This window comes from Rattus norvegicus, chromosome 10 (genome assembly GCF_036323735.1).
Source record: "Rattus norvegicus strain BN/NHsdMcwi chromosome 10, GRCr8, whole genome shotgun sequence".
NCBI lineage: Eukaryota > Metazoa > Chordata > Mammalia > Rodentia > Muridae > Rattus > Rattus norvegicus.
In genome coordinates, this window is record NC_086028.1 from 99725965 (window position 1) to 99798053 (window position 72089).

General features: G+C 49.2%; 1 long non-coding RNA gene across 7 annotated transcripts; it reads left to right on the forward strand.

Moving 5' to 3' along the window:
• Positions 1-6533: 6533 nt before the first annotated feature.
• On the forward strand, positions 6534-40417 carry LOC102548022 (uncharacterized). 7 transcript variants are annotated; one of them, XR_010055474.1, is made up of 5 exons: positions 6543-6886; positions 27602-27654; positions 28884-29039; positions 29146-29292; positions 36716-40417. It is a non-coding gene; the product is annotated as an uncharacterized LOC102548022 (long non-coding RNA). The 7 variants fall into 7 exon arrangements; XR_357987.5 differs by having other exon boundaries at positions 6544-6886; positions 28872-29039; XR_005490536.2 differs by lacking the exon at positions 6543-6886 and adding an exon at positions 24138-24512 and having other exon boundaries at positions 28872-29039.
• The last annotated feature ends 31672 nt before the right edge of the window (positions 40418-72089 follow it).

The window sequence follows — 72089 nt, forward strand, 5'->3', positions numbered from 1 at the left end:
AAGCCTGTGCCAGCCAGCCCACAATGCAGGGCAGCTCCTCATCCCTGCACCGTCTGAATTCATTACCTTCGTGACCCTGGCAGGAAGGAGTGACAATTATTATCAATTTGGAGACAGGAAAATGGAAACACTCAGAGTTCAATACCTGGCAGGAGATCACATCGCAAGAACTCCATGTCCCTAAAGCTCTTATTCACATCCACAACAGCCTCAAAGCCAAATACAGTTCCTGCTGGGAGCCACCTGGGCTAGCGGAGGGCTGGACCATTCCCAGAGGCTCTTACCCATGGCACTGAGGACTCTCGAGCTGATACAGCAGCTGTGTCCCCCAAGTCAGCTTCCATGCTGGCAAACCGTGGTTCAGGGGTCAGCACCGCCCCACCCCCATACTCCGTTTCTTGGAACACAGCTGTCTGTGTCCTCCTGTGGACAAGCTGTTCGTGCTTGCACTCTTCGTGGTGCCCAGCTGAGTAGCTACAGCAGGCACCAGGCAGCCAGCAGGGCCAGGATTTTACCATCAGTTTTCACAGTGTTGTCTAAGCCTGGTCTTCTTAATAAAGTACTGTAGGCTTGGGTTTCAGGTTTAGCAACTGACATTCAAAGCTCAATATTCTGAAAGGCTGAAGCGTGATATCGAAGTGTTGGTATTGGGTGGGGGAGGAGGGAGGGAGAGAGGAAAGTTCAGTTCTTCCCTCTTATGTGTTTATTGTGAGTGTTTGTTCTGTGCCTCTGTGGATGTGTGTGCATCTGCCCCTGTGTGTGCAGCATGGGTGCCAGCAGCACACATGCGGAAGTCGGAGGATGACTTGAGGGAGTCAGTTCTCTCCTTCCACCAGACAGAAGCTGGAGATGGGATACGGGTTACCAGGCTTGGTCGTAAGCATCTTTACCTTCTGAGGCATCTAACGCAGCCTGAAGCCTGCCTTTTCTTAATAAAGACACTTATGAGGGGCCCACCATTAAACCGAAACCACCTTCTAATGCTCCACCCCTCACCATCACACAGAGCATTGGGAATTGGACAGGCATGCGCTTAAAGGGAAAACTATTTGATCATAACTCGTGCCGTCTCCTGCCTTTAACAAAAACAGGAGTTTACCGGCTTCTAGCAGGGCTTGGCCAAGCTTTTGGTTAGGAAGACGTGCATATGCATGCATACTGTGTGTGTGTGTGTGTGTGTGTGTGTGTGTGTGTGTGTGTGTGGGAACGCTCTGAAGGCCCCTGGCACACAGCTCCTTCTCTCTCTGTCCTCCTGGAGAAGCAGCCATGGGCGTGGTGTGAGCAAAGCTCTCCTCTCTGAGGAAACTGGATTCCAAGCTTTTAGGACCATCTCTGCCGCTGCTTCTGCTGATGCTGCCACTGAAATTTAAGTAATTTTCCCCTAATTAAGCAATTATCTCTAAAATAGCTGCTCTCCCAGCTCCGGGAACTTCTCATGGAGGTTGGGGAGCAACAAGATTGGGGGTGTAGCATTTGGGAAGCCCCAGATATAGATTCACCCTGGCTGTGTGTTAGTTCCCCCAGGGAGCTAGGGCCACAGTGGCATCATGTGTGACAGCTGCAAAGGTGGGTGTGGAAACTGGCCCTGGAGCTACTCTGCTGTTCCTGCACGCGCTCGAACACACACACACACACACACACACACACACACACACACACACGGGTGGGAAGCAAGTGTGAGCTAGCAGGCAGCTGCTCAGGGGAGCTGAGTCCACAGGGGCCCTGAGAGCTGGATTCTAGGGAGAGGCTGAAGAAGCTTAAGTGTGGGGGATTCTAGGACAGAAAGGAAAGGCAGCTCCCTGTCCCAGAGGGGACAGCTACCTCCATAGTCTTAGGTCACAGCGGGAGGAGTGATACCATAATCCTTTTAAGTCAGCAGAGTTCCCACAGACCCCACAATCTCCTCTGAAAGACCAATCCTTGGACATGGATAGGACTGGCAGGTTGACAACAGGACGCCCAGCAATACTTGAGAGACAAAGCACAGCCTGGAGCTTTCTATACAGACCAGGTTGGCCTTGAACTCACAGAGATCTGCTTGCCTCTGCCTCAGGAGTGAAGGCCACTTTGGTTTTTGAGGAAGCTTCTCTCACTGAGACCCTGAGCTGACAAGCTAGGGTAGATTGTCTGTCCAGTGTGCCCCAGGAATTTTCCTGTCTCTCCCCGGAGCTGGGACTACAAACATGCCCCCATGCCTGGCCGTTGTTGTTGTTGTTGTTGTCATCGTTGTTGTTGCATGATTTCTGGGGCTTAAACTCAGGTTTTCATGATCTTGTGGAAAACACTTTACACACCGAGCCATCTCTCCAGCCCAGGTGCTTGCTTTTAAAAAAAAGATGGCGGTTGGCAGAGGTAGACTCTGCAGAAGGTAGATAGATTACAAAGGAATCAACAGGAACATCAAGCTGGGGCTTGTTCCTCAGATGGGTGCCTCCATCCCAACCACAGGGCGGCCACTTGATCTGACCAGGTCTTTCTGTGGGAAACAGGACAACAGAGATATCCTCCCATTTGTCTGATGGAAAACACAGTGTGCGAGAGATGAAAACACAGTGCGAGAGATCCCAAGCAAACAGGAACAGAAAGTGGAAACAGAAAATCTAGGTCCCCCTGGGGGAGCTAGACGCAAGCAAGATGGGAGTTTGTGCAAAGACGGCTGAACTCCAGTAGGAGGCTCACTTCCCAGGGTGCTTATAGACATCAGCATCCGCGTCCGGTGGAAGCCCCAGAGAAATGCTCTCTTGCGCTTTTTCCTGGGGTGGAAAGGGAAAAACAAATGCACCATCTCGGCCTCTACAGGCCGGGGCTTGGCGTGATTTTTTACCCAGTGGATACTCCTTTCAGTTGCAGCTCTGGGGGCCCTGCTAAGACAGCAGGAGGTGAGCAGGAAGAGGCCTAAATAGATAAAGGGCGTGGCCATGCAAATGTGGGGACCTGAGCTCAATCCCGAGATCCCTTGTAAAACAAAGACGTTGATGGTGGCAGGTGGATGTAACCCTGGTGCTAGGGAAGCAGGCAGATTCCCGGGGCATGATGTGAGCAACCTAGACAATTAACCAAGACGTTACAACAAGATAGGATGGCATCCTATGGAATTACAATGGAGGCTGACCTCTGACATCACGCATAAACATCTTCCCATGTGCACTCAAACACGCACGCACGCACCAGAAAGGATTCTGAGAACTCTGCTGAGGATATGCAGAAGATCTAGGGAGCTTCACACCTTAGAAGTCAGAAGCCCAAAATCCTCCCTTTTTCCTCACCTTCCCTGCACCTGGCTACAACCGCTGGGCTTCTGTGTAAGGCCAGACCCAGGGAGTCTGTAGCTTGCAGTAAATAAAAGCTGCGCAAAGTTACACTGTATTTATTTATTCTCCAGCAGTGCGGTGGGGCCTGCATAAAAAGAAAGGGCATCACATGCAGAGACCATAAAAAGAGAGTTTGGTTTTATGCAGTGGTAACTTGGGGAATTAATTCCCGGCTGGCAGAGGTGGAATGATGGTAACTGAGTGTTAAGCAGGTGCAGAGGGGACTCTGGGGAGGCAAGGGAGAGAGGGAGGAGAGGCTGCTGGGCTGAAAACTGAGCTGAATGGAACCAAGGTGAGACCTGGGCAACAGCAAAGCACGGTAGAGATGGGGCCTTGAAGAGCTACCAACTCAGTCCTGATCTAATTCAGACCACACTTATTGGCCACCCACTGTATGCAAGGCCTAGCTAGGTGCTGTGGGAACTTTAGCAATGGTTGAACTGGGGCTCCGGTTCACACTACTGGTTTTGAGTGAATGTCAGGGACACCACAGCTGTAACTGAGACCCTGGGTCTTCAGGAGAGAGCTGGCCGAAAAATAGACCTAAAGAGCCCAAATTCTGATCAGTGGTTAAGAGCAATGGCTGCTTTTCCAGAGGACCCAGGTTCAAATCCCAGCACCTACATGCTGGCTCACAACTGTAATGGCCAGTTCAAAGGGATCCGATGCCTTCTTCTGGCCTCTGCAGACACCAGACAAACATGCTGCTCTGACAAGCATGTGAACACCCAAACATATCACACACACACACACACACACACACTCTCACACAGTTCTGTTGGCACAATGCTTGTAACTCCAATATTGTTTAGGGTACAGACAGGTAGATCCTGAGGGCTCAGTGGCCAGCCAGTCTAGCTAAAAAGGTACGTTTCCAGTTCAGCAAAAGACCCTGTTCCTGGTAAGGAGGTAGAGAATTGTAAAAGAAGACACCCAAGTATTGCTCTGGCTTTTATACACACACGTGGTCACACACGTAAGTACACCTATGCACAGACACAACACAATGCACATATACAAAAAAGAGTCTGGGGAGGCTTCCTAGAGGAGGTGACTTACCTTGTGTTTGAAAACTGAGTGAGGGTCATGTGGATGGAGGCTTCAGGAATAGCACAGAATCCAGACAGCAATGCTGCTAGGTGTGGCCTTGACCTGGGGCTTGGCACCCTTGTGGTGCCTGGACAACCTAAAGGTTCTCTCCCGGGCCAAATTCAGGGCTCTGGACCCCATATGAAGAGGAACTCAAGCAATCATACCTGCTCAGCTGCACTGTCCCTCCATGACCCCAGAGCGGAACGGGTGGCTACTTTAGCAGAAGGCAGCAGCCCTCATTTTGAAGGCACTATGCTAACTGGGTCAGAACCCGGGCATGGGAAGATCAGTGAACGCACTTCAGAACTCAGCCAGGCACCAGAATAGAGACGCCCGAGAGAAATCTAACAGGATCCACGCACGCGGTCTTAAATCTCTGATAACCAGCTCATAAAAGTAAAAGGAAGCAGGTGAAACTATTGGTAGCAGCATACTTTAGTTGACTCAACACACGAGAAGCATTACCAACTTGACGCATAATGAATCCCAGGGAATTATTCATAAGCTCTCCTGCATTCTCTTTTCCATACAAAAGCACCAAAATCCGGTGTGTGTCTCTCTGACCCAGTTCCTGGGGCCCCAGGGTCACTACATGGGACACAGAAGCTGTGGCTCACATCTACCACCGAGTTCAAAGACACGGCCTCCTGTGAACGCTCTCAGCTGAGCACATTTGGAAATCAGGCGATGGCAGGTCCATGGGTGTCTTAAGATGTCATTGACGTTCGTCCTTGTAGTAAGACATTCGATCCCTCTGCCTCCATTTCTGTGTGTGTGGGGGCGGGGGTGGCAGGGGGGGGAGAGAGAGAGAGACAGAGGAGAGAGAGACAGAGACAGAGAGACAGACAGGGAGGGAGGGGAGGGGAGGGGAGGAGAGGAGAGAGGAGAGGAGGAGAGGAGGAGAGGGAGGGATGGCACCTTGACCTTTAAGGACTGAGCTAGCTCCCTAACCTCTCTGGTTTTGAGACTGCCTCTGTCTGCCCTAGGGCTCACTGGTTAGGTTGGCCTGGGTGGCCAATATCTACTTAACTCCGTCTCTCCAGCGTTGGGATTAAGAGAGTGTGCCACTGAGCTGGGTTCTTTGTGGGTTCTGGGCATTGAACTAAGGGCTTCCTGCTTGCACAGCAAGTCTTCATTGTCTGAGCCATCTCCAACCTGCCTCAGTTTCTTCACACAGAAAACAAGGACAATCCCAGGAGCTACCTTGGACTGTCTGAGGAGGAAGGCCACTTCCTTCTGGCCATAGGGTGAGGGTAGGCGGGGCTTGAGTACCTCAGAGCTGCTTCACCAGTACCCAGCCACGCCTCTCTCCCCTGGTTCTTCCAGCATCTGCTACTGTTCATACTCGGAATCCCAGCATTTGCTGGGCGGAAGCAGAAGGGTCATCCTTGGCTTCCTAGCAAGAAACGTGTCAAGGAGACTGAGATAGCTCGCTGGCTCCAGACATGAACACCACAGAGAGACCACAGTCACAGAACAGAAACTAGATAGACACTGGTGGAAATGTGGTCTGAATGACAGACCCGCTCAGTGTATCGGCACTCGAGGCTCTGTGCTTTATAGCAGGAGATCATGGAAGACTCAGCCAGCCCTGGGATAGCTCTCAATACTGTCTTCAGTTTAAAGGTGAGAAAACAGGCACAGAGAGGGGATGCATTTTGTCTTATGTCACACAGCCGGGGGCAGCCTGGGAAGAGCATCATCAAGATGCCAACCCTTCTCTGCCACCCTTGAAATTTAAAAGTCTGTTGTCACCTGGAAACAATATCCAAGGAGATGGGAAGGTTGGGAGGCTGTTCAGTAACTGACAGAGGGGCGATGAGGAGCTGTCTGGCACCATCTCTGTCAGCCTGTCCAGATGGTGGAGAGCCTGTATCCAATACCTGGCGGGGTGGGAACAGGAAGAGGTGAGGGCAGACAGGCAAAAGTTAGTAATGGTTATGTGAAGGCGGGTTGGGGGGGGGGGGTATCTCTCATTCCACCCAGAGGGAGGGCTCGGGGAAGGGAAGCCTATGACTTCATCACTGGGCCCACGCCAATGACATCACCAGAAGGGCAAGGAGCCAGGCTCAGCAAGTTATTTATGGAAACGGCTGGCGGCCAGGCACAGCTCCTGAGCTGTTTCAGATGTGGTTGGATAAAGCTTCCAGCTGGCCCAGTGGGGCCTCCAAGGCCTGCAGGCGGGCGGAGGAGAAAGGCTGGAGGAATCCAGCAGATGGTGGGGGCAGGGCTCCGTGAAGCACTCCAGCAGAGATCCTCAGAGTTCCAGGCTTCTCTCTTCTTGGGATCTGCTCCTCTCTGAGCATGCTCATCAAAGGCTTCCCTGCAGATCAGGCTAGCTGAACTCAGAGAGGGACAGCATGCGCGGCTGCCTTCGTGCGCACCGAAGGCGTGTCTGTGCACAAGACTGTAGTATGGGCTTCCCGGTCCGTAAGGTTCATACACTCTGCTCCCTCACACACTGGTGCCTTGAGCGGTCCTGAGTAAGTATACAGATCTGAACCTCCTTGCACGTGTGGGTGCGTGCATGCATGGGGGTTGGGAGGCGGAGTGCCCAGGGAGAGCGAACGGAGCCAGCCGGGTTGGGAGGGTGGGCGGAGCGGCCTGGGAGCGGGATCTCAGCAGGAAGTTGGGAAAATATCATTTCAGCCCAAGATCCAGAGGCACTTATAGAAGCTTCAGCAAAACCAGACAAAACTTCCTTTCAATCCATTTATCAAAACTGCCCGAAGCTCCGCTTCGGAGCAGGTACAACAAGAATAAAATATTGAGCACAACCGGCAACCGCGAATCTGGAGGAGGCCAATAAATAAGAAGTTACTGAGGAGCTCACCCTGACCCTGATGGTTTGCTCAGCCCGTCCCTCCACCCATCTCGTCCTGTGAGCTTATGGGTAGTGGCAGGAAGGAGGATGGCAGGGGCCCCACGGGCCAGCTTTCTGGTGTTTTTGATGATCTGGGGATACGAGAGTAACTTAGCCCTATGCAGACAAGCTTCAGTGAGGCAGCTGCATGAGCCTGACACTCTTCTCATGTTTCTTGGGCTGGCTAACTGCCTTCCTTCTCATAAATCCTCTCAGGATGGGCTGGAGAGATGGCTCAGTGGGTAAAGATGCTTGCAGGCAAGACTTACTACCTGAGCTCGATCCCCTGGAGCCACCTAGGAGAACTGACTCCTGCCTATTGCCCTCTGATCTCCACATGCAGACGATGATGTGCGCGCTGACACATACACATAAATGTCATGTGACTTTTTAAATCCTCCAACAGGAATCCATGTGATCTTGAGAGGCCTAGTTGTTCAGGGGAGCATTAGAAGCGAGAATGGGGTCAGGGAGCAACCGAGGGGCTTGAACTCAGTCCCCAGGCTAAGATACTCCATTCCCATGTCCCATGCACCTTTTAGGCAGTAGGTGGAGGGACGGACCTGCACCCCAGTGAGGGTCCCTCTCCCAGGTTCCTTCTCACAAACCACCTGTCCTCCATACCAGATAGAGAAGCCAGCCATTTTGTAAATGTTCCTGCACGGGGCCTATGAAACAGAGTGTCTCCATTTCTTCTTCCTCCACGCCCACAGAGCTATGGGACCTGCCTTCTCTCCTTCTAGGTCCCAATTACCCAGGTGCTCAGGGACCTGCTCTTACCGCCCTGTTGCCTACCTTCCCACCACCACTGTCACCCATGGCCCCACAGATAACAGTCTGAATGGTTGAAGGCTACTCTTTGGCCTTAGTGCTACAATCCCAAAGGACAGGAGAGATGCCTGGGAGGCCCCACAGGGACACTGTTCTCTGAGCCACCTCCATTGTGACCAGGGTCAGCAGAAAGGTACAAGCCTATGGCTCTCCAGGTCACTGGGGTGAATTCTCAGTGGGAATCCCTGTCCTGCAGTAGCCAGAGGTCAACGCTGGTGTCTCCTTCAACTCTTCTCTACCTTGCTTTTTGAGGCAGGGTCTCTTGCTGAATCAGCTAGGCTGACCGGTGAGCTCTCTGAATGCTCTTATAGTACCAGAGGGACAGCAGACATTGTACCTATTTTATACATGGATTCTGGGGATCTAAACTCAGGTCCTTATGAGGCACTTTGCCAGCTGAACCCTGCCCCCCCCAGCCCCCACCACATTCTTTTGACAAGATGGAGGCGGGGCAGTTCGGTGAATTTCCCAGCTACCACTGCTCAGGGATTTGAGGGACAGCTCCATCCTACGATGGCAGAATGGGCAGAAAGGAACAGGCGAGGATTGAAGGAGCCAAAGTTAGCCTTCTAAGGCAATTACTGTTTTTTATTGCATTTCTATAAAGCTTCGAAGTGCCATTCCAGGAACTGCTGGCCAGCCCCAGTGCCCTTCCCTCTCCCTCCCCTCCAGCTCTGCCTCCATACTGAACGGGCCAAACTGTGTGTGTGTGGGGGGGGTCGGGTAGGGGGTGGAGGTATCCAGGAGGAAAGTTACCAAGGCAACCATCCCAGCTCACCCTTTCCTCCAAAACTTTACAAATCTGTGATAAGAGGGAGTCACCATCTTTCTTGAGGTGCTTGGGTACAACTTCCCAAAATCAATTTGACGTAAGACATAGCACCAGGCTGAAAGACCTGGTCCCAGAAGCCTTTGCTCCTCATCAGTTTGCAGTCTAGGCTTTTTTAAAGACTAGTCAGGCTCCAGCTAGGCTCCCATGGCAGGCCTGAGAGCCTCCTCCTGCCACGAGTGGAGGGAAGGCTGTCTACCCTCCAGCCCTTCGGGCTCCTCCTCCTCAGACTTTCTCCACAGTCTGACTGAAGGATGCTCATTATATAGGATTGACTTGCCAATGCCCACGAGTTAGAAAGTGACATAATCTGGGACTCAGGCACCGAACCAAATGACCGTCCAGCCAATGTTCTTGATGATGTGTCTGCTGGCTTCCTGTGGAAAGTGGTGGATCATGGGATTCTCGAAGCTAGCCTTGGGTTGGGTGCAAGGTGGGTAGCTTAGCCATTTGCATGGGACTTCGATGGCTTTGTGACAGTATGTCCTGTGTCTGGGGAATACACTTAAGTCTTCATCCAGGACACACTGAGCTCCTCCAGTACAGTGGACAGTCTTGGAACAGTGGTTGGACCCTGAGGAACTACGTGCCCTGGGTGGTTCCTTATGGTTTAGGGCTGGAATGGGATTGCAGAAACAGATCCAAGTGTTTTAGTTTCCTTCTCTGTGGCTCTGATAAAATGCTGACCAAAACCAACCGAGGGAAAGAGAGTTCGTTTCAGCTTATACTTCTAGACGATGGTCCATTATCAAGAGAAGCCAGGGCAGGAACTCAAGGCAGAAACCTGAAGGCAGGAGCTGAAGCAGCAGACAAGGAGAAATGCTACTCCATGGCTTGCTCAGCTTGATTTATTATACCATCTAGGACCACTTGCCTAGGGAATAGCACCACCCACAGTGGGCTGAGCCACCCATGGGCCCTCCCACATGGACTCTTAAGGAAATATCCTACAGACATACCCACAGATCAAATTAATGGAGGCAATCCCTCTACTGAGGCCCCTTCTTCCAGCTGACAAAAACTAATGAACAAAGCAATCAAGTCTCTTCCAGAGGGTTTGCCTGGGTTCTGAGGCTCACCCACTTGGTCTCCTCCTTCTCCACTGAAGCAGTGTGGAGTGCCATCAATTCCTTGACCTGTTTGCACTTGACTGCAAATGAGCCCATGACTCCACTTCCTGCCATCCTCCATGCTGTCCTTAGCCCAGATGCTGCCCCTGGCATGACTTCCTGATGTCATGTCAATGTCAAAAGGACTACAGTTGTCTCAACCTCTTGACCCATCTCTGAATCCCACCCTCCATACATCAGGTTAGAGAGTATGGCTGAACGCAGGAAGTAGGGCGGAGACCTGGGTACCTGGTTACGGAGTCTCTGACAGCGAGGAACTCTGATGAGGTGGGCAAAGTGTGAACAAAGAGGGAAAGAGAAAGGCGAACTCTTTGGGAAAAAAAAAGAGGTTCAATCTGATTTGTAAAGGGCACGATTTACAAATCCGTCACATATTTTACTAGGCTGGGATTTACGGATTAGCCTGTAATACTTAGGCGGCTTTTTGTAATAAAACCCTGAGCCGAGGCAGCCTTGGGGAAGTGAGGAGGAGGAAGGAGCCTTCTCTCTCTCTATCCCGCTTTCATTTTCCCAGTATTTTTTGATCTAGGCAGCCCCATTAATCTGTACTTTATCTGCCTATGGAGAAGGATTGAGCTCTTTATTGGATTTTTGTCAAGAATAAATGATTTAGTTTGGGATATTGTGGAAACGATTTTTGTGGTATTACACCATCTAATAAATGAAACAGCGGGGATCAATTCCTTTCTTGCGATGTGTTCAACAGGCAGGGTGAAATATGCCCCACAATTATTTGGTATTGCACTCTATAGATATTTATAACGGAGTGTGACTGCATGGTCGGGGTTGCCTGGCATGGACCCTGTGATCTAGCCCCTAAAGCCACTGGTCTTAGGGATTCACGTGCTGGGAGCCCGGGATAAAAAGCAAATGCAGATTGAGTTAGCGGGGCTAAGCACCTGAGAGCAAAGCACATACTGGGGCAAAGGTTGGGGTTGAGAGACGGTGTTTATCCAGGCCCGTGGCTCCATGGCTTTTCTATAAGCTAGTAGAAGGGCAGGAAGCTAACCTCAGCAAGGCTGGTAGATGCTGGTGTGGGAGGGATACTCCCCTTCTGGGCATCTGCAGTTCTTGCTCCACTGCTCTCCCTCTCCCCGGACAATGCTTCCAGGAAAATTGCTGGAAGTACTCAGAGGTGGGAGCTGGCTCTCTGCCCAGAGAAGGCTCATAAGGTTTATATCCCCAAAGGCTCACAAATATTTATTGAGAGCATATCCCATGACGGTGCCTAGCAGGGGTCCGGTACAAAACGAACCATATAGAGATGTTTGCTCAGGTTGACTGATATACAGGAAGCTTCCGAGAGGCAAATTCCCACCCGTGAGCATCCCGTGTACTCAACAGAAGCAGGGGCTGGAGGGAGTGGGTGGTAGGACTTTGTGGGGACTCTGCTGTGGGGACCCCTGCTTCTCCGTCCTCATCCAGTCCCCAGCATCCAGGGCCGTATGTCTCTCAACCCTCAGAGTCACCCGGATGTGGATGCTCATTGGGTGTCTGCTCTTGGATTCTGTCAAAAGTGATCTCTCCTTGGGCAGATGAAATGGCTCAATGTGTAAGATCTGGCCCACAAGCATGAGTTCAGATACCCGGAACCTGCTTAAAAAGCAAGAGGCAGTATCAAGAGTCTGTAACCTCAACATTCCTACAATGAGACAGGAAGCAGAGAGGCGAGAGAATTGCCTGGAAACTCTCAGGACGCCTAGCCTGAGGATCATGGAAGTTCTATGAGAGCCACTGCCTCAAAATCCAAGTGAGGGGCTGAGAGGTGGCTCTGAGGATAATGTGTCTTCTCTGAAGGTCGACAACCTGAGCTCTCTTCTGGGTCCTTCATGGTGGAAGGAGAGAACTTACTCTCTAAGTTGTTCTCTGACCTCCACGAGCATGTGTGTGCCCACAATCATACCCACACATCACACCCACCCCCCCACCCCCCCACACACACGTAAACCCAGAGACACAGACACACAGAGACACACAGACACACACATACATAAACACACAGGCATACATACACAGGCAGAGACACATACAGGCATACATGCACAGACACAGATACACATATACACAGAGACATATAGGTATGCACACAGACACAGAAACACACAGAGACACACAGACACACACATACATACACACACAGAGGCACACATGCACAGACATACATACATGCCTACATGCATAGACACATACACACAGATACACACACACACAAACCCAGAGACACAGACACACAGACACACACAGACATACAGACACACAGAGAGACACACAGACATACACACAGATACACAGACACACACAGACATATAGACATACACACAGACAGACATACACACAGACAGACATATACACAGACAGACATACACACACAGAAACACACGGACATATACAAAGACACACACGCACACGCACACATTTTATTTATTTATATTTTTTTTGGAGCTGAGGACCGAACCCAGGGCCTTGCGCTTGCTAGGCAAGCGCTCTACCACTGAGCTAAATCCCCAACCCCTACATTTTATTTTAAAGTAACCCCTCAGTATATGAGCCTAAACTTATCAGAAAATGCTGTTCATGACGCTGCCCAGCCGTGAACTCTGAATGCTGGTCACCAGGCACAGTCTTTAATAAATGCTTGTGTCTTAAGCCCCTGAAGCAGGAGCATGAACGTCTACCACAGCTCTGTAGCCCAAAGCTTCTTAACATTGTTGATAATATCCAGTCATTTCCTGAGCAGACCCGACCTCCTGGTAATGGCCATTTATTGGGGGGCCCAGCACCTTCCTCCCCCACTCCCGTCTGCTCTAGTACTCTATTTTTCTGTTGCCTGGCACCACCAACAGGGTCTGTTATTATTAGTCATGCTTCATCTTGCTGTGTAGCCCCATCTAGCCTTGAATAGTGATCCTCCTACCTCACTATTAGAAGTCCCCGGATTATAAGTATGGCCCACCACACACGGTTGGGAGAGTTTTTAAACATGTCTTTGTATGAAGTTTCTTTTGTTCACAACGGTCCCTCACTTCAGTCCCAGCTCTGAGACTTGCGTGCTAATTAACATCGACACTCCCCACCCTCTTCCCAATGTCAGCAGCTTGGAGGTTTGACTGAATAGGCAACACACAGCCCATCATGAGGATGCTTAGGGAGCCTGGAGCAAGATGTGGTCCTGCAATGGAGGAGGGTGGGGTGAAAAGGACCTCTTTATAGCGCATTGGCCCAAAATGCCCACCAGGGGGCACTCAGGAGACTCTCAGGTACTTAATGAGGCTGGCGGTTCCTATGTCACCTTGAGTCTTGCCCTCCAGACCTTGGCTTTCAGGTTTTCATTTGTTTTGTTTTGTTTGAGACTGGGTCTCGTGTAGACCAGGCTGGCCTTGAGCAGGCATAGCAGTTGTGTGCACCATGCCAGGATTTCCTCAGCAATGCCTCTCTCAACTGGTACAGGGGCTGTTGCATCAGCTGCTATGAGATGCAGCAAAGCCATCGCTCTCCATGAACTCCTCTGAAAGTGCACACACAAACACATACACACAGTGGGGGTGGGGGAGGAGAATGCCTGGATAGATGCTGCTTACTGACTCTTCCGCTGAGGTCTCACGCTCAGAGAGTCGCCACACTGTTGGTTACTGGAGAACAGCCCAGGGTAGACAATACTATGCTCTTTCCATTTCTCCTTCAGGCCACATGGCTCTGTGCTATCGAGGATGCTCCTTTTTCTCCTGCACACTATATTCCCACCATCAGGAATCCCCGTGGGCCATATGCCACCACCCTTCTTCCCCACCATGCTAGCTGAGCCGCCATCTGATCCTCCTGTCTCCCACAAAGCTCTGCTTCCTTTATTGTATTCTGAAAGTCCACACGTATACATGCCTATGCAGGGTGGTTAGCTATGTCAACCCAATCTAGAAGACCCCGGAAAGAGAATCTTAAATAATCAATTGTCTGGATCGTGTTGGCCAACGGATAGATACATCTTTGGGAGTTAGGGTAATTATGGGGGAAGGCCCATCCCACTATGGGAGGAACTATTCCCTAGGTCTGTATAAGAGCAGAGAAAGCTACCCCAGCGCTGAGCCTGCGCATACTCATTTCTCTCTGTTCTTGACTATGAAAACTAATTCAAGTCCCTGCCTCGACTTCCCTCCTGTGACAGACCGACCTGGAACTGAAAGCTGAATTAACCCTATATTCCCTCAAGTTGCCCTTTACTGGGGCATTTATCTCAGCAGCAGACCTGAAATAGAGCGAGATAGCTGAGCACACTCTCTCCCCCAATCTGATACTTCTTAAGAACCAGTCTGACACTGGGTGTAAACTGTCCCCTAAGCCTGCAGGGTCTCTAAAGCCCAGAACTGCCTCTAGGCTAGGTATAACAGGTTAAGCACAAAACAACTTAAACAGTGTTCTGCTTAAGCATGGGGTCCTGTCCCCAAGACATCTCGTGATGAATATGCCAATATTCCAAGCTTAGAAAATGTTCTAAAACATATGTGGTCCCCAGGATTATAGAGAAGAGAGGCTGGACTTGCGTGGGCACAACTATCCATCCACACTTACAGTGAATGCTCTGGAGACCACAGGCCAAATGAGTAACTGGAGAGAGACAGTCGGGTACAGCCGTACACGTGCACATAAATTATGTATTGACGTTTCTGTATAATTAGAATTTATTGGAGAGCATCTTAGGGTTTTCTTTTAAAGAGGATTTAAATGAAGAAAAAGTAAAATGACATCAAAATAAGAGCATATTAAAAAAAAATCTTGGGTGTATTTCTTCCCAAGTCTTTCGACATATAAGTGTATGGCTGGCCTTAAAACATAGCAATCTTTTCTTTCCATGCTTAATTTTATATTGTGAGAAGTTTCCAGGTCATTAAAAACTCTGTGTGTGTGTGGGGGGGGCATGCACACACACACACACACACACACACACACACACACACACACACACCTGTAACTGGCAGAGGAATGTTCTATGGAGTTTGTGGAGGTCAGAGGACAGCCTGCAACTTGTAGGGCTGATTATCTTCTTCTGCCAAGCTTGGCAGAAAACGTTTTGACCCACATACTCATTCCACAGGCCCTACCTGCATCTTTTAAAGGGCTGTATACTACACCTTCATAAATAGGGCATTACTTGGTTGTCCCTCCCTCCATCCCCTTCTCTTCCCTGACCTCCATTAATATATTTACTTCTTGGCTAAGGAGTAGTGGCTCTCCCCCTGGTCAATAAATGTAGATCTGGAACATTCCTGAGAATATCGAAGTCACAACCTCATGAATATACAGAGCGGGCAGCTAAGGCAAATCAATACCTCCATGACCTGTCCTCAAAGATGAGGCCTCCAAGGGGAAAGTGGCCTTTGCCGTACCGCCTTCCACCGTGTCATCTCACTTTTGTCCCTTTCCTGAGAGGTGCCCTAGACACAGTAGCCTGGCCTTTTGGATCACGCTAAATAAGTTAAGGATGAAAATAAGGTTGAAATATTCGCTATGTTCCCCAGATAGATTTCCTTGTCCTGTCTCTCTGTCTGTCCATTTGTATGAGAACATACCTGTTTGTCTACCAAAGATGACTGTGGGTTGGTCAAGAAATTTCTGAAAGCCAGTTGAAGAAAAAGCAAATAATAATGGTCTGGTGGTGGTGGTGGTGGTAATAGTGGTGGTGATGATGATGGTGGTGATGGTGGTGGTGATGGTGGTGTCTGTGCTTGTGTGTGTGTGTGTGTGTGTCTGTGTCTGTGTGTGTGTGTGTGTATACACGTGCATGCATATAGAGACTAGAGGTTGACTTCTCCTGTCTTCCTAAATCACTTTCTACCTTGTCCTCACTTTCACTGACCCTGAAGCTCCCTGATTGAGTTAGCCTAGCTGGCCAGTGAGCCCCCAGGCACTCGCCTGTCTCCACCTCGATGCTAGGTTATAGGTACATGCCACTGCACCTGAATTCTTTTATTTTTTTTTTTTTATGTCCTTGGGACACAGGTTTGATTCTCCAATCTCTGGCTCCAAGGATCTTTTAAAAAAAATATTTTTAGGAGTCCACACTATTTTCGCGCGCTCTCTCTCTCTCTCTCTCTCTCTCTCTCTCTCTCTCTCTCTACCATGTGAATGCAGTACCTGAGGAATCTGCTGGGACTGGACCCACAAAGGGTTGTGGACCCCTTTGGGGGTGCTGGGAATCAAACCTGGGCTCTCTACAAGAGCACCCAGTGCTCTTAACCCCTGAGCCATCTCTCGAGCCCCACAGCCTCATGCTTTTGATAAGACTTGTAACACAATGGAAAACCTTCCCCCATAGCTGCACCAGAACAACCTGGGAGGCTAAAATGGGGTTGGGAGGCACAGGCATCCCCCCACCCCCAACAGCACGACATTTTCTCTCCTTGGCAGCTGAGAACAGTGATTTCTGGCCATAGAGGGTGAGCACTGACCTGTTCTGGTTGGATATCCATACGGTAACAGAGGAAGTTTTAAAATAGCATTCCCCTTTGGAATGAAACCTTTTGTATTGAGCAGAGTCTGGGAGAAGAGGTTAATTGAGGGTTTACTTATAATCTTAGGTTTACAAAGAGGGTCAAGTGGAGGCCTTTGGCAGGAGCTATTTACCTTGAATCTTCCAGTTCCCTGCTCTGTGGATTGAGCTGCTGGTGAGGGTGCAGCTCTGTCCTGGCTCCGCTGTCCCCTAGGCATGGGAAACAGTATGTTGGCCTTAGCTTAAGGGTGTGATAATTGGTGTGTGTCTGCTGCCCTACCCCTTTTATTTCTCCCTACATGACCCAGACTGTAACTCAGTGTTCCCATCCCTGCCTCCTGAGTTGAATGCTGAGATTACAGATGAACTCTTAAGAACATTCATATGAGAACGGACACATGTAGCAAGAGAATACTGTGGTTTGTGTGGGTGAGAGCTTGTCTCCTATGGGTGACGCTCTGGGTTGGGTTCCCAGCACCACATCACCAACCCTGGTGATGTGGCCCTGTACTTTTCACACTGGGGAGATAGAGGCAGGAGGTTCACAAGTCCAAGGCTGTCTTCTACTACAGAGTGAGTTCCAGGCCAGCCTGGGCTACACAGGACTCTGTTTCTTAAAAAGAATAGAAAATAAGGTTTGGTTGTGTGCACATGGAACCAGCCATTGTCCTGGGTATGATATGCATGGAGCAGACTGAGATTCTGAATGGCTGTGGGGGGTCTCAGACTAGAAAGAAAACAGGTGCAACATCACTAATCACAGTGTGAGGAGGGCATGCTGCCAGTGGTCTTTCACTTGCTCATCCATGCATCTATCTGTCCATCTACCCATCTCTCCACCTATCTATCTGGTCATCCATTCATCCTTCTATCCATCTAGTCATCTGTTCATCTATTCACCCATCTGTCTTTCTAACCATCTATCCATCCACCCATCTATTCATCTGTCCATCTATTCATCCATCCATCCCTCCATCCATCCATCTATTTATCCATCCATTCATCCATCTACCCACCCATCCATCCATCTATCCACTCATTCATCCATCTATCCATCTACCCATCTATTTATCCATCTATCCATCTATCAACCATCTATTCATCCATCTACCCACTCACCCATCTACCAGTCCACCTATTCATTCATCCATCTACTTGTTTATTTAACCAACCATCCCTCCACCCACCCCTCCACCCACCCCTCCACCCACCCAACAACTATCAATTGTATGATGCCTGCCAGGTACCATGGTCCCATTACACACCCTGGCCATTTCTATGGCTTGCCATCATGGAGGGTGCAGACTAATGAGCAATACAGACGTTGAATACATATGAGCACAGTACATCTCTGATTCGCAATGCTGGCAGAGACATGTGAGAAGGTACAGGAACTATATGAGTATGATGTCAGAGAACATGAGCTTAAATAAGCCTGTCGGTACACTCAGCTCCCCCTCCCTTAAGGGCATGATGGGGGAACTACAACCGGCTCAGTTGGGGGACTGATCACTAAGAGAAACAGGCTTCTAGGGAGACATGCCTAAGGGACCAGCTCATTTCATCGGAGGAAACAAAGTCTTTTTAAACCTTTGGGGGAGTAGGTAGGGAATCTTCAGGAAGAGTTACATCATTGGCTGGGGCCTGAGGTGCTCTGAATGCTTCGTTTGAGTGAAAAGGAATTCCAGGTGTTTGCTGAACTATCCTTAGAAGAAGAGAGGAAATTTAACCTGTACCCTGGCCACCAGGTGACTGGTTACTACCTCAAGGGTGGCAGAGGTGGGGGTTGAAAGAGTCCTTGAGCCAGAACATGCAGGCCCAGAGCAGGGAGGAAACAGTCCTATTCCTCCTGGTCTCAGGACGAGATTTTCAGGGTCTCAACCTCACTCTTGCTCCAGACCTCCCCAGCCCTCAGCTTTCTGGCCCCACACAAGTCCTTACATAGAATTCCCACACCCACCCGCCCACATCCCATCTCTTTGTCTATTGTACATAATTGTGTCCTGCCTCAGCAAAGCTAAGGCGGGAAGTGTAAGCCCCACACTTTAGCTATGTCTGTGTTGTAAAGTGGTCGTATGGTCCTGATTTTCCAGACCTACCCTGCCCCATGCTGCTCTGGTGGCCTTCCCTACCGCTGCTTCCTCCCAGATCCCTACCGTCCCAGGAAGCAGGCCCACTTGATGTTGGATTCCACCAACTCCATTTTGTTGACATGTCTTTACCTGTGTGTGGAGTGACGTTGGCACTAAGCACCCAGGGAGGACAAACTGGGCTCACACATTGTTCCCCTCCAAAGGCATGTGACATGAAGGTGGCTATGCCCTACTTCATGTGGCATTTTGTGTCACTCCCTTGCTGTGCACACTTCCAAATAGGACAGAGTCATTCAAAGGGCCCAGTAGAGCCTGGATACTGGTCCTTCCAAAAGGACCTGATTGTGTTGGTCTAGAGCTAGCTTGGAAGGTGGCCTTCTGAGGCAAAGGTACTCCTATCCCTGTGTGTTCAAGAACAGCCTGGTCTAGAAAAGGAGTTCCAAGACAGCCAGGGCTACACAGAGAAAACCTATATTGGAAGGTGGCCTTCTAGCAAATTCCCTGAGGAGGAGGATGCTACCTCGGCCACTTGGATTTGATTGGCGAGGATGCAGAAACCAACACCTTGAGCCTTACAATGTTTTGGCCACAGTGTTAGGAAAGTTGATCACAGTGCAGCCAAGTAGCCTCATTCCTGTGTGTATGTGTGAATGTGAGTGTGTGTGTGTGTGTGTTATCTACATTTCTGTATGCACATGAGTATGTATATGTGCCACAACACATGTGTGGAGGTTCCAGGACACATTGCAGGAGGCTCTCTCTGTCAAGTGGGTGGCTGAGAGCAAACTTATGCCACCTCATTTGGCAGCAAGCACCACAAACCCATCTTGCTGGCCCAGTGCCTGGTTTTCATCTGGATCTGGGGAATTGAACTTGGCTCCTCATGTTTGTAAGGCAAGTTCTTTACCAGCTGAGCCATCTTGCTATCCACTTATCTTCCCTTCTCACAAATGATATGACTCATGCTCAGAGAAAATTGTGTGGCTCCCCTGAAGTCATGAAGACTTGGGGCAGAGCCTGCTCTTGACCTCTGACCTCTAAGAGTGTGTTTCCTGGCTCTGCTTTTCCTTTGGGGATGGAAACAGTCCCAGGAGGAGTAGGCTATTAGGAATGACAGGAAGAGATTTGCCTATATGTGGTGATAATTGGGGATGACAGACATACCATGCCGGGAGGCCCCAGGGGACTCATATGACAGCAGTCAGGACAGTGTGTTGGCCACAACCTCCTGCAATGGCTCTCTAGGGTTACCATGAGATGCCTAGACATCAGATGGAGCAGCTTCCTGTGAGGAGACACCCAACTCCCTGCATGAGCTGTTCCCAGGTCATAGAAGTCACTTTCCACCTGTGTGGTCATTGGTGTCAGCTGTGCATGCTTGATGCATGCTACCACTTTGATAAACAAGACTTAATTGTGAGTCAAGAGCACCCCACCCGCAAGTCTAGTTAGCTCCTGGCAATGAGTAGATAGGGCAGGACCAGGGCGTTTGTTGACTTGCTTTTTTGTTCTACTTTATTAAGTTCTTGTACCTACCATCCTTCCAACCTTAATCCAGCACCCCAAATAGGAGAGAAAGCAGTTTAGAAAGAAAAAGGGGGCACAGACCTCTTCAGACTTCCTGATGCTTAGGGGCACTGGGTTCCTGGGGGCAAGTCTAATCTTCATCCTCAGACTACCTTCCACTTTTTCTCTCTTTGCTCACAACCATTCAACAAACCACAACAGGAGCCAGCAGGAGCAGGAACTCTGTCCCCACCTTGGGGCTCTCGAATTTATATCCTCTCCAAAGTTCCTAGAATTCCAACTGTAAGTTATCTGCAGCTGGGCAAAAATCACATCCCTCCTAGTGCATGAGACAAATCCTAGTCACCTGCTGTGAAGCAACCTCTTATCCCATACCTGGGAGTAAAACAAAAACATATTCACATAACAGAACTGGGTTTAAAAAGAAGCCCCAAATTCTTTTTTTTTTTTTTTTGGTTCTTTTTTTCGGAGCTGGGGATCGAACCCAGGGCCTTGCGCTTCCTAGGTAAGCGCTCTACCACTGAGCTAAATCCCCAGCCCCCCAAATTCTTAACATAGGGGTTGGCCAGGTAGGATTCAGTTCTAATTTCCTTGTCTTTCTTCTATATGTATGTCTATATTCTATATGGTGCATTGTCCCGGACCATAGTGAACTGTTGGTCACAAGGAGGGAACTGAAAATCAATAGCCTTCGATCTCTCTGCCATTTCTTGTCTCACTTGGCAGTTAGAGCACCTTTGTTCCTGACGCCAGGAGCCACCATTGCTGGTTTATAGGCATTCCCCATGGGGCTATTGTCCTCTTCCCACTCCATTTTCTCCAGGCCTTTCCTCTGCAGGTTGGAGATGAAGTGTGTTGGTGATAGGTTCTGGAGAAAGGTGAGACCTTCTCTCCTTCCCTGGAGGGTTGTGAGTTCCATATACAATGCATCAAGGCTGGCAGGGGTAGGAAGAAGAAAGAAGCCTTGAGCCCAAGTTTCCAGAGGGCAGGTCCTCTATGAGATTTCAATACCCAAGAGGAAAGATGCTTGACTGTCACTTGGAGCTATTTAAAATACAGACCCACTATGCTGAGACCTCAATCCTGCACTTACATCACACATGTAGGGTCGCTGTATAACCATGAGGAGATGCTTCCAGGCCAGTGATTTTCAAACATGGCTATATGTGGGAATCATGATATTGGGTCCCTCAGAGAGCCTGGATGTCTGGTCCTACCTCAGATGTCATGTGATTTTGTTGCCAGGAATGGAGTCTGGCCAGATGGGGAGAGAACACAAGGGCCTCAGCGTACCCATCTGGAGAACAGGAACAAAACAGTGCCTGCCAATCGCTCCTACAAGGCGACCAGGAAAACTCACCATAAATGCTCACTCATGCCTTCCAAAACCCATTAAGAAGTGATGAGGCAAGAAGGCAGGAGTCACCCACATTTGCCCCAGGTCACTTGTGCATTAGCTATGCATCTTTCTATATCCCAAATACCTGAAATAATCAACTCAAAAGAGGGTGAACCTGTTTTGCTCAATATGAGGAGATACAGACTGTCATGGCAGAAGGGATGATAACATAGCTGGTCTCATTACCAATGCAGTCATAACCAGAGAGGAGCACAGAGCGGGATGTGGAGCTGGGATATCAAACACTGAGGCCAGTCCCCACTCAGCCACTCACTCTAGCGAGGTTCACCTCCTAAAGATCCCATGATGTTTTAAAACAGCATTACCAGTGGGGGACCAAGTGTGCAAACACTTGAGTCTGTGGAGGGCATGTCACATTTAGAGCACATTTGCCAACCACTTGATGCTGGGTAACTTGAAACCTCACATATGGTCAACGTGCTGAGAATAAGTGTTTGTCAATTCCTCAGCCATAAATATAAGCATCTATAACACACACACACACACACACACACACACACAGCACAGAGCACAGAAACCAAGAAAGAGGAAGCAGGAAGACTGAAAGAACCAGAGGTTGGGAAGACCAACAGGAAACAGTGTACAAGCTCAAGCCAGTGGACACCCCAGCAGGAAGAGAGTGGAGGGATGATGTTTAGGAGCTGAGGCGCTATTGACAGATAATGGCTTCTCAGGGAGAGAGAGTCAATATTCTTTAGGATGCAGTCCTTAGTAGATCAACTCTGCTCCAGTGGATAGGCCCTCACCGGTGGATATATGGACAGCACAAATTGATCTCAGTCATTTATACACTAAAACAGAGAGAGGGGGAAGATGAGAGGGGATGGATCTGGGAGTGGTTAAGGAGTCGGGAGAAATCTGATCAAAAGACATTGTATACATACACGAAGTTCTCAGAGAATTAATAAAAAAAGGGTAATAAATCTCAGACCACCTAACAATCAGGTGAGTAGGGGCCCACAGTGGCGTTGCTCACTGATACATCAGGTCAAAGGTCAAGAACATAGAGAAGACATGAGTCTGGGAGGGGAAGTCTTGGCAAGGGCAGTTGGCTAACTCCAGGGAGTGCATCCCATTGGGTGATTTCATCCTGACAGATTGGGTGTTGGAAGGGGATATGTGTGTGTGTGTGTGTGTGTATGTGTGTGTGTGAGAGAGAGAGAGAGAGAGAGAGAGAGAGAGAGAGAGAGAATGAGTCCAGACAAAATAGAATTTGGAAAAGGGATGTTTTTCTAGTGAATAATCAGGAATCTTCTGGACCCTCCTCCTTCCTCAGCAAAGATGATGGAGGAGAGCAACTTTCATTCCACAGAAGGGCATCCGCCTGTCTCCCACATGGAGACGGGATTGAAATAGCTTTTTCAGATCTTCCAGTTAAGCTGTCACCTGTGCGCCCCCCCACCCCCAGCTCTCCAAGGAGTCCCCCCCCAGTAGCAGTTATCTGGGCTCCGGAAGAACAGCTCAATCTTACTGCCGTCTGCAGCTGTCTCTGTCACAATAGAGAGGCTCAGGGCCCCGAAGACAGCACACAGCTTCAGAAAGACAGGCTGAAGTGTGCAGGGTGCAGGAGGGGTGGGGAGGTAGGGAGACTTTGAAACCCTGCTGGGGCCATCTTTCACATGGTCAGCCCTGCTGGGGGTCCTGCGAGGTCCGGGGGCATGTTAAGGAAGCAGCTGTCATGGGGCCGGGGCTGAGAGTGATCACAAGATGACATAGCTAAAAAAAAGCTTCACTTTAAGGTAGGAAGGTAAATGCCACTTCTGGGCCGGCACCCGCTCCCTGGACTGGGAACGAGATAATGAATTATTACCCAAGGAAATGAAACCTCTAATAAATTCAAAAGCAAAGCTGGGGGAGGCTAAACTCCATTTTTACGAAGGAGCTGGTGATTTATAAAGTGTCTGCTCCCTGGGCCTCTTGGGGCTCCATCAACTCTCTCTGTCCCTCCCTGTCTCCCCTGCAGGGAGGCCTCTGCTCCTTCTGGACATACAGCTCCCCCAACTACAAAGCCCCCCCAACTGCCACTTGCCTCTGATGCTCCTTTTACTCTCCCCTGTGTGAACTACTCTCACCCCAGTGGGAATTTAAAACCTGAACACAGCTGAAATTTGGGCCAATTGCTTTCGAGAGCTCAGTCCCCAAGGATTGGCCACTAGGAAATCTGTCTTCCTTAGGAGTCCATTCCGACCTTTGAGCCAACAAATTACGAGTTGAACCAGCTCAGAATAGGCAATCAGGCTCCAGGATGCGGTGCTGGCTCCAGGCGGGGCGCGGCCCAGGCAGGGGCCGCTAATCCACTTTGCCTGAATCGCACAATCCCAGCCTTCTCCAGGTTTGGGGAAACTGGCTGACTGCATTTTTCCTTCCCTGTGTCACCTCTAATACCTTTCAAGCTTCATTCTGCAAACACTGGCCCCTCCATCCCTAGCCCAAAGCCATTGGACTCCTGCTGTTTGACCTCATTGCGTGTGTGTTTCCGGGGTGACCGGGCTTGTGATGTCACAGGCTTAGGCCAGTGAATCTTCAAGTGGGTGGGACCACAACAGTAGGTACCCAGTTAGACCGAGAAACAAAGACCTTGTTTTCACGCCATAGAAAAGTGGAAAATGGGGGGTGGGAGAGTGTGATAAAAATGGAGTCTGGGTGGGTTCAAGGCCATCCCTCAGGCTGGTTGGGTTAACTTTACTGAGTGCCGCTTTCCCAAACGCCTATGCAGCCTCCCTACGCCTGTCTGAAGAGCTATAATTTAGAAAGCCACTCAGTCCTGGTGGAAGGGATTCCAATGGGATTCCAAGACCCAGCATTCCCAGCGTGGGGCTCAGCCAGTCATCCACCTTCCAATCGGAGTGTCCTGACGCCCCTCAGCCCTCGAGATCTGACATCAGCGCCTTTCCTGTACTCGCAGGTGGACCTGGAATTCACATCCCAGGATCTAGTAAGAAACTAGGCTCCTTCAGTGTCGACTAAATGCCACCCGGGTTCTGTAGGGAGCCCCAAGGCCAAGTGATTTTCAGAATGGGGCTCAGCTGGGTCGGCTCAAGGCTGGGCTTTCATCAAAGGAGGAAACACCCCCTACCCCTTCTTCTGGTTCTGCTAGGTGATGCCTAGTGCCGGTATTTTTTTTTTTTTTTTAAGTAGCAGGAGTCAAGAGGAAAGCACAGGCTCCATTTAGAAACAAAGGCAACTGGCAGGCCTTCCCCAGTGTGCGAGCCCCACCGCACTGAGTTTCTGGTAATTTACTATCGGCCTGAATTATTTAGATAGATTGGGCTCACGTGGACTTCAGGTGTCCCAATTACCTGGCTGATTTGCATGTTTACGAGTCGGGGGATTGAATGCTAGCTCAAAGCAAATTCCAAATTCAGACTTTGGAATGGAAATCCTTGAGGTCCTGGCCCCTGCCCCTTTCTACCCTACCTGTGAGAAGAGGACCATCCACAAAAGGCATCCCTGCAGAGAGCAGGCTAGGAACCCATCTCTTCACAGGAGCAGGGGACATCAGCAGGACTGGGCCAGCCTCAGTTTCTTCTCCTGGTCAGGCTAAGGTAAAAATGGCTCCACAGAGAGAAGAGAGAAGAAAGTTCCAGTTGATCATGTTTGCCCAAACTGAAGGAGAGGGAAGAGAGAGAGAGAGGGTTCCCATAGTCCAGCCAGGAGGCAAAGATTTAATCCTCTAATCTAGTCTGCGGGGAGCAAAGCAAGGGCTGAAGCTATTTTCAATCCTGAGTGTGCCTACAGAATGCTTGATGCTGGCAGTGGCTGCACTGGGAAGCCTGAGAACATTTGCAAGTGTTCATAGCCAGAGCTCCCTGGGTGTGGAGGATCTGCCTCTTGGCGTGACTTGACGGAACTCCAAAGGTTGGAGGGGCTCCCCCTTATTTTCAGTTAAAGAACACCTCCCCACACATACCATGTACTCCACAATCCATTCTCTGTGCCCCCCGCCCCCCGCCTTCCTGACACAGTTCCTGCTGGACTTCACGCACAACCTGCAAATTCATGATGACCTTTTCAGAGCTGGACCAATTACTCTCAAATAAAATGACTTAAGCACCGGAGAGACGCATGTTTAAATTGTTGTGGTCGAGTGAGTTATCACCAGTACTGGATGAGTGCCAGCAGCAGCCCATGCTGCGGATCACCTAGGGAAGGTTTCAGACAGTAGGTGCCTGAGCCATGCTCCCCAGAGAGGGTGGCATTAATCCCAGTCCTAGGGAGAGGACCCCTATGGCTTGTTAGCCAGCTAGCCTAGCCATTTGGATGGCAAGCTCTAGGTTTATTGAGAGACTCTGTCTTGAAAAATAAAGTGGAAAAGAGCAATTGAAGAAAATACCCAGTATTGACCTCGGGCCTCCACATATGTACACACATCTCTGCACACTCCCTCATGCATGCACACATACCCATGCACACACATACACACATGCACACACATACACACACATGCACATTCTCATGTAAACACACCCCATGTACACACACACACACCCCATGTACACACTCAAACATACACATATACACATGCACACACTCATGCACATACACATGCACACACCCATGTATATACATATGCACACCATGTACACACACACACACATGTGGAGAGAGGGATGATGTTCCCAGATGATTTAACCATCTAAGAAAATCTGATGTAAAAGTTTGGAATCTCTCATCAGTAAGTCTTTGCATCAAAACTAATCAGATTTGATATGCTGCTAATGGGATCAAGACACACATTTTTATCTGCCAAGTAGGCCGCTGGCTTGAAACAAAATAACCTTGTGAAAATTTCATGTTGGCTCATCTTAATGAGAGTCAGTGCGTGCAAGCGTAGTGTGCCCCTTATCCAGTCTCCCATGTTCACGGAGTGTATGTGCAACGTGCACATGCACACAGGCTCACACTGAGGCCGAGGACATTAGCTGCCCTGCCCATCTCTACCTCATTCCCTCGAGCCAGGATCTCTCAGGAGGGAGGGTGGCAGCAAACAAGTGTCAGGTAACTTCCCATCCCCACCTCCCTCCCAGTGTTGAGGTCACATGTGCCTAGGCCCCCAAGTCCAGTTTTTACATAAGTGTTGGGGATTTGAACTCAGGTCCTTATGTTTGCATAGCAATCACCCTGATCCTTAGAGCCACCTCTAGGCCACAAAGTCTTTGCTAAACTGCTATAAACACATACACATATACATACATATACATAATTACATATGTATTCAAACACTCAAGTATTTGAACACTTGGTCCCGGGTTGGTGGCCCTGTTGGGGGCGAGGTTTAACAGATGCAGCCTTGTTGGAGAGAAGCACACCACTGGGAAGCTCACTTTGAGATTATATTGCCCTGTCTACATTTTGTTCTCTCTGCTTCATGTTCTTGCTGTCACATGTCTGTGCCACGTCAAGAACCTTAAGTCAAAACAAACCCTTCCTTCTATAAGATGCTTTAGTCATGATGTTTTATCCCATCCACAGAAAAGTATATACTGAAATTTTATTTATTCTCTCCAGTCAAATGACAGCTGAGTAATGTCCTTCATTTGTAGAGGGGGAAACTGAGCCTTGGGCAGGACAAGTGACTTACCCGATTTACAAAGCTCTTGAGTGCTAAGAAACTGTTTTCTACCAGTCTCGTACTGATTTAAAATAAAATCTTTTGGTAAATTTTGATTCATATTTATTTACTGTGTGCATGTTCATGTGCATATGTACATACGTGACACAGCATGTGGATACCAGAGGAGCCAGTTCTCTCCTTCTACCATGTAGGTTCTAAGGATAGAACCCAGGACGTCAGGTTTTGCTGCAAGCCCCTTTATACCTACTCAGCCATCTTGATGGCCCAAGACTGAGATTCCTGCTTCCTGTAAGCAGAGCCTCTGTTCTGAACGCTGTAGAACTTTACCTGATGGACAGCTGTGACGGATGCTCTTGTACTCTGAGGCGAAAGTGGGCAGGCACACAGTCTGTGATGAAAACGACGAAATCCCTAGGCTCACGATTTGCTTTTGTCCCATTGTGACACAGGTACCACCAGGCTTTCTTTGTGCAGCCTGAGAGGACTGTGGCTGGAGCGACAGGTACACAGACAGCATCATCTGGCTACCATGATGGGGCTTGTAAACTGTCCTTTATTCCGAGCCTTGAGCGTCTTGTCTTCTGCCAGCGTCTGTGACATAACAGGACCCCAGCTGTCTCGAGGGCTTAGATATAGGAACTCAAACCTGCTGGGTTCCTGATGACGAGTTTGGATCTGGCGTCTTGGTCTCCACCTCTTTCCCTCTAAGCACAAGTGTGCATGTGCACGCTGCACATGTGTTTCGGGAGCTGGAGAAGCAGGAGAGGAGACCCCTTGGACAACAGAATACAGGCCCCTGTTAACTCTGCTTTGCAGTAGAAAGATAGTAGATACGGCAGACTAGTTCCCGACTCTTTCTATGAGATAAACAGACTGACTCGGTACAAAGGTTAAAAGAGATACAAGCCACGGGTCTAAGGGAATGGATGCCTTGTTAGCTTCAAAGCTTAGAGAGAGCTCCTCTTTACTTTCACTGGAGCCTGTAGAAAGGCCTCTGGGCCAGGATATGCAAAGCTGACACATCCAGCCTTGTTGACCGGAATCCACCCACATGGGGAATGTCAGGACAGGGGCACACACCCCCTTGGCCCACTTACTTATCAAATGAGCTATTCCACTTTTGGTATAAATTCTGGTGGCTTGCACAACCCTTGGATTGGGACCATTTCTCTCCAACGCTGAGGGTTTTAGAAAATAGATGATCAGGGTGGGAGACCAGCTTAGTGGGTAAAGAGCTTATGGTGCAAATGTGAGAACCTGAATTCAGATCTGCACCCTCCCTCATGCATGCACACATACCCATGCACACACTCCCATGCACACACATCCACACATGCACACATCCACTAGAAGGGGCAGGTACATTATATATGTGTATGTACACACACACACACACACACACACAATCCCAACTCTGAGAGGTGAAGACAGGTGAGTGGTCAGGGCTTGCTCTCTAGATAGTTTAGCCAAGAGTAGAGCTCCAGTTTCAGGGAGAGGCTCTGTCTCAAAAAACTATGAGTGACCCAGGAAAAACCCCATGTCCACCTCTGCCGTCTACATGCACATGTGTGGGTGAACACACCCGCACATGTACACACAAATGAACGATCACATGCCAGGACTCGTATTCTCAAAACTTTGTTTAAACAATGTTCTTTTTAGTTTTTCATTTTATTTGTAATCTTACATGTGTATATGGATTTGGGTACATGAGTGCAGGTGTCCACACAGGCCAGAAGAGGGTGCCAGAGCCCATGGACCTAGAGTTACAGGCAGTCTGGAATGGGCACTGAGAACTGAGCTCAGGTCCTCTGCAAAAGCAGTGCCAGCTCTTAACCATGAAGCCATCTGTCCAGCCCTCAGCACTACTCTTCAACTGAATACCAGGTAAGCCTCACTGGGAGAGGCTAACTTCAGCACTAAGTACCATCTAATGAATGAGAATTACATATTCAATGGTGGTTTCTAATAGCAGGTTCTGTGTAATTTTCAGCTGTTAATTATCATTATTAAGGATTATTAAAAATAAGGACCCAGATGTTCCAGGAGCTCTTCAGTTGCTTTGTAGAGTGGTCTGGAGCCTACTCAACAATCTGGGGATGAAAGGACTCTCACCTGGAGAAGCTGAGGCCTCAAGGGGGTGAGTGTCTTGTTGTCGGAGGTAAGGAGCACTAGGTCACCACTGTGTGACACAAAGCTGCAAGTTTCTTTCCTTACGAGTGATTTTGTGTGTGTGTGTGTGTGTGTGTGTGTGTGTGTGTGTGTGTGTGTGTCTTGTGAAGGTGTGTACACTTGGGTGCAGGTACCTGTGGAGGCCAGGAGAGGGCGTCAGATCCCCTGAAGTTAAGAGTTTCATTGAATCTCCTTGAGCTAGAATCATTAGAAGTTGCTAACCCCCTGACATGGTGCCTCAAAGCAAACTTGGGATCTCCACAAAAGCAGTAGGCAATTGCTGGCCACCTCTTTAACCCCCACACTGAGAACTTCTATATGCCAACTACCTCTTTTTGACTTGGAGGTATTCTTGAGACAGGGTCTCACACAGCCCAAGCTGGCCACACATTTCCTAGGTAGCTGAGGACAATCTTGAATTCTTGATTCTCTTCAAGTCTTCAGTTCTGAAATGACAGTCGCACATTACCATGCCTGCTCTACCTTTAAAAAAAAAAGAAGAAGAAAGAAAAAGAAATTATTTTTATTTATCTGTATGTGTTCATGTGCCTGTAGAGGCCAGAAGAGGGTGTTCTATCTCCCTGAGCTGGAGTCACAAGTGGTTGTGAGCCACCTGATACTCATGCTAGAAACCAAATTCAGATCTTCTGAAAGAGCAGCATGGACTCTTAACAGCTTGAGCCATCTCTCCAGTTCCTACTTTAAAAAAAAAAAAAAGAGCCATATAAAGCGTGTTGTGATATAACACACACACACACACACACACACACACACACACACACACACAATGCAATTGGCCCATTAAGGTCTAGAGAGGTGCTTGCTCTATACGCATGATGACCTCAATCCAACCCCCAGAGCCCATGTAAAGAATCCAGAGTAATTCCGGCACTGAGGAGGACAGTGGGACCCTCTAGCCAGCTACCTTAATCAGTTGCCTTAATCTCTTAGAGAGTTCTAGGTCAAGGAGGGACCTTGCCTCAGATATATAAGTTGACTGTCTCCTGAGAAGTGAGACTCAAGGTTGAGGTAGCTGCTCCCATGGCAGCCATGGGCAGGATCAGAGAGTGATGACTGTGCATACATTAGTGCCCAGCTCCATTTCCCACTCTCTTAAGTCCAGGATCTCTGCCCAGGGACAGACCTACCTACAGTTAAGATAATGAATGTAGGAAAGATAGGTCTTCCACAGTCATCCCCAGAAGCCTACTGACACACACAAGAACACACGCACACACACACTCACACACACACGCTCTCACTCACACACACACACTCACACACTCTCACTCACACACACACTCACACACACACTCTCACTCACACACACTCACACACACACACTCACACACACTCTCACTCACACACACACTCACACACACTCTCACACACACTCTCACTCACACACACACTCACACACACTCTCACACACACTCACACACACTCTCACTCACACACACACTCACACACACTCTCACACACACTCACACACACTCTCACTCACACACACTCACACACACTCTCACTTACACTCTCACTCACACACACTCTCACTCACACACACACTCACACACACTCTCACTCACACACACTCACACACACACTCTCACTCACACACACTCACACACACTCTCACTCACACACACTCACACACACACTCTCACTCACACACACTCACACACACTCTCACTCACACACTCACACACACTCTCACTCACACACACACTCTCACTCACTCATACACACACTCACACACACTCTCACTCACACATACACACACACACACACACACACACACACACACACACATTCTCCCATTAAAGGATACCATGCCATGATGATTGGGATATGATCTCAGACACAGACAGCCCTCATGACCAAAGTCAGTGCCAAAGAAAGGCTGCACTTTAGTTACTACCCTGCACCCAGAACCTCACCCATATTCTACCAATTTCTGAAGTAGCTATGAGTGTTTTGAATGTTGCAGTATGTTTATAGTATGTACCAAGCCACTGGCTCTTCAGATTATGAGTTGTAAAAATAAATAAATAAATGAAGGAAGGAAGGAAGGAAGAAAAAGAAAGACAGAGAGAGACAGAAACAAAGGAAGGAAGGAAAGAAGGCAGACAGAAAGAAAGAAAGAAAGAAAGAAAGAAAGAAAGAAAGAAAGGAAGGAAGGAAGCTCTGTGCCTTCCCTCCTGCATTTGCCCAGGGTGGGTGATCTCCCCTCCCCCTACCCAGAGACTTCTGAGAAGAACCCCAGAAGAAATCAGGAGGAGAAAGATGGGGGCCTCAGAAATCTTCATGTAGCCTGAACTCAAGCCTTGCATTTCAAGGGCACAGAAGGCATCCCTCCCCTTCTTCTACAGCCTCAGATGAGTCCCCTGGAGAAACCCCAAGTTAGCCTCCTAAGGAGAGCCAGCTCCTTGAGGGAGGTAGCTGAACCTGGGGATGGTCTGGGGGCAGCAGATTTTGCCAGGAGCCTGTGTGTGTGTGTGTGTGTGTGTGTGTGTGTGTGTGTGTGTGTGCTCTCCTGGGTCCCCAAAAGCTGTCACCAAAGGACCTGGATGCTTATGTAGCACCTTGGCAGTAACAAAGCTATTCTAAAGAAAAACCCCCCTCCCCCAGCTATAGGACAATTATGTGTGTAGCTTCCGATAGAAGAAAGAGGGACTGTGGTGGAGAGGGGTAGCCAGAGGAAAGGGTACAAGGAACAATTGGAGCTGCCCCATGGGGACACTTTTAGGTAAATTCTGAAATTTGCCCTACCTGAGGATGACTAGACACCTGCCTGAGGGAGACACTGGTACAGAGCTGCCTGGGAACAGACAAATTCCCTAGCTCTTCTGTGGGCAGAGCAGCCTAGGGAAAGCCCTCTAGCTGTCCAAGTAGCGTAGATCCAGGTGCCTAGAGGCTTGGTCAGGTCTTGTTCATGGAGCCCTGAGGTCACAGGGATAGGACTTAAAGGTCATGGCTGTATGGCTCCAAGCTTAGGTTTTCTATGCCCAGCTGGCCAGCTGGGCTGCAGCTTCTCATATGACTGAGGTTAGGATCTGAGGGCTATGGCTGGGTAACCACAGCACCTGCTGCAGCCTGGTCCCACTCAACTCTCGGGCATCCAGTGGGCGAAGCCTGGTTAGACTTCCCAGGGGCTCTGCTTTAACTGTCTTGAGAATGCTTACAGCCCAGAGGGGTGACAAGGAGGTGATTATGTAAGGTTTAAAGGGAATCATTGGTAGGGCCCTGTCTCCCACTGCCAAAACGAGAGAACAGCCAGCAGGCTTTACAGTTTGCAGCCCTAGGTGGGCTCGCTTGGGATGGAGAGGCTTACCCCAGGATAGTGGGAGAGTAAGTTTCATTCCTTGGGGAACACAGGGAAAAACCTCGGGTATCTAAAGCTTTTTAGAACTATCCTCAAAGCTGCAGCTTGGTATCTCTCCCCTCACACACGCCTACACCAGCCCTGGAAGTTCAGGGTCCATAGGAGGCCTAGCTGGTGCTTGAGGGCTTCTCTCTTCCTGTGTGGAGGGAACTTTCCTAAGGCTATCTTTTCCTTTTTGCTCCTTAGCAGAGTAATTGTTAACCCACTAACCTATACAGTCATGTGTCTATCATCTGTAGGTCTGAGTCTGTGATGGGACAGCAACACAAGCTGGTAACGCACCTCTTCTTCAGAGCCTAGCCCCCAGGCATTCGGTTTCAATGGTTTACCCACCCCCTGCCCCTCTGCCCTATGGCTTCATGTATAGGGGGTTAGGCCTCGGATACAATATCAAATGGCTGCACTCACCCTTAGGAGAGGAGGATGGGGTCTTGCTCATACACTAGACATTTATGGGTGAAGGCATGATTATTACAAGACAGATACTTGTATATACTTTATTGTTATTCGTGTGTATGTATGTAGTGTGTGTGCATGTTTGTGTGTGCACAAGCATGTGCCCTGGTATACTGTGAAGATCAGAGGACAGCTTTCAGGACTCGGTTCTCTCCTTCCATCTCATTGAGACAAGACCATCTTGCTCTTTCTGCCCCACTGTATACATCAAGCTAGCTGGCCCATGACCCATGATCCTCCTGTCTCAGCCTCATATCTGCCAACAGAAGTTCTGTGACTTCAAGTCTCTACCGCCACACTCAGCTTTTTAGGTGGACTCTGGGGGTTAAGCTCGAGTCATCGGGCTTATACTGCAAAGGCCTTACCGTCTGAGCCTTCCAGCTCACTCGTACATCATGCTTTTAAGTGTATTTGTGTATCTGTATGTTTGGATGTTAGTGTACTTATTTCTGTGTCTATTCTATATGTATCTTCTCTCTACCCTGTGTGTGTGTGTATGTGTGTGTGTGTGTGTGTGTGTGTGTGTGTGTGTGTATGAGAGACAGAGAAGTCCTTACCATGCACAATCCTCTTTTCCCAGCATTTCAGGAGTATGAGGATGTCACTTTGTCTCTTCCGGGGACCTAACTCCACAAGCCCGAACTGCATCTTCCTACACGCGCAGCTCTGCAGATTTTCAAATATTTATCCTCCTATATTTAAAATCTGTGAAATCTCCCTCTCTCTTCCTCATACCTTATGTGCTTGTGAGTTCTCTCAGTCATCAGCCCCCTCTTCAACTCACTTCCTCTTTGTCTCTAGATATATATGCGTATGTCTGTGTGTGTGTGCATACACACACACACACACACACACACACACACACACACACACCCTGCTAAAGAAAGAGAAACCAACCAGGCCATATTTTGCACTTCTAAATTGTGCACAGTTAAAGACACATGGTACCATCACTCTGACACACATCCAGCCAGAGAGGGATCTGAGCTCCAACTGCTCCTGAGGAGAAAGTCTGTCGTCCGAGGGGTTCCCCAGGCTGCCACTAAGCTGCACGAAGGGGAACTAATTGGTGCTTTCCCAGGGCTTGGAGAGAAGCTCTGAGAAAACGCCACTCTCGCCTGGGCTGCTGGTGGCCTGGGGTCTTCTCCCCCAGAGTTGTGATATCTAAGAAGCTGCCTGAGGGGCAGAGGCTCCCCGGAGGTCTCTCTACATGCCAAGGTTGGTCTGTAGACTATCCCCATCCAGAGCCAGCTAGGCATCCCTGAACCACCGACTTTCCTGAGGAGAAGGAGCTTGAAGAGGCTGGGGAGGGGGCTCAGTCAGTAAAATGCCTGCTGAAGAAGCAGGAGGCCCTGAGTCCAGGTCCTCATCACAGGCAGCAGTGTGGACTTCTAACCCCAGCACTATAAGGGTCAGGGGTCACGAAGACAAGCAGCCCGCTGCAGCTCGTTGATCAGACAGCTTAGTTGAACTAATAAACCCCAGGTTCAAGGTCAGACCCTGACTCAAAATAAAGGACAACAGAGGAATACATCCAACTTTGACCTCTGACCTACACATGCACCTGCATACTCACATGAACACACACACACACACACAGACACAGACACACACACACACAGACACACAGACACACACACACACACACACACACACACACACGGACATGCACAAAGAGGGGGGAAGGAGGAGGAAGAGCTGAGAGGGGAAAGAGAAGGGGAGAAGAAAGGAGAGGAGAGGTGGAGAGGGGTGGCGGGGAGATATTCTTGTGCTGAAACCCCTCTCCCTGGGAAGCCCCGGAAGGACCCTGCCCCACCTGCTGAAGCTCTGAGGGAAGTTTCTTGCTCTGTAGATTAGTATCCATTCAGGAGCTTGGCTGCCCTAGACCAGCAGGAAGAAGGTGAAGAAAATACTGCCAAGTGGCACAAAGTGAGCAGACACAGAGCTAGAACAAACCTGTGTGCGTCAGAGTGTAGATAACGTCAAGGAAACCCTTGATAAATGGGCACAGAAAGACATACAGGCAGGGACAGACAGACACAGGCTGAGTGGCCTTTGTCGGAAGCGCTGAGACCAGAAGATGTTCTTTTTAAACATTTGGGTTATTTGTGTCCCCATGAGGAAACATCTTGAGGATGCGACCTGATTTGAAAACCAGGAAGCATTGTTCCTTGACTTAAGTCATCCAGTGGTAACTCACTGAAGGTTTACCTTACTTTCATTTTGGCTATAAACCTCCCCCACGAGACTGGAGTGGGGATTTTTATTCGTGATATCCTCTGAGAACTCGGAAACCTTCCTTTTAGAGTGTTTGGGGTTTGGAAGTTTGGATTAGGATGTTTGAGCTATCTTCTCAATGACTTACCCCAGCTCTTCTGGTTAAAAGTACAGTGGTTTGTTTATATGTGGGCAGGGCCGCATGCAGGCACGGCAGTATGTGAATTCCTGCTCTGGAGCAAACTGGAATGCAGAAAGAATGAGTAAGTGCAGCTGTTAGCCCAAATGTGACCAACTCTAATGGCTGGGGCTCTCAGCCACTGTGTGAGTTTCCCAAGCTGTTGTATATATAAGTATATTAGGGGTGTAGCTCAGCTGGTCAGGGGCTTGCCTGGCATTCCCAAGAACAGCGAATGGAAGTGTTGTCAAGAGGCAAGCGATGAGAACAAGCATGTAGAAACAAATGAGCCCTATTTGTCTCCCCGCCCCCTCTAGTCCCCTGTACGCCCTAAGTGGCTGAATAGACCTTATCCCCTGCCTCCTAGTCTCCTTGGCTTCCTAGGGTTGAAAAGGAAGAAGTGAAGACAGGCAGTCACATGCCCCGGAAACTGTCCTGCAGGGTTACCTACGGATGGTTTGATCCTTCCACCCAACATCTCCAGCCACTTTCTAGAACTTACCCTAGGGGTAGTTCAACCCCTCTCCTGACTTCTAGGGATCAGAGTGCATGTGGGGTTTTGTCAACTTGACACAACTGGAGGATGTGGGAGCCTGCTGTAGGGCGTGGTCCCACCCCTGGGGACGTGGTCCTGAGCTGTAAGAGAAAGGATGTTGAACAAGCATAGGGAGCGAACCATTACATGATCTCCAAGGTCTTTGCTTCAGTTCCTGCTTCCAGGATCCCGCTTCCAGTTCCTGCCCTGGCTTCCCTTGAAGAGGGATAGTAACCTGTAAATCAAATCAACAGTTTTCTGGAGCAAGTTCCTTTTGATCAGTGTTTTATCGGGGCACCAGAAAAATCAAATGAATACAGGCTGCGACGATTCAACAGATCCCGCCCCATCATCCCCGATGGGAATTTTACGTGGCTCTCTGCCAACCTGGTGGCCCTCATTACTATTAGTCCTCGAGTAAAGATAGGAATTTCGCCTCTCCCATTTTACAATGTCTATTTACTATTCTCCTGGAAACTGCATACCCATTAGCTTGCCTCATACACTCTAAACATGGGTTTCTCAAACCGGTAATTGTCCCTGAGGGGCAGATGGGAAGTCAGCAGTTTATTCTACAATTCTTGACTCTGACATGCTTTTTTTTTTTTTTTTTTCATTTCCAGGAACAATCTGACAGAGAGAGCCTCAGATCGGCTGCAGCTGTTCTTGACCCGATGACTTCTGGCTTCGTGGAAGGAGTTGTTTATCGCCCGCGAGTTACGAACGCACCGTAGGCAGCTGGGAGATGCGTTAAGCAGCAGGTCCGGTGTGGACAGTCACCCCTCGGATCAGCTGAGAATTCTGACCTTGGGTCAAACCAGTTTGTGTTTTGACCTCTTCCTTTCGAGTGTGTATTTTAATGACTTGAAATTCCCCCCCTTGGGTTATCTACGTCACTCTCTTTTGATAGACAGAAAGAAGAAGGAATATCAGTGGCCTCCTTTTCGAGGACTGTGACTCAACCATCACAGAACAGCAAGAAGCACATCAGATGCCACCCTCAATGACTCCAAAAGACAACCCTAGGAACGGCTTCTATGAAACAGAGCAACTCGTGTGGGGATGGATCTCGCCACCAGCCCCAGGAAGATCTTTATCACCCCTTTAAGCTTCCGGTAGTGCCAGACAAATTTTGGTTTGTGACAGTGTCCCCTCCACTCTCTTTCTCGGGCACATGCCTTCTCTTTGGTAAACTCACATTTCCTGGGTTATTTTGACCAGCCCTACTTCCCCATGCTGAGTGGTTCACTATTAAAAATCACTTGTACAACACCAGCCTTCCCCACCAGACTATCATTCTGACATGCGCAAGATGCGTGCCTGTCTTTCTCCTGGACGCAAGTCCAGTGCCCAGTGCACAGCCTGCTGAGGAATAGTCATACGTCAGATACTTACGGAATGAAAAAAAAAAAGACAATAGACACAAACCTTCACCATTCCGTGAACACAAGAAGTCTGGTAATAAGAAACAAGAAGAAGCAGAGGGCTGAATGGATGGCAGGCAATCACCAGCTGGTTGTAAAGACAAAAGAGGCTGGGTTCTCTCACCCTTGGGAGGGGGCGAGCAGGGCAGAAGGGTTCTGGACACTCTTGTTCACCTAGCAACCTGACTTAATGGGCAGAACTCCAAGGTTGGCTGCCTTGTCCCCACTTCACTGATGTTTGAGTGTCCAAATGGCCTGAGACCCACAAAGTCTATATGTAGCTGTGATGTTTGCACCCAAGACCATGTAGCTTCACAGATGGGAGGCAAGACTCTGTAGACCCGGGCAAGGCTATGCCCAACCTCAGTCAAGACTGCTGCTCGCTCCCCTTGGATTGTAAATGGGTTTTTGCTCACAGTCGGAAGAATGAAGCACCCAGATTGGAACTCGAGGCCCCCAGGGTCCAAGGGAGGAAGCACCTCTGACCTCACCTTTCCAGTGAGCTGGGGTAGCAGTCAGGGCTTGCAGAGAGGGCTATTGCAGTTTCCTTTCTGTCCTCAAGTCTTCACCATGCTCTCCCAGATCAGCTTGTAGAGACACTAGCCAGACTGGCAGGGGTCCCGGAGAGGAGGGTACCAGCTGGAGCCTGCTTCAACAGCACAGCCAGAGTTGCGCACAGCAGGGCTGGGGCTGCCTGTCTTTCCTGGTTGCAGCCAGAGGCTGGCTGTCCCCAGTGGATTCTTTCCATTTGTAATCCTAGTCTCTGTTCGCTTTGCCCAGACATCCCACCCTCGGAGGACGGTGCCATTGTGTGCCCCTGGTATGGAAGAGTTGTATTAGTCCTGGCTTGTATTCCTTGTTGTAGAAACTTCTGGGGACACTGATAGAGAGATCCCTCACGCGAAGCTTTTGCTCCCAGCCCCCATTTGTCAGTGTCTGAACATAACCACTTATGCACGACTAAAGATGCTAACTGGAAACAGGAGCCTTGGAGAAGTGGCCACTGGGCATGGGCTTTGAACCCTACAGATCACTGGTCCCTTAGAATCCTTGTCCTGAGTGAATGGGGGGAGAATCCTCTCCTGGGCTCTGAATCATGACTGTGTTGACACAGGAGGAGCAACAAAGGATCAGAGTAGCTAGAGAGGGCTGCAACCTGGGCTTCTGGCCCTTGGAGTCTGTTATAGACATGTTACAGACATGTGTTATAGGCATGTTATAGACATACAGCATTCTCTGCATCCTCAGAATCTGAGTGTCTTGGCTCTTCTTCCTCCGCTCCTTTGTCAACTGCAGTGGGGCCACCATTTCTCTCCCAAAAGGAGCAACACAATAAGACTAGAGAGACTGAAAAGACCAGCAACTCCTCAAAAACAGCACTTCCTACATGCTGGAGAGAGTTTATGCACTAGAAGAGGCTTCCAGGAGGGGAAGACAGGAGGCCCACTCTCCGTCCCTGGGCGTGCTTGTCTCTCAGACTCTCTCGTGGATACTTCTTTGGGTGCAATCTCAGCTAATGGAGGAAAAGCCATTTCCGGCTTTCTCTTTGATGTCTAGGATCCTGGAGCAGAGGTCTGGCTCCGTGAGAGATCTCACACTTTCCAGACTTAATGCAACCAGCAGCAGTCAGGCTGAGGGTGAGGTGGGTTGCACAGTCCCGGGTCACTCATACAGAGCAGAGAATCACTCAGATGAGAAGCCTTCCATACAGGTCAACAGTGCCATGAACTGTCTCTCAGGAAGGACTCCATGTCACCGTTCATCCACCTCAAACCATAAGCTCATTGAGATGAGCGGGGACACTGGGAAGACCACCAGCCCTGCCCCCACCCTCTTGGACTTGATTTCTGCGCATCGAGAGATCTGATAAGAGCCTAGGGGTCAGTTGGTTTGCCCTCAAATCTCACATCTTACAAACCATCTGGCCAAACCAACTAGAGAGGAGTGGGGCCTCTACCTGCCCTGCTCTTCCCTTTGGTATCTCAGCACACAGTTACCCGTTTCCAAACAGAGCCAAGAAAAGTCCATTCATCATCATGGTCCCTGTCTCTGAGGAGCTCACATCCCGGACACAGGACAGACTCCGTGGACTCAAGAACTAAGACTTGAGACCAGAAACGTGTAAGGAGATCTGAACAGGGCACACACAGTCTGGTTCCTATGATAGAATGTTCTAGAAAAGACAGGACTACAGAGACAGAAAGCATACCATTGTTTGCCAGACGTTCGGGGCACTGGAGCAGAGAGAGAAGGATGACGGGTGGATCAAAGCAGGGTATTAGGGCGGTGAAATGTTCTAGATGGCAGATACAGGACATCATACATTTACCCAGAGACACCACATGCACAATACCGACAGCAACCCTGGCACAGGCGGTGGGCTTTGTCTTGACAGTAACACATTGCCCTGGTTCCTTGCCCTGTACCACACTAATGCAAGATGCTCACAGCAGGAGCAACGGAGGTGGGAGTGAGGAGGTGCATGGGAACTCTCTGTACTTTCCAGTCAATTTTCCCCCTCAAACTGCTTAAAATCATAGTCTATTCATTTAAAGAAAAATGCAAGGTGGAGAAAGAAAGGGAGAGATGGAGTCGCTGTGGGAGAGCTGAGAGGGGGCGGGGTGGGAATAAAAAAGAAAAGTTAGAAATCAACCCTAAGAAGAACGATGCCCTTAAGGACGATCCTCCCACTCAGAGCCTGAACTTGCAATCCTTTCGGGACATGAAAAAGACCTTGTAGGTCAGAGCCCCTCATAGCAGCAAAAGTGAGAGGGAAGGGGAGAAAGTGTTGGGGTACAGTTTAGGGAGTGGGGCCCCTGGCACAGATGGCACAAACCGCAAGTGCAATTACTCAAAAAAAAAAAAAAAAGAACTTGAAATTAAAAAACGATTTCAAGCCAAGGAGGGGAGTACATAAGTTACTGCATCCCTGAGACATTTATGAATAATACAAATGCCGTGAGGTGCTGGAGCCCGAGCACAGTTAATTAATATGTACGGGAGCAGAGATGCTCTCAAAAAACAATGGCGCTGCTTCCCTCTTGCTGGAAGTAAAAATATTTCCAGAAAGACGGACACGTTTATTATTTCCTCGCATAATTACCTTATTGTGGAACGGTTGTAATGGAACACATTAGAGACATTAGAAGCATTGAGCACCTGCCTGCCTACCCTTAATGTGCTTTGGTTTCATGGTGCTGGGCTCGGCAGGTAGGCAGAGGCTGGCAGGGGGGCTGGGGAGACAGCCTCGCCCTTCCCTCTTGCCCTCTGCTTCGCCCCTGAAACCAACCCACTCTTCTCAGTTCCCCTCCCCTGCCTTCCACAGCCTACTGCCACTCATTTTGGGGTACCTCTGTGGGTCGGTGGCAGCTTGAAGAGCAGGTGTTGTAGAAGGCTGGGTTGGGAAGAAATGGCTGTAGAAATGAGAAAGGTGGATGTTGTTCCCAACTAGAGGAAGAAGGATGGATGGAGGAGGGAGGGAGGGAGGGAGGGAGGAAGGGAGGGAGGGAGGGAGAGGGAAAGAGAGAGAGAGAGCGCTTAAGCATCTACCTCCAAAGCAGGACAGCCTGGTTGGGGAGCTGTCTGTCTTCCTGCTGCTCTGGTAATTTGGGAGTGTTCTAGTATCATTTCTGTTGTAACAAATATCCTGACAAAAAGCAACTTAGAAGTTATTTGTCTTGCAATTTCGGGTTAAAAACAACCCCAGGTTAAGACCCACCATACCAGGGAAGTCACAGTAGTAGGAATTTGTTAACAGCTAGTTACATTGTATCCATCATCAAAAGCAAAGAGAGGAGATAGGCACGTTTGCTGGCTTAGCTAGCTTTCCTCACATACAGTGCAATGTCCAACCTAGGGAATGCTGCTGCCCATAGTGGACTGGATCAATTAGCAATCAAGACAACCCTCCACAGACATGCACACAGGCCAACCTGATTCAGAAAGTTCCTCAGTTGATTGAGATGTTCTTCCCAAGTGACTTTAGTCTGTGGCAAATTGACAGTTTAAATTATCACAGTGAAAAAGGAGAGGAAGAATTCTGGTCTGAGAGACTAGGCTCCAGTGTGTGCCCTATTCTGAGCCAAAGACTAAAAATCCCTTTGTTACTCTGAGTTTTAGAGTCTTTACCATCAAAAATGGCACCCGTGATGTTAAAGTTTTGGTGTCAGTGTGATGCAACGGAGGGTTGCCTAGGGAACTGGTAAATTCCTGTGGTGAGATTACTTCCCTCATTGTTGAGACAGAATACCAGAGAGAGCCACTTGAGGGTTTCTCTGGGCACATAGTTTGAGGCCATAGTCCGTCATGGAGGTTGCGTTGCATCCACCACCAGAAAGCAGAGAGAGAGATGGGTCTGCTGTTCAGGTTATTTTCTCCTCTTTCTTCAAGACCCCGGTCTAGGGGGTGGTGCCATCCATTCCACAGGAGATAGGTGCCTAGAGCAGCAAATGGAGTGGGAAGGACCTGTTCTGAATGACAAGAGGTACTAGCCAATTATTTTTGGGCACAGATGGACCAGGAGATCTCTCTCTCTCTCTCTCTCTCTCTCTCTCTCTCTCTCTCTCTCTCTCTCCCTTCCTCCGCCTCCCTCCCTGCCTCCCTCCCTGCCTCCCTCCCTGCCTCCCTCCCTGCCTCCCTGCCTCCTTGCCTCCCTGCCTCCCTGCCCCCCTGCCTCCCTGCCCCCCTGCCTCCCTGCCTCACTGCCTCCCTGCCTCCCTGCCTCCCTGCCTCCCTGCCTCCCTGCCTCCCTGCCTCCCTGCCTCCCTGCCTCCCTGCCTCCCTGCCTCTTTCTCTCTCATCTGGTCATATGATCCATCCTTCTTAAAGGCACTGCTGCCAGGATTTTAACTCACTTCTCTCATGATTCCCTCAGCTATGATACAATGTAGGTGGTGTCATGGGGGTGAGGGGGAGAGGGGGGAGGGGGGAGAACCAAATCTTTCATTTCCAGCCTCCAAAACTGTGGTCTAAATGATCTTCCTTCCTTTCCACCATACCCAGCCTCTGATCAGAGCAACAGAAAGCAAACTAAGAGCATTGCCAGCACAGGACACCTTCTGGTCACCTCAAACAAGAGACATACCTGGGTGCTGCATCCCACTCTTTTTCTCTACAGAGGACTACTTCCCCCGGTAGGAGATGTTTAATGTACTCTTTCCCAGGAAAAGAGGTACTGACTTCTCCCCTTGTCTGCCTTGTTCCCCTTAATGATTGCACTCGTTGGGAACCAGATATTGGCTATCCACAGTGACATACGTATGAGTGATGTATCGGCCACTCCAACCTGAATGTTCTGTCCTTGGTTTCTTGCCCACCTCTGGCTGTCCTACCCACACCCTGGCACACAACACACACACACACACACACACACACACACACACACACACACACACACTATTCTTCTGTCTTTTCCTCCCCTCTTCAGTTCACCTTTGGACACTGGCTTCTGGCAGAAACTTGCCCTGGGGCCTCATTGCTTTCCATTCTATGTCTTACAGCTTAGTTGTCTAGATAAATCTCACATCTGTCCTTTAAATTCAGCCTTTCTTATGGGCTCTAGGATTTGTGAACCTAGCCATCCATAAGACATTTCATCTATTTAAAGAAGAAGAAAAATGCCAGGAGGTGATGGCACACACCTTTTAATTCCAGCACTAAAGTAGAAGCAGTTGGATCTCTGAGGCCAACTTGGTCTACAGAGTGAGTTCCAAGACAGTCAATGCTAAACAGAGAAATGTTGTCTTAAAGAACCAAAAAAAGAAAGAAACCCATATGCCCCAAGCAGGAACTTTTATGTCCTTCCCTACGATTGCTTCTTCTGTTTTCTATTTCTGGGTCTTTCAACCCTGCCATTGTCAATGTAACACAATCTAGGAAGACAGTCTCAATGGAGAGGCTGCCTAAATCAGACTGACTGGTGCACATGTCTGAGGCGGAAATGTTTTGATTGTGTTCACTGATGTGGAAAGGTCCAGTCCACTGTGGATGGCTCCATTCCTTAGGCAGGGCATCTCAGACTGCATCCAGGTAGGGAGAGAGAGCTGAGCACACATGGGCACATCTGCCCATTCTCTCTCTGCTCTTGACCAGGGATGAGATCAGTTATTTCAAGTTCCTGCTTTGATGCGCTGCAGTGGTGCTCTGTGACCTGGAATTGTAAGCTGAACACGCCCTTCCTTAAAGCTGCTTTTCAGGGTGTTTTACCGACGTGATGCAAATGAAATGGCAACGTCTTGCAATTCAGAAACCCAAGAGTCTTCCCCTCTTCTCTTCACCTCTTGTATTCATCCAGCCATGAAACTGACCGGGTGCTTGAAACACCACAGGGCTCATAATCTTACTACCCCAGCAATGTCTTCTCCTGAGTAGGTTCATGGAGTAGCCTCCTATCTGCTCATTGTCCAAGAAGTTGGCACTGGTATAGATGGGCATACGTAGTTTCCGCTTCTTTCATCCCATTGTCCATATTGCAGCTTCTTACTAACTTCTGGAGGACTTTTCCCTTGCTTGAAATCCTCCCTAACTCCCCGATGGGTAGGGTGGAACCTGCCTCTCTGCACTGTTCAATCTTGCAGACCTTGCAACTCCCTTCAGTCTATGTCAAAGGGATCTACTTCATGCAATTTTTCTTTGTATGTAGCATCCTTGTCATCTAGAACTTGATTTATCCACCATCTGGTCAACCTCCATTGTAAACTAAGAATCATACTGGGATGTATAGCGAATGCCCCAAACTTGGTGGCTTCAAATAGTGACAATGTCTTTGACCATATCCTCTGCTGCTAGGTTTGGTTGGGCTCAGCTGAGTGGTTCTTCGTCACGGTCTCACTGCAGTCAGACTCCGGGCCTGGAATCTTCTTGAATGTTTTCTCAACTACGCGTCCAACTGGGTCAGTTTTGTCCATAAGCTGTGCCTGTGAAGTGGGACATCTGCACGCAGCCTCTCCATGTGGTTTAGACTTCCTCCCAATATGGCAATGAGTTCCTAGAACAACCATCTAGAAAGACAGAAATCAAGGGAGTCTGTAGTTTTTTTTCTCACCTAACCTGAAAGGCCTGCAGCCTTCTTAGTCTCGAATTTTACTGAGCAGGGTTGCCACCAGGATCTGCTCGGGTTCTAGGGGAGGCATGCAGACTTCACCACTGGGAGTGGGTGTGGCAAGGTTTAAAGAGAGTCCGTGGCATGGAAGTAACGCATACTGCTTCTTTACGAAAACACAACCCAACGCAGGAGACAGTCCCTCCCCCAGGAAGCCCTGGATGCTGTAGAAAGTTGAAGGTCCCATGATCATGTGTTGGAGCACTTGCCCTCCAGCCACGGGCACATATTTTGGTGAAGGCTATGGAACCCTTAGGAGGTGGAGCTCACTAGAGAAAGTGGGACACTCTTGGGGATGGACTTGATGTTGCACAGCCCATCAGCACTTCCTGTCTGTTTTCTATTTCCTGACTGTGGCTCCATGAAGGCTGTCTTTTCTTTATCTTTGCGTGTAGCACACATTGTTAAGCCATTCATACTGATGGCAGGATGGGAGAAGACCTGCCTCCTGCCTGCGCACGTTCCATAGCAGGTCAGGTACTTGCCAAGATGGCCACTGCTCAGGAGAGGATGGCCAGAGGTTCTAGCTGGAGCTGTCTCACTCCCCACAGACATGCATGTTTCCTAGAACTGCTGTTTAGCAAGATCTCTCCCCTGGAAAGTGTGCAACCAACCAGCAGCATACACACGTTCAGAGATTCCATCCAGAACTATCCATTTTGCCCCAGCCTCACCTCCATCTCCTTGTGCTTCTAAACTACCCAGTGATGAACCTGTGGAGGGGTGACTGGATGGTAAGAAAGCCTGGAGGGTTAGCGGGATGGTGGGAGATTTACAGAAGTGAGGATACTGTGCCCCCTGCCTGCTGCCTGCTTCCCCGGTCAGCTCCCTGGAACCTCAGTGGGCAGAAATATCCCTTCTCATTTCCAGCCCTTTTCCCCAGCTGCCTGGCCTGGATTGTTGGGGCCTCTGCAACCATTGTGTGCTAAGCCATTCAGCGGGGGCAGCTCCCTAGTGGGCATCCACAGACCCGCTGCCTGACAGGCCATGTGCAAGGGGACAGGCCTGAATGACTGTAATATGAACCGTGAAAGTGGATATTAAAGGCTTTATTACAGGGTGAGGACTGCTAATTGCCACGTTCCTTTCAGGAAGCCAGCACTGATGAGCTTAAGCAGAGGCACCCAATTATTATAACTCTGTCAGCTCAGAGCTGAGGAGAGAGCAAGGGAGGGAGGAGGCAGGCTGCAGGCACGATTACCTGAACTTTATCCAAGGCACACACTGCCGGCCTGGAATTCTAAAGGGAGATTGCCTCTGCACGGAGCTGCCTCCCTGCCACAGCTGTGCTGTGGTTGATGACCGAACCCAGCCCTGCTCAGCCTCTGCCCAGTCTTCCTGTAGGGAAGGCAATGGCTGGTGAACAGCCTCGGAGATCAGAGGTGGTACTAGGCATGCTGGGATTGAACTGCCTAGACTCTTTACACAGGAGGAAAAGGACCAGAGGGCTGGGCCTTTTACTGGAGGGGTTGGAGGGGGCACTTGGGGCACAAAGCACCATAGTAAATCTGGGGGCATCTGTAATCCCAGCTCCTATGGCAGAAACAGAACCCCCAGACAAGCCAGCTAGCCTAGTGTGCAAAGAGCAAAGGACAAGAGAGCCCATCTCAAGCAAAGTGGAAGACGAGGACACCTGAGGTTGTCGTCTGACACACATTGTGTGCACACTCCCACTGCCCACACAGGCGTATCATATTCATGCATACACAAAGCTTTTCTTTTCAAGAGTCTCTGAGACGATGGGGACTTGGCCAGGTCACCAGTAGGGCAGGACTTGGACTGTTGACCTGTCCCCATGTTAAAGCTCCAACTGCATGCATGTTCCAGGGAGGGACCAGGAATATGGGAGTCAGTCATTCTTAAAATGAGTTGGCAAGGATGGGTATTGCCCACCGTGTGCATGGGACACAAGATGAGTCTTACATGTATTCCTAGAAACAAGGACTGTGCTGCATGGGTACTTTGAAACAGCATCACCAGAATTCATTGCCTGCATGTTCCAAGCATTCTTAACACTTTGTATCTTGCAGAGGGCTTTTGCAGAGTCATTTAGCTGTGGGGCATCTTCTGGGGGCCGGGTTCGGGAGGCACTAGAATGGGAGCGAAGACTGTCTACAAGGAGAACAAGCCACCAGACAGTGGTAGTAACACACGGAAAGAGCTAAACAGGGCTGTGCGCACACCTACCATGTCTTTAATTTAATCATATAAATTTAAGGGAGTGCAATAAAAGGCTAATACTACAAGGTGTGACCCGCTCGTGCTGGTTGAGGAGATGGAGAAGGAGAGCTATTTCTTGGTCTAAGAACTCCTGTCACACAGGTGGTCAAGGCTCACTGGAGAGGCAGCTTCGGTGGTTGGGATGTCAGAAGGCTGAGCAGGGGATCAAGAAGAATGCAGAAGAGGAGACAAGAAGAGGCAAGGGGTGGCTTTCTCCCCAGCGTCCTCTAGGGGTTCCATCTCTGACATAATGGTGCCGCCTGTTACTGAATGCCCAATGACCTCCCAAGGGACATTCTGAAGGCTTGTTCCCTACCTCCAGGTGCTTTCCTGGAAAGTTGGGGCACTTTAGGGGTGGGCCCTGGTTGGGGGGAAGTGGGTCTCTGGGGGAGGGCCTGTTGCATGCATGCTGTGCACCAGAGCTGCCTCTCCAGTGAGCCTTGACTACCTTGTGTGACAGTAGCTCTCACAGCAGGAAATTACTCTGCTTAGCCATCTGCCCTGCTCCATCAGCATGAGGCGGGTCACATCTTGTACTATTAGCGTTTTATGTGCTACCGCTTAAATTTATATGATTAAATTAAAGAGGTAATAGGTACGCACACACCTCCATCTAGCTCCTTCCCTGTGGTATTATCAGTTTGATAGCTTGAACTCCTGGTAGACAGAGGCTTCACTCTCACCCAGTGTCTCCTGCACCACCCGGCCCGCAGTAGGTAGGTACTCCACGGTTAAATGACCACTGGAAAGCCCTCTGCAAGACATTAAGCAATGAAGATGTTTGGCTCTTTGATCCTGCTGCTGCGCTTCCTCTCTCTCTCTCTCTCTCTCTCTCTCTCTCTCTCTCTCTCTCTCTCTCTCTGCTTTGTTATCCAATACGATGTGAAGAATGATCCCAGGACCATGATGTCTGCCATGTCTTCTCTACCTCAGTGGACTGAGACACCCAGAAACTGTGAGCTCAAGTCACACAGTTTTCTGTTTTGTTACAGTAATGCAAAATGAACACACACCCCTTAGACTCCTACAAGAGCATCCAGTTGTCCTCGTCAAGGTGCAGTTGAAACAGCATCAGGAATGTGTTGTCCGGTTGACTCAGAAGCCCCAGGATGACTGTGAGACCAAAGGTCTGGAAGTCTTTTCTTTCTCCCTCCCCAGGAGGATCACATGACTGTCATGGGACAGTCACCCTATTTCTGTAGAATTGTATATGCTTAGAGCCACCAAGCCCAACTAGAGCTTCTCAGGCCGGTTTCTCAGCACAGAGCTGCCTGATCCCCCAGGTGGCCCCATGTAGGAGGTCCAGAGCTGCAGATGTGAGACAGGGTGGGATGAAGGGATTCCCTTCAGGTGAGTGCAGTTTGAGACACCACAGGGAATTCCAGAGAATCATATGGAACCTCATGGGTTTGGATAAACCAAGGGCTGCTATTGATAAGATGCCAATGAGGGGAGACTTGGGTATATATTTTACTTCTTTGGAGTTAACACGGAGAAATGGAATTGTGGGGTCATGTCTTGGTTAACATCCTTTTGCTGTGATGGGACAACATGACCAAAGGCAAATCAAGGAAGAAGGGGCTTAGTCCACTTGTTCCTCGCCGGGGGAAATCAGAACAGAGAACTCAAGGCAGGAACCTGGAGGCAGGAACTGAAGCAGAGGACACAGAAGGGTGCAGCTTACTGGCTCTTTATGGCTTGTTCACCCTGACTTCTTATACAACTTAGGACTACCTGCCCACTGGTGGGACCATGGCCATGGGCCTGGGCCCTTCCATTTCAACCATTAATCAAGAAAGTGCCCTGACAGACTTACCAACAGGTCATCTGATGGAGGTATTTTACCCATTAAACTTCCCTGTTCCCAGAAGACCTTGGCTGTGTCAAAATGGTAAAACAAAACAAAACAAAACAAAACAAAACCCCTAAGCCAGTATAGCCCTCTACCTAGTCCCCGAATATAGTGAATTTTTAAAGAAGTATATTTAGAAATAAAAGGCAATCTTATTTCATATATATGATGTGTGTGTGTGTGTGTGTGTGTGTGTGTGTGTGTGTGTATGTGTGTGTGTGTGAGTTCCTGCACGGGTAACATGTGCATACATGAGCTCGGAGTCATCCATCAGAAGAGAGTTTCAGTCCCCTCAAACTGGAGTTACATACAGATGGTTGTGACCTGCCATGTCAGTGTCGGAAAGGAAACCCGAGACCCGTGTATGATCAGCAAGTATCCGTGACCATGGACCCATCTTTCTGGCCTCAGGAAGCCAACATTTACCATATTTTCCATACATATGAAAGCGTCCACACCCCCACCGTATGTATACAAATGTAAAACCTCCCGACTGCACACCAAAATGATGGCGTCGTTTCTCCCAGGGTGGAGGCTCAGCAGAGAGCACAGAGGAAGATACATCTATATGCTACTTGCTGCTTAGATTTCCAGAGAGCAAACAGCGATTTACGCCAACGCCGCCACCCTATCAAACCTCCATCAGATGTGTTTTGCCTGTGTGGACCAGTCTTTCCCTTCAATTATTTATTGAGCATCTTCATTTCTGACAAACTGCAATAGGAGAAGATCCTTCCTGGCTCTGCTCCGACTTGCTTATCAGCTCGCTCTAAAGAAGCCAGAAGACCCTAAGTTCGATGCCCCCATCCCTTAGCCCAGAGACCAATTTACTCAAATGTTTAAGCCTTGCTTTTTCTGAGGCATAATAGCCGCTGCCATGAAGGGCTCCTGAGGGGCTCTGGGAGGAGACAGAAGTAAAGAGTTTGGCAGAGGATGTCATAAATAAGAGTGAGTTTAGTATTTTATTATCATTACTGCCTGATATTGATTCAAAGACACCATTTCTTCATATTTTCTATATTCTAGAATTGGACACGTTTTCCCAATCAATGCTGTAATTTATTTGGTAGATTTTTTTCCCCTTTCTGGTTACATAAAATAATGGCACAGCTTGTAGTCGGGCAGGGTCTTATCTTCTGTGAAAGATGTGGGCAGTCAGTCTCTCTCTCTCTCTCTCTCTCTCCCCCCCCCCTCTCTGGAGCACCTGTCAATATGATGGTTCTGCTACATTAGAAATGGAGAAAGTTCATCCCCCCCCCCCAATAGCCCGGGGAGAGAGAGGATATCTGGAACATTGTTACCACTCCATCCCCCCTGATAGCCGGGGAGAGAGATGGTATCTATAACATTGTTACCACTCCATCCCCCCTGATAGCTGGGGAGAGAGATGGTATCTATAACATTGTTACCACTCCATCCCCCCTGATAGCCGGGGAGAGAGATGGTATCTATAACATTGTTACCACTCCATCCCCCCTGATAGCTGGGGAGAGAGAGATGGTATCTATAACATTGTTACCACTCCATCCCCCCTGATAGCTGGGGAGAGAGATGGTATCTATAACATTGTTACCACTCCATCCCCCCTGATAGCTGGGGAGAGAGAGATGGTATCTATAACATTGTTACCACTCCATCCCCCCTGATAGCTGGGGAGAGAGATGGTATCTATAACATTGTTACCACTCCATCCCCCCTGATAGCTGGGGAGAGAGAGATGGTATCTATAACATTGTTACCACTCCATCCCCCCTGATAGCTGGGGAGAGAGAGATGGTATCTATAACATTGTTACCACTCCATCCCCCCTGATAGCTGGGGAGAGAGAGATGGTATCTATAACATTGTTACCACTCCATCCCCCCTGATAGCTGGGGAGAGAGAGATGGTATCTATAACATTGTTACCACTCCATCCCCCCTGATAGCTGGGGAGAGAGATGGTATCTATAACATTGTTACCACTCCATCCCCCCTGATAGCTGGGGAGAGAGAGATGGTATCTATAACATTGTTACCACTCCATCCCCCCTGATAGCTGGGGAGAGAGATGGTATCTATAACATTGTTACCACTCCATCCCCCCTGATAGCTGGGGAGAGAGAGATGGTATCTATAACATTGTTACCACTCCCTCAGTAACAAATGTTCCCTGTGTTTGACTTGCCCTGGTGGGAAGGCCCAGCTGCCCACTGGCTTTTTATGGCACACCATGCCACCACTTCCCTGACCTAGGCCTGCCCCTTGTTCTTCCTCCCTGCTCCCACTCCTTAAGCTTCTCTCATTGTAGACTTTATCTCAAAGGCAATGTAGATAAAATGGGCGTGGTTTCCCGCCTCCTGGCCCTCCTCCCACCCAAGCTTAGGCCTTCTGGAGGTTTGTACTGGCAACCCAGCCCTGGGGGACTTTCTGGTGTTTCTTACGGACTCTAGAGGCTGACCTTGGTTAGCTGTAGCAGAGAAAGAAAGCGGAGCTCATCAAGTTGGTTGGGAACAGAGAGGGCAGACACGAAAGCACAGTTCTCACCTCAAAGGGAGTAAATAAGAGACAGTTGAGTGGCCATAGTCTGAGGTTGGAGATTTAGATCACCCCAAATCCTGTCCTCCAGCATGGAAGCACTTCCATTGAGTGTTTGTAATAACAAAACAAAGTCGGAAATCAAGGTTTCTTTAAAATATATCCACGGAAACATCAGAGAGGGAGGTGAAAGTACAGGAAGTGAGACCTCAGCTACAGGCCTCAGGTGCTGTCTGATGACACTTTGGGACAGGCCAGGACAGTACAGAGGTTCTTCTATCTTGTATTCTTGCTGAGGCCATTCCAGGTTTAACTAGAATTCTATCTTCTTGATGGAGAGTAGTCTAGGAACCCAAGGACAGGAGGCCCCAACTAACTTACCTTAGCTTTTGTGAAACTGTCTGCTTAGGCAAACTCCTCCAGCCAACTGCTTATCTTGGCTTCTGTTCATCTGTTTGCCTCTTTGAGACTCGCTGTGGCTGCTGAGAGTGAGATGCCAGGATATGGCTGTTTCTGCCTTCAAAAGCCCCATGCTCTGGACACTCAGGCCAGTGCCCTAGCACCTGAGTACAGTCCCAGGGATCTGGACTAAAGACTCTTATTTGGCTATAAACTGTGTCTGAGTAGTCCTCTCTGGTGGGCTTCCCATATAACAGCTTAGCTTCTAAGTTAATACATCAGTGACACAGACATACAGGTAGACAGACAGACAGACAGACAGAGTGCCAGGGCCTGGATGAGAGTGCAGAAACACGAGGCAGAGTGGAGGTCCCTTAAAGCTCTCAGAGGGAAAGGGGGTGGTCTCACAGGACTGCAGCCAAGCTGGCTTTGATTCCTGGGTGGCAGAGGAATGAATGTGGGACACCAAATATGGTGGAGGAGTTAAAGGAAAAGGATACACCTGGTTGTACTGTATCTATTATCCCGGGCTGGGGGAGGCAAGTGGCCACTAGTAGCTCTTAGAAGTCAGAGTATGGCAATCTGAAGACTGTATCCTTGGGGAAGTGAGAATGGTACCGGCCATTCACCTGGAATCTGGCACTTGGGAAGTCTGTCTATCTTTCCTGGAGCAGCGAGGATCCCACAAGCAACCATGTGGCTAGAGCTAGAGAGGCCATAATTTGGACAGAGCCTGGTCTGGGAGTCTAACACAATTCTGTTCCTGCTTAAGGTTAGGAGAGCAGGGATGAGCTGTTTCACCTGGCAGTGTGTCCTCACCCACTTCCTGGATGTGCAGGAGGAACAGAAGCCCCAGTCAAGCACATCCCCTTCCCCAACTGTACAGTGCTTTCTTTCCAAGAGACGTCATGTTTCAGAAATGCTGCCAGTATGGAGGGCACAGAGAAGCTCTTGTTTCAAAACACACACACACACACACACACACACACACACACACACACACACACTGAGGTACATGCACAGACACAGACACATACCTATACACACATGCACACACACGTGCACCCACCCACCCACATACAGGCACATGCACACACATTCACACAAACAGACACACGCTTCTTGTTATTGATGGAAATTCAGGCAAGCAGATCCCCCTGAGGCTCAGCAGCCCCAGCAAGGCTGAGAAGTGAAGTCCTGGGTGTGTTCCCCCCCCCCTCCCTTTGTCAATAGAAATGCAGTGGAGAACAGGTTTGTTGGAATTAAGTCACTGTAAGTCCTTAAGGATTGTCATAGCAATGTTTAAAGACACAAAGAAAGCAAGGGACTTGCTCTACTAATGCCTACTTTATCCATTGTAGTTAAAGTAGGCTGGGGGTCAGGGGTCAGGGGTCAGGCCAGACCCTGTCAGAAATGCAAATTGCTCTGTGTGTGTGTGTGTGTGTGTGTGTGTGTGTGTGTAGCAGTCAGAGGACAAATTTATGGAGTCTGCTCTCTCCTTTATGTGGGTTCTGGGGATTGGACTCCGGTCACCATGCTGAGGTCAGAACTTTTACCCACCGAGCCATCTGCAACCCCACATTAGGCTGGGATTGATTGACTGAATGGCTGACTAACTGATTTTATACAGATTCTAGGCATGGAACTCTGGTCCTCTTGCTTGCAAACACCAACTAAGCCACCCTCCCCCAACACCACCACCACCACACACTAGCACAATCCCCTAGAAATGTAAATCCTTGCATTCCTTCTCCAAACCTTCTGCCTCAGCCCTCCTGGGTGGAACCTGCAGTTTTAACCCAGCCTTCCAGGTGCATTTGATCTCACTGAAGCCTGAAGAGCACAGGTTTAATCTTAACCTTGACTACAAGTGAGAATCGCCCGGGAGCTTTAAACCCTATATGGAGTCCCCACCCTAAACCAATTAACTGTGCCTGGTGAGAGATGAAGCTTTTTTTCCCCCCTTTCCTTTTCTTTCTTTCTTTTTTTCTCTTTTGAGCTTTCTAGGTGACTCCAATGTGCAGCGGGGGTTCCGGGACATAGATAAAACCCATGATTGTTTAGAATACTCTGTAACTACTTCAAGCCTCTTAGCTCTTTTTGAGAGTAAATTGTCGTTTCTGCTACCCCGAGGATTCTGCAAACTGTCAGTTCCCTGCTAAACTGATCCACCTCAATGAAGAAAAGCCGAACCTTCCTCTGTTGCCAGGTGGTCCCCATTCAGGGACAGAGGTACCTATCAGCAACAGCTGGAGTCTCCTCCCAGGCAGGAAGCTTTGGCACAGCTCACCTTGCTGATGGGGGATGGGGTGGGAAGGAGTGGGATGGAATCCAAGGACCAGCTGGTGATGGGAACCTTGAAGGAAGGCGGTGTGTGCCGAGGTATGGAAAACCCCCATGACAGCCTCCTACTAGCTTACTCGGGCCTCTGGCCAAGAAGGAACCAAGTCCCTTAAAATTAAGGACTGGGAGATCAGGGCTGCGACCAGCATAGTGGAAGGACAGAGATGGCATTTTATCCACTCTGGTGCCGATCACTCTGTGTGTGTGTGTGTGTGTGTGTGTGTGTGTGTGTGTGTGTGTGTGAGACATGTGTGGTAGATGTGTGATGTATGCATACAAATGTGCAGGTGTATAACCCACGTGTTCACACAGAGAGGCCAGAGCAGGATGTCTGATGCCTTCCTCTATCCCTCTCAGCATTACTGGTTTGAGGCAGTCTCCAGTCGAACTGGAAGCTCGAAGTATGGGCTAGACTAGCTGGCCAGGGAGCTCTTAGTATCCTCCTGTCTTTACCCAACTAGGGCTGGGGTTACAGGCAGGTATAGGCATACTAAGATTTTTACATAGGTATTAGGGATTCAAACTCAGGTCCTTGTGAGCATCTCCTTAGCTCCTCCCCATGCGTGTCTTTTCTGGTACATCTGGTCTCCTTATTGGGTCAAAACCAATCGAAGATACACTGAACTTCAACATACACTAGCAGCAGTTTGTTTCTGGAAAACAAAGATTGTTTTCAAGCCAGCCCTGGTGCATCAATCCAGAACAGACAAGCAGAATGGGGTGGGGTGGGGGTGGGGGTGGAGGGTGACCCTGAAAAGATGGAGAATGGCAAGGTACCAGGGATTAACCTGGAGCAGAGCAGGGCAGAGCAAGGCCCTGGTGCGTGGGAATAAGCAACTGGTTCAATGAGCAAAGCTGTCAGGGTCCTACCTGGGCTTTAACAAGCTGGGCTCAGCACAGGTCCTCAATAGACCAATTAGACCGGAGAGTCCTGGTGAGAAACAGAAACGGAACATTTATTCAATGTAGCCACTTGGGGAGAAGAACAAAGTGGTCTAGCGCCCACTCTCCCAAGTGCATCTTGGGGGGGTCCTGACATGAGGCTTAGGTTTAAATTGAGGACAAGAGGTATGTGTGCCTTAGCCGACCTGGTCAAGGTGTGGTCCTGACACATCCTCTCCACTCCAGTCTGTCCTGCAAGTCAGCCAGTCAAAGTAGGCTTCAGACCGTGTGAGATCTCTTCCTGGGAGACAAACTCCCCCTCTGGCTATAGCAGCCCTCAGCCATCTCCTTCTCCCAGTATGAGACTCTGGGGACTCATGGGGGCCACTGTTTCAGTACTCGGATAGCCCAAGGGAGGGCAGGGCGCAACGTCTCTTCAGAATATCTTCTTTGCCGGGTGCCAAGATGGTTAAAAGTTGGACTTGTTTTCACAGGCAAACTCCTCCTCTCCCTCACTACAGGATGTGACAAAGCCCCAGCATGGAGACAGCACCTGCACCCACTTTCCGGCAGCTTCCCTAGCTTCGCCTCTGTGTTCCGCAAGAAGCTAGCAAGTCAGACTAGGGCACGAGGAGACCAAGTTTCCACGAGATAGATGGAACTGAGGACCCCAGCGGGGAATAGGACAGGATGAGATGAGGTAGCAGAAGACAGGAACGGAGAAGGACGAGTGTCTGGAAGCGGAGACTTACAGAAAGGGAAACAGGAAGTTGGCTGGGGATAGTTTTGGCCAACTGCCAGCAGAGCCCTCCCTCCTCCTCTTCTGTTCATCCCCTCTTTTCTTCTTTAAGGCAGGATCTTGCTGTATAGCCCAGGCTGGCCTAGAGCTTGCAAATCTCCAGGCTTAGCCTCCTGAATGCTGGCATTACAGGGCCATGGCACCACACCCAGATTCAACACTGCATTTTCTTGGGAAAAAGTTAAGGACAGGGAGCTGGGGTCACCTTCAGGAATGTGGCCTCTTCCAGTGGAAGCCAGAAGGAAGGCTGGAAAAGACTCTTGGGATATGCCAGACTTTTGTGCTACATGGGCTTTCTGGGTAGCTGTGAGGCACCAGCAATGAAGGGTATGACGGGGGTGGGGGGGAGGCACAGGCTTCTCATCTGCTGAGTATCTACCATGCCTAGCACCTAGCACAGAGCTTGGGAGCATGACTGTTGACTGCTGGGATGCGTGCATGCAAGCACACTGTGCTGTCTTGTTCCTGCTGCCACTGTGTCATGGCTCAAGGGACATTTAGGCAGTGAGGACAAATGGGTCAGCTGCTCATGGGGAGTCTATGCTGCAGTAGCAGCAAGGAGACGATGCATCTAGAACGTACGGGTGGGTGCTGTGAAGGAGAGGCCATTAATAAAAGACCAGAAGACCCAGCTGGCCAGCTCTCTACTGAGTCACCTTCGAGACGTGGTCCAGAAATTCCTGAGCACTAATGGGAGGAAATGACGTCATGCCATGCAGCTGTCCTCAAACTCTAGGACCCACCCCTTTGACTGGGACTGGTCTTATTTGCATATCTCTGATTTGCATATCTCTGATTTGCATGGTACCAGAGATGGTACAACTAGAAGTGGCATGCACAACAGCTCACACTGTCCTCTTAGACCTGTGCCCTGGCCAGTCTCAGCTGTCCTCCCTTGCACAGTGTGAGTCCCATGCCAGAAAACTGTATACAAGGAACCAGGGGACACCCCACAAACCATCATTCTATACTGCGGACTATGCTATTGACTGCCTAGCCGGCTACCTCCGTCTGATGTACTTAGTAGAGCTCTCTTTCTATTCTGGTCTAACAGGTGCATTCACTCATAGCCTGGGCTAACACCTACTACACAGTGGCTGGCCTCTTCCTGGCCCAAGCTTGCAGAGGTGGGCGGTACTGTCTATCTATTTGGGTTGCATGGGGGAATAAACTGGCTTTAAGACCTCATAGACCAGGATCCAGCGTGTTACTATCTCTGTGTTTTGGAAGACAGAATGTCTCAGCCAAAAGGCATCGTTTATAGTGGAAAAACTCAATAAAGCTCTGCCTTCTGATGTCCGGCTTTTGGGGGATGTGCTGAAGGATGCCCTGGCCCATGAGGATGTTTCCTCTGAGGACGTTCCTTGTGCCACCCACATCCAGGCCATCTAAGTGTCAGTACCAAGCAGGTTAGCTGCACCGAGATCCCCAAGAATCCACAGGTTTCCACGCCTGAAGCCTTGGGGTTCTGAATGAGAACTGGCTTGCTCAACACGCTTTCTCTGCGACAGGGTCTTACGTAGCCCAAACTGTCGTGGTCTCTCTATGTAGATGAGGGTGACCTTGTGGCTAAGAGCACTGACTGCTCTTCCAGAGTTCTTGAGTTCATACCCCAGCAACCAATGGTGGCTCGTAACCATCTGTAATGAGAGCTGATGCCCTCTGGTGTGTCAGAAGACAGCTATAGTGTACTTATAAATAAAATAAATAAATCTTTAAAAAACAAAACAAACAAATGCGCCTCATCATGCCTAGCTTATGTGATGCTGGGAGTCACACCCAAGTCCTATAAACAGATTACACAAGCACTCTATCAACATGGCTACATTGCCAGCCTCAAGATGATTCTTAAGGGCATTAGATTTGAGGTTGACAAGCATTTTCTACGGGAGCAAGAGTATACTTCTCTACCACCAATCTAAAAGTCAGCAGTTCCCCCTCCCCCTGCCACAGCACCATATCTCTGCCAGCGCCGAAGGCCTCCTGTAGCATGTCATTTCTGCAAAGTGGGCAGGACCACAGTACCTAACCCATGCCTTCTGCCCATCACAGAATCATGGAAGGCTGATGCTATCTCTGAGCTGCTCACCTCACGAGTCATCCTTCAGCCTTCTCCTCCCTTTGAGTTCCCTCCCCTTAAGCTTTCTGAGCCTCGGTTTCCCCATTTGCTAAATAGCAACAAATGGCACATTTTATCCTGTGAATGTACCTGCTTCTCCCTGCTTCTGCACTACAGGCCTCTGGGCAGACACGCCCAGGCTGATCGCCCTCCTTGACCTTTCATTTCTTGAAAGCTAGTCTGTCTCTAGTCAGGGTGGGTGAGATGAAGGCATTTAAGCAGAGCTCAAAACCTCCAGATCACTGACCCTAGTCCCAAGTTGCACATGGAAGGTACCCAACCCATGAGTTTCCTCTGCTCTCCCTAACGGAGAGCCACTAATATAATGAGTCTGGCAGAAACAGAGATGACTCAAACAGACACGTCTCTCAATCTGGTGTTCAGACTGTTTGAAGGATATACTTGTCCCCAACTCCCCAAAAGTGGGAATTCCCCCCAAGAATCTCAAGCTGGGAGAAGGAAAAAGCATTAGCCAGAGGGAAAACCAGGAACGAGACTTCACACAGCTCTCCTAACAACTTGTCAAACCACCTTAGAGGATGAGACTGAGGCCCAGGCAATGACAGGTCTGTGCTGTGCACATCTTTGCCGGGCTATTTAAACTTTAATCTCAGTTCTAGATCCCGAAGACTTACTTGACGGGCTTTTGGAATCTGTCTGTTTTCTCTTCCCAAAATGGACACATTGAATAAATCTCCTTTTTTTCTACTTTGCACTATTAATTTGACTCTTTTAATTGTCATACTGAGCATAGCTGGCTGGACCTGGCTTGGGGTACAGGTTGTGACCCCCGAGTTTGAGAACAGTACGCCAAGAGCATCTTCAGGAAGGAAGGAGCATATAACCAAATAGTTCTACAATAGTTTCAACAGGAGACAGATTTGAGCATATCCCAACATAATCTTCAACATAGTTAATTCTATTAGAGGCACAGGGATGGCAAGATTTCGGGATACTACATACCCCCAAACTGTCTGAAGTACAGTGAGGAGGGAAGTCATCAATCAGCCTGCCCCATCCCGAATAGGCCTGCAGGTGGCGCTGCTCATGATCCTGGGACACCAAGGCCAACCCAGCAAAAGAATCACAACCTATTAACAGGACACATGTTGCTCCCACAATGCCTTTGAGGCAGGCCAGGCACCCTCATTAGCATAAATTGACTTCCTGTGCCTGACCTGCAGGTGGCGGCCATTCTGTTTCTTGGCCCTGGCTTCACTAAATTAGGCCTGCTGGGCTCACGGGAAGCCCTTCAAAACGACTCCTTTCAGATTAACATGTAAAATTTAATTACGGAGGTCCAGGCTGAGATGATGTCTAAAGCCATTTACTAAGCCCGGCGGCCTCCCCGTCCTGGGGCTAAGGAGGCAGAAGCAGAGCTTTGATCATTAACCGCTGAGAAAATCTCAGCTTGCATATTAAGGTCAGGAAATTATCCCTTCACTTTTCTCAGTAAATGGCCTGCGTGGTGCAAAAAGCGATTCCGAACCTCCGAGAGTGAGCCAGGATGCCCAGAACCTGTGGGTCCGGGTCTTTATGGCTAAGTCCCCAGCCCTAGCAAAATCCAGTAACTAAAGACAAGGCATAGGGACAAAGCCGACAAAACTCTATCCCCAAGGAGCTCAGACAGGCACCACACCAATGAGCTCTTTCCTCTGGGGACATTCCCGGAAGCCTTCCCAGGGGAGGTGGCTCTTGAGAGTTTTCTTGCAAGTAAAGGAGCTGGTGGGTGTGGGGGCCAGTGGGGGCGGAGGGGGATGGTGTTTTGTAGATCACAGTTTCTTTGGTCCAACTCGGCTCTCTGGAAGATCTCCTCCGTAAGACTGGCTCTACATGGAGCAGAGAGTTGGCAATATCTCCCGGCACACTAGATGGGGTGTTCCTTCAGATCTCCCACAAGCAGAGAGGAAATGCGGCTTCCAGCCAGAGCCTTCAATTGCAGGGTCCTTCCTTGCAGGAGTGTACCCGCATGACGCATGACGTTATTCCAAGCACCCCACAGCTGGTGCCCAGATCTTAAAGGCCAGTTCTTCCCTTCCTTACAGAGAAGTGGCCCCCCAAGCCCCACCCTGACACCCAGCACTTTTAAACCCTTTGGAATGAAGACAGCCAACTTGGAGACAGATAACCGGATGTGGAACCCTCCTGTGAACTTCAAGAGAGCGTTCCGAGAGAAGTGGGGTGTGGCTTTCTAGGAGACAGTGGGCCAGGCCTTACCTATAATCACCTTTGCTCTTTCAGGGGGACTTAAACAACTACGGGCAGAATACAAACATCTGGGACTTCTGCCACCTTTGAAGCCTGTTGTGAGGCTGTCTCTCCATACAGGGCCCAGCTCTGGGTTTAAAGTTCAGATGACCTGAACATCCAGGGGCTGTCTTCTCATCGCGGTGGGCCCCTTGGCAGGCTTCTGGCCTGCCCTCCACAGCTCTCTGTCCAATCAGGTGGGAGAGACAGTGCTGATGGCCAGTTTTTTCCTGTGCGTGGGTTGGGGTGATATTTCCTCCGGGTTGGTTAGGGAACTCGTAAGAAGATGCCCGTTTTAGCACTGCCAGGTGGCTTACAACCCGCTGCACGATCGCTAAGATAGCTTTTATAAGCTTTTGTTTCACAAATGATAAAATGAGTTTGCCTAGAGAGGTTACACAGTGCAGATGGATGGAATCAAAGCTTGTGTCCTCCAACTACAGAGCCGGTTTATGCTCCTCCTCCAGGGATGTAGAAACTACAAGGGGAGGGGGGTAAGGGGAATACCCAGAAGAGGAAGAGAAAGCTGTATTTGACTATCAAGGAATCTAGGTGCTGCGGTACCCCTCCGCGGACCTCTGGTGTACTAAATCTCTAAACATTTCCTCTTTTAGAAGCTTCAAGCCTTCTTTCCCTGTGTTAGAGTTTAATTAAGCCCAGGACTACCTGGTTCGTAAGGAATTGACTGTGCCGCCTCTGCGGGGGCGCCCCACGGGGGAATCCATAGAATACTGACGCTCTCCCACCCCCAAAAACCCGGCTGGGTTTGGGGATGGGGAAACAGCGCCTATGGAAATGTCCAGCCTCCGAAAGAGGTGGTTAAATTTTTAAAATATCAAGGAGTGGTGTATGAAAACAAACGGACATCCTTCTGAGGCAGGGGCCACTGTGGGATGCCCAAGTGTCATCTGTCCCTCAACCCCGACCCAAGAATCTGTTCCTGGAGCCTCCTGGGAGCTCAGTCTTCTGAGGGCAGGCTGGTTTTGCTTTGGTGCCCCTCCAGCTCCTCCTGGAACCTTGGGCCAGACATATGGAGGGCAGGGCTGCTGGGAATAGAGAGGGGCAGGCAGCTCCCTGCCTTCTTGGAGAAGGAAGACACTGAGGAGCCAAGAAATGAGGGGGAAGGGACATGGGGTCCTCCCTGCTTCAGTCTTTCCTGGGAGGAAGCCAGGGTCAATGTGCCGGGAGGTTTCTAAGCACAACACAATTATAAAAAGGAAGCAGCAAAAAAGCCTTTAGTTTTCTGGACATGTTTGACAGAGCCAGTGGCCTCCAGAGCTTGCCTTCCCTCCCCTTTCTCGTGATCTTTCACCTGAAGACAGCTACACTGACCCTCACCCCAGGCAAGGAACAGATGCGGATAGGGCTCCATCTGAGAGAGCTGGCAGTCACTTAGAGTCTGGGCCAGGAGAAAGAAGACACAGTATAGCATAAAACTGTCACCAAAGGTGCTAGCTGCCAAGGATGGGGGGCGGGTCCCACACTTGTCACCTTTGCTATTGGTGATGGCTGAGGAGTTCAGAGGTCTTAGCAGATGAAAATGGTCTAAAATTCATGAGGGCGATAGTTAACCTGAAACACACCAATAGCAACCCGACCAGATGCTTTGAGTGGGTGGAGTCTAGGCTTAGAAATGGCAGCTCAGTGAAGTTGTTTTAAACAGCGAAGCTGGCGTGTGCTGGCTCTACCTCACCTGTGGGTATTCATGTGCAGTGAGGACACCTGGTGACCTCTTCTGCCTCAGCTGCCTTCTGCACTGGGAAGATAGCCTTCGCCCAAGACACAAAGGGCATCTGGTGGCACCCAAGAGTGGATCCCAGCTTACCTTCCCCAGAACCAAATCTCTAGCCTCACCTCTCCTCTGATCCTCAAGCCTCCAGCCTTTCCCAATTTGGGGGTTCCCGGGCATCGTGCAAGGGAAAAGAGGCTCTGGAAAGCCTCAACTGGATGCTTCCGAGGATGCGCTGCACACCAGTCTCTCCTACCTGTGGGTGGAACTGTTAGAACTCAGCACTCTGTCTGGCCCTCCACCCTGTAGAGTCGGGTCGTCTGTACCTTGTATGAAACCACTCCTGACCAGCCCCCTTGTGCACTGCTGCCCCCTGACCCTCAGCCTCCCATCTCTGAAGTCAGATGTGTGCCCACCGTCTCACAGACCCCATGCTTCTGTTTCCATCACAGGGAAACAAACACACGTCTCGCATAATTTACCGCTTAAGCAGCTGCGAAGCGTGCTCTCTGATGGCTTTGAGAACGTCTAGACAGGTGTGACTTCAGAGCTGTTTCTGGAACTTTCATCACCCCAAACAATTCACCAACAGTGAGGTGGGAACTTCCTGCTCCTCCCTCCCACCCAGTCTCTGGGAAGCTCTGCGTTCCTGCTCTGTGAACTTGCTTGTTCTAGAAGCTTTGAACAAGTGGGGATCATGCTGACCGGTCACTGTCCCCGACTTGTTTTACTTGGCATGATGGCTTTGTGTGTTGGTGTGTGTGTGTGGTATGCATGCATACCTCTATGGTTTTTGTACTGTGTGGGCACACACGTGTGGAGGTCAGACATGATATATCTTCCTTGATTACTCTCCACCTTACATATTGAGGCAGAATCTCTCACTGGAACCCAGAGGGTACCAATTTGGCTAATTTAGCTAACCAGCTTGTTCTGGAAATGCCCTCCCTGTCTCTCAGCTCTGACTGCTGGAATAACAGGCCACTATATCCACTCGGATTAGCATCTCATGGGTGCTGGGAATCCAAACTCTGGTTCCCCAACTTGCACAGCAAGCACTTTATCGACTAAGCCATCTTCCCAGCCTGGCTTAATGTTTTTAAGTGAGCGTAAGATCCCCCAGTCTGGAGACTTCCCATTTGATTGGTCTCTCCTTTCCTTGCTTACACTGCCTCCAGCCAATAACTGTTCTTTCCCCTTCTTGCTGTCTATTCTAGGATCACCCCCTCCTTCCCCTCTGTAGGCCCCTCTCTGCCTCCCCTCCTTCACAGTCTCTCTGTTTTTTAGAAGAGCTTACTTGGGATATGAATTATGTACAAGAACCCAGCCATTCAATGTGAGTAGCTCAGTGATTGCTAGTATCCTCCATATGTATACAAGTATTAGATCGTATTCTTTAGAGTTGCAGAATTTATGGAATGTCTCTATATACTAAGGAAAATAATTGCGATGACTCACAGTCCGACCAACCCAACAATGGGCAGCTGTGAATGAGAAGTCCAAGAATCTAGAAGTTGCTCGGTCCCCCGAGGCTGGTTGTTTCAGCTGGTCTTCTGTATAAGCTGGGATCCTGAAGACGTGGGTTCCACAGATACACTGGCAAGTAGGTGCAAGCAGGTGAAAAGGAGTGAGTCGTCCTTCTTCTAATGTCCTTTGTGTGACATTAGAGCTGTTTCTGGACCATCATCCCAACCAATTCACTAACAATGAGTTGGGAGCTTCTGTGGCCCAGATTAAAGATCGGTACCACATGCCTGGATTTGGAACTTGCTTTGTCCCAGGCTGGCCTTGAATTCAGAGATCTGCTTGCCTCAGTCTCCTGGGATTAAAGGCAAGTACTACCTTGCCTGGGCTTAAGCTTTTCATGGCCACTGTGCCTCAAGATCTCCATGCCAAGATCCGGGTCAGAAGCCTAAGCCTTCCAGCCTCAAGATCTGGATCATAGGTGAGCCCTCCATTTCTGGATTGTAGTTCATCCCAGATGTAGTCAAGTTGACAACCAGGAATAGCCATCACAGTACACTATTAACATCATCAGTGTAGGGCACTTTCACCAGTCGAGAAAGAGACTCCATACCTCCTACGCCCTTGCCCCTTTCCAATCTGGAGCCAATATTCATCAATGGATACTTTGGAGTTTCTAGTTCTGTACAGAATGACGACAGAATGACAGACTCTCAGGTAGTCTTTCATTTGGGCATCCCTTCCCTTAGCCTGTTTGGCCTATGTTTCAATAAATGTCAGATCCTTATTCCTTTTCCTAGCTAAATAATATTCCCTTCTACTGGGTGGGAGGAACAGATCATGTGTTTCATATCCACCCAGTAGAGACTTGTTTTATGCCTCCTTTGAGGCTATTCCAAGCAATGACACTGTAAACATCCATGTGCAAGGTGTCTGAGAGACACCGCTTTCATTTCCTAAGAGCAGACATCGCTGTGTTCTCTAGAGCAATTCTGTATCTAACCATTCAAAGACAGGTAGAGAAGCAGTGAAAGTAAGTTGTTGGGGCAGCAGAAAAGATGTTGGGGGTGGTGGCCTCGCCATTACTGAGACAGGTCTAGATGGGGTTGGAACCCAGTAGGAGGGTCTTGTGAGACACTGTGATATTTTATATCTTACTCTAAGAACAATGAAATGTCACCTCTTAAAAGAAGAAAAAAAAAAGAGCAGGGTTTGAAGTTCCTCATGCAAATATAACATCAAGCCGAGGGTGGCAGCACACGCCGGACACCTTTAGTCCTAGAATTTGGGAGACAGAGGCAGGTGGATCTCTGTGAATTCAAGGCCAGCCTGGTCTACAGAGTGAGTTCAAGGACAGCCATGAAAGGGAGAGCTGGGCAGGGAGAAAGACAGGAAGTAGAACACTCTGCAGACAGTCTGCCGTGCCTTCTACCCGCTCCACCCCCACCTGCTGTATGATTTCATCTGAGCCTCCTGTGGTCACTGTCACAAGGTACCACAGTCTAGAAACTTCTAGTAGCTAGGTGCGATTCTCTCAGAGCCCTGGAGGCTCTAGGCTGAAGTGATGGTACAGTCAGGGCCACATCCCTCTGAAGGTTTTGGAATAGTGGTCTGTTCACCTCGATGCATTACGTCTGTTTCTGCTTCTGCCCTGTGAGGGCTCTCTCTGGGCCTGCACGCCTTGTTTCTTCTCTTAGTTCGAGCACCCCTCTACTCTAGCATGACTTCACATTCACAAAACCCCCAGGGAAGAGAGGCTCCACTTCCATAAAAGATCATGTTCTGGGGTTCCAAGCCAATAGAACTGGAAGTCACTCTTTGGTCTGTTCTTCACTTCCTTCCTCCAGCACCCCTACTTCCTATTTCCATCCCCTACTTCACCATTTCCCTTGGGCCTGTTGCATGCGGTGCTCAGGGGTCCATGGTGCCTCACTTGTGATCTCAACTACTGAGGAGGCTGCTGCATCAGGATCCCATGAGCCAGGAGTTCCCTGTGGTACTGGTGACTTAATGCATTCCCTAACTGGTGGGAAAGTTCCCCCAACACAGAATTCCTGTGAGCTATGCTTTTTGCTCTGCCTACAGTCCCAGGGACTTGGCAGTGTGGTTGAAGGTGCCTCCTTGACATTGTCAGCTCCTAAGGACGGGATGCAGGCATCACAGGTGCTTTTGCATCAAGGAGCACATGGGTTGGTGGTTCCAAACTGCCTTCCTGGCAGTTCAGAGTCCCCTCCTGTGCACTGGAGACAGGCTTGGATCTTTGGAGAGAACAAGAGTCCAGGTTAGCTCAGGCTACTTGAAGTGGAGGTAAGAAAGACGGCCCCCCCAGAAGTTCAGGCTGACACCCAGCACTGTCTCTTAGCCATCCTGCCTTCCTAGGCTCTGCTCAGACAGAGCTGACATGGCCTAAGTCCAGCCGGATGTGGCGAGGAATACGTGGTGAGGAAAGGCGGTTGCAAGGGAAGCAGCTGTGAGAGAGACGACACCTCGTGCAAGCTCTCTCAGGAGCCTGTGCTGAAATAGAACCAGCGGGCTGTGGCAGGCTGGTGTCTGGCATCCGATGGCTGCTCTTTGATTTGAAGATAAATGCCAATGGAGGATTGGGAGCTGAGGTAAAAAAAAAACAACCAAGGTGCAAGATGGCAGATATGGCACTCCTCCAGCCCACCTTCCTGGTCTCTCTCCCTGATCCTAAGAGGTGGAGTCTGTGCCCCCCCCCCCAGTCTGGGTGTCTCAGAACTGCTGCAGACCCAGAAGCTCAGGTGAGTCAAGTTCAAAGTCAAGGTGCCACTGGGGGGCCGTGAGGCTCCAGTGGCGACCCCATCCCAGGTCTCTTCCAGCTTCTGAAGGCAGCTGCCTCTTTGGTGCTCCTTGGCTGTGGCCATTTCACTTCAACCCACCCCCACCCCACCCCCCTACATCTCCCGGTCTCTGTCTTCCCTTCTTGTAAGGGAAACTGTTATAGTTCGGTCTTATCCGAAGTCTAGGACCGCTAACTGCAGATTCTAATTCCAGCCTTAAAGCCCCCACAGTTTGGGGGTTTTTGGATGGTCATGAAAAGTGGGGGAGGGGGACAAGACACTATTGAACCCGAGATGCTGCTCCTGATTCAGAACTGTCCTCTATCTCGCTGTGGCCAATGGCCTATGCCCCTTCGAGAGAAGATCCAGGCATTTCCATTCCATTTGACAGTGTTTTCACACAGCATAATTTGATCACTTTCTGTGACCACTCCAATGTCCTCCCAGGTCCCCCACATCTCCCTACCCACTCAACTTCACGTCCGTTTCTCTCCCCCAATAAGAAAAAAAAATATACAAAAAGTAAGACCACCCCCAAAACCAACACGAAATATAGAAAAACACCAAACGGTAACAACAATAAAAGGCACACACGCAAAATTATAAAGTCCATTCTGTGTTGGCTGACTTACACCTGAGCATGAGGCCTGCCCAGGGGTGTGGTCGATATACCCCGGTGCCACTCCATTGGAGAAAACTGATTTCCCCCCTCCTATGAGGGGTAGGGTTTTTTTGTCCATTTCTCCTCCATGCTGAGATTTTGTCTGGTTATAATGCGAAGGTCTTGTGCTTACCATCACAGTCTTTGTGAGGTCGTGTATGAGTGTCAACCTTGCTGTGCCTGAAGCACATTGTTTCCTTGGAGTCATAAACCCCTCAGGCTCTTACTTCTGTCTTCCTCAGAGGCTCAGGGAGGGGTTGATTAAAAACATCTACTGGGGGCCTAGTGCTCCTAAGTCTCTCACCAATTGTATGTAGTCTGGCTTTGTGTGTCTCTGTGTTAATTACCAATTACCACGAGAAGTTTCTCTGGTGAGGGTTGTGCAGTACACTGATCTATGAAGATAGCAATATGTCATTGGCAGCCATTTTATCCCTATGTTAGTTTGATTGTTTGTTTAAGATTTATTTATTTTATTTCTGGGTCCACTGTAGCTGTCATCAGACACACCAGAAGAGGGCACCAGATCTCATTACAGATGGTTGTGAGCCACCATGTGGTTGCTGGGGATTGAACTCAGGACCTCTGGAAGAGCAGTCAGTGCTCCTAACCGCTGAGCCATCTCTCCAGTCCCTTATTCCTATGTTGTAAAGAATAATTGTGGTAGTTTGTTTTCCCCCTGGGGCCCATGACCTACCTGATCTCAGATTCTTGGTCTCCTTAACCATGCCAGGTGTCGGGTTTAGCTCATGCACTGCACCTTATTATCCAATCAAAAAGCAGTTGGTAACTTCTATAACATTGTTGCCACTGTTGTAGGTCATAGGGTTCGCAGCTGGGCGACACTGATTGACAACTGCTTTTGTCCTCTGACAGTGGGTATAGTGTCTTCCAGCACTATGGTGGCTAGTCCATACAGGTAAACCTTCTAACTGAGCACCAACATAATTCTTCCACGTTTGATGACATGGTATGTGATGTCGTCAGCAAAAGGACCTTGCCGTCAGGTCATGGAGGGTCACAAACAGCACTGACTATAGCCTGCAATGTTTGGGAGGGTGATCTATGGAACCCCTTTGGCCAAAAACTCAATAAGATAAAACCCATTCCTGGTACTGGGGTTTTTTTCTTAGTGGTATATGATGTCTATAATAGGAGACATTGTCTCCCCTGTTATATGGAAACTCCATTTAAATTCCTTTCATATATGCATGTATTTTAAGAAGCCTTTTTATGGTAGGACGTTTCCATGTGACTCTTCAAAAGGCCTTTAGTGTTACTTGTCTCTGCCTGTATTCTTCCCCACTCTCCTCTCCATTTAATCCCCCTGTTCTAATTTCCCATTTATCTCTTTATAACACTATAGTCTATTTCCCTTTCTTTGAAAGACTCCCCTCTTCCCCTCTGGTCCCTTGTGAAATGCCTAACCTCCATAGATAGCCTAAGAAAAACACACACATCTAAACCTTAAAAGTTAAATCTTACACAGAAGAGGAAGCTTGCAATGTTTGTCTCCTGGGTCAGGAACAGTCCTCAGTCAGGGTGATGTTTCTATTTCTGGCCTTTAACCTACAAATCCCATGATCTCAAACAGCCGAATATCCCATTGTGTAAGTGCACAGCCGTTATCCACTCATTACGAAGCTTCCATTCTTACAGCCGGACTCTGACAGGACCTGGGGACAAAGTTGACTCAGCCCATGGGTGACCAGACCATGTCCCAGAAAGCCCCAGTGTTACCCACCTACTGCCTCCGGATTGGACATTCCCCTCTGGAGGGAGGAGAGAGGCTCCTAAGGTTCAGGAAGCCCAGAAAATCACAAAACTGACAAGGCCCCTTCTCCCACTAGGTTATAGGAACAGCAAACAACTGTCGAGGTGACTCTCCAGTCAGCTGAGCAGCCTGCAAGTCCTGCAGGGAGCTCCAGGGAAGCAGCTTTCATGAATGGTCACTCACGCTGTGTGGGCTTCTGGGTGATGCAGCCATGTTTGGGTCACCCATGTTCCACTAAGGAAGTGCACTAAACACACAGACTCAGCTGGATGTTGGTAGAAATCCCCTTTTTCATCTATCACTGATGTCCTATCTGAGGTCCTAAGACAAGTTGCAGGATACCTAGTCATTCTGCTAACGAAGTACAGGCCATTTTCCAGTGCCCAGCGTCCCAACCACCCAGCAGGTGTATGGATGAACTCGGCTTGGTAGAATGTTCCAGATCACCTGAGCCCATGCTAATCAGCCGCCCACAGTGTCACAGTTGGTAAATGGCTGCTTTAGGCTACCAAGTCTGGGGCCATTTGTTGTGTAGCAGTAGGTGACGGATTCACTTGACACTGAGTGTTTCAGGGTTAATGGGGGAAGAAGAGGCCATTTAGGTGGGTGCAACAAAGCCCGGTGGCTTATGCAGATAATCTAGTGAGCTGGCTGTCCAGATACCTGAGCCTTTCTCAGAAGCGACGAAGCTACTGAATTCAGCAGTGTCCACGTAGCTGTGGATCTCCAGCCTCTTCCCATAATCCTTTGAAACTGGGCAGTGCACACAGTGGCGCCTAATAAAGGCGTGGTATTACTTACTGCTGCTGTTACTAATGATGACTGGGACCATAGACACCCAGCTGCAGAAAGTACAAACAATTCCCACCCCACCCCCAGGACCGTCCACCAGGGTCTGAGAAAGAAGCTCTTGTCAGTATCAATCACACAGAGAGAGTTAACAAGTTGCAGTTTTGAAATCCCAGAGCTGAGGCTCCACCCCACCCAACTCTGGCCATGGCCACCAATTAAAAAAACAAAAAAACAAAAAAAACAAAAAAAAAACCAAACAAACAAACAAAAAAACCAGGCAGAGCCAGCTGTTAGCAGGAGACCCCAAAATGCTGGTTGGAATTAATCGCATGCCTTGCAAGGGTGTTTATTTTCTCCTTTATACCTGCGGAGATGGGCTGTGAACTGGAATTTTCCAGAGCAGAAGGTTTGGACTTTTGTTTCTGCCTGAATGGGAACAACTTTTCTTTCTTTCTTTTCTTTCTTCTTCTTTTTTTTTTTTTTTAAAGTACAACCATTTGCTCAATTCAATTCCACCATTACAGGACAATGGCCACTTTTCTGGGGACCCAGGACGCTGGTTTTGTCTAAAGAGTGAGCGTGCGGGGAATTTACTAACCTGGCTGAGATTGCCCATGAAAACAGGTTATTTAACAGGATTTAAATACCGTGCTCCAGAGTGCAGCAGCCAGGAGGCAGCTGGGGAACTGGGTTCCCTTCCAGCTTCCAGCTCTGATGGGAGGAGGCAGGAAAAGGGATGAGGGACATCCAAGAGGCAGGTGGCAGAGACCAGGCCCATAGGAGAAGTTTTGAGCTTTTTTTTTTTCTGAGTCTGGGTCTCATGTAGTCCCCAACTTACTAATAACCAAGGATGTCCTGAAACTTCTGCTCCCCCTGCCTCTACCACCTGACTCCTAAGATTAAAGGCGTGACCCACTATCTCTGTGTATGCAGTGCCAGGGATCAAACCTAGGGCTTGGTGGATGCGAGGCAAGCAGTCTACCCATTGAGCTACATGCCTGCAAGCTCCCGTGCCTGCCTTTTAAAACGCTATGTTAAAATCGGTGGTTCCATCCTATCGCTGCTTCACAGGTATCATCCAACAATTCAAGGGTCTGCTATGAGCTGAGGGTGATGGCACTCCTCCATCGTCCCAGCTGCTCAGGGGCGTGAGGCAGAGAGGGACCATCACTTGAGCCTATGAATGCAAGACCAGTCTGGGCAGCAGTGAGATTACCTTCTTGTTTTAAAGATTTACTTTGTTTTATGCGCACGCATGTTTTGTCTGTATCTCTATCTTTGTGTCCTGTGAGTGCCCGGTGCATGAAGAGCTCAGAAGAAGGCATCTGCTTCCTGTTACGGGTGACTGTAGGTCCCCATGTGGATGTTGGAAACTGAGTCCAGGTCCTCTGTAAGAATTAGTACATTCGATCTCTGAGGCGTCTCTTTAGCCCAATGACCCCCTTCTTTAAATTAATTAATTAATTAACTAACTAACTAATTAATTAATTAAAAAGAATGGTGTGATGGCTCAAGCATAAGCCAGAGTTTGGGAGGCTGAGGCAGGAGGATAACAACAAGTCCAAGGATAGGTGAGTTTACATAACGAGATGCAGGCCATCGTGGTCTATGGTGGGATATCCTGTCTCCATTAAATAAATAATAAAACAAAAGAATGTCCTCCCCCGGCCTCAAGGCAGTGTTAAAACCAAGTGCATGCCAATCCTTATGGGCTTCCCGGAGGAGCAAACACCAAACCTAGTGTTTGGATGTCTCTCTCCATCAGTCTCTACCAACCTCTGAGACCAGACCCCGAATGGCTTGGAAGAGGATGGGCGATACAGGGAGTCGGGGTGGGAGCGAGAGGCTGAGTCTCCTACACGCTGACCCTACTCCTAGGCTGCTGTGTGGTCTTAATGTTTTCCTCTATAAAGTGAGGGTTGCTACAGAGGACATACAGGCAGAGCTCAGGTCCAGCGTGCAGCTGCCTGACCTGTTCACGGGGGTGATCTGTTTTCTTCACTTTTCTTTCCTCTTAATTTTGCTAATATAATATTTTATTAATTCTCTGAGAATTTCATACCATTGTTTTGGTCATATTCATTCCCACTCCTGCACCTAAGTCCTCCTAGCTCTACCCCCTACCCTTTCCCAATTTTATGTCTGTTATTTTTTTCATAACTCATCTATTCCTGCTTATGCAATGTACATACACTCTGAGGTGGGGTACCATTCATAAAGCGTGATCTACATGGGCCACACCTTTGAGGAAAACAAACTCTCCTTCACTCAGAAGCCATCAGAGCTCCTTGGCTCCTTGGGGTCTGAGCTCCCCTCACTGTATGGAATGTTGACTGATGACCTTCTGATGGTACTGTGCGGCCAACCATAGCCACTTCAAGTTCACTACAAGAGACATTGTCCCACGCTGGTCCTCAATAACCTCTGGTTCTCTTGTGTGTGTGTGTGTGTGTGTGTGTGTGTGTGTGTGTGTGTGTGTGTGTGTGTGTGATTGCTGTCCCATTTGTGACTGAGCGCTCCATAAACATTCATTCTCTGCAGGTTGACCAAGAGAGATATGAATTCAGAGGGCAGTTTGGTGCTATGCTCATTCAGTAGATGCTAATATTACTGGGTTCACCCCTCAGACCTATGACTTCAACCATGCGTGACTCATCACATATTCGGTACTAGGCATAATTTCCCTCCTGTGGAATAGACCTTAAATCCAATCAAAAGGTGGTTGGTTACCTCTGCAACATCCATACCACTACTGCACCCACAGACATATCTCACCACATCTGACATTATTGCTGTTCACGGAATTCACAGCTGGGTAATGGTATTGATGACTCCCCCAAACCCATCAGCCTACAGAGCACTTCTGGTACCACGAG